General features: G+C 45.7%; 1 protein-coding gene and 1 long non-coding RNA gene across 4 annotated transcripts in view; one reads left to right on the forward strand and one right to left on the reverse strand.

Annotated features, from left to right (window-relative positions):
• Window positions 1-30,508: 30,508 nt before the first annotated feature.
• Window positions 30,509-53,503, reverse strand: LOC113010918 (uncharacterized). Of its 2 annotated transcripts, XR_013903392.1 has the most exons (5): window positions 53,238-53,503; window positions 52,660-53,147; window positions 52,043-52,423; window positions 51,769-51,840; window positions 30,509-51,450 (listed from the first exon to the last, which is right to left on the reverse strand). It is a non-coding gene; the product is annotated as an uncharacterized LOC113010918 (long non-coding RNA). The 2 variants fall into 2 exon arrangements; XR_003270401.2 differs by having other exon boundaries at window positions 52,660-53,503.
• An 11,566-nt stretch (window positions 53,504-65,069) lies between these two features.
• LOC113010809 (kinesin-associated protein 3-like) overlaps window positions 65,070-72,089 on the forward strand; it is an 18,754-nt gene continuing 11,734 nt past the window's right edge. Inside the window, exons 1-9 of one of the 2 annotated variants that reach the window (XM_026150021.2) lie at window positions 65,070-65,224; window positions 66,201-66,332; window positions 66,610-66,767; window positions 67,067-67,128; window positions 67,299-67,440; window positions 71,070-71,169; window positions 71,255-71,379; window positions 71,506-71,604; window positions 71,751-71,929. In XM_026150021.2, the coding sequence (XP_026005806.1) occupies window positions 65,196-65,224; window positions 66,201-66,332; window positions 66,610-66,767; window positions 67,067-67,128; window positions 67,299-67,440; window positions 71,070-71,169; window positions 71,255-71,379; window positions 71,506-71,604; window positions 71,751-71,929 (1,026 nt within the window). In that variant the 5' untranslated portion in view covers window positions 65,070-65,195. Of the gene's footprint in view, window positions 65,237-66,200; window positions 66,333-66,609; window positions 66,768-67,066; window positions 67,129-67,298; window positions 67,441-71,069; window positions 71,170-71,254; window positions 71,380-71,505; window positions 71,605-71,750; window positions 71,930-72,089 lie in introns of both variants that reach the window. The other variant, XM_026150020.2, reaches the window with a different exon arrangement.

Here is a 72,089-nt window from a genome sequence, read left to right on the forward strand (position 1 = left end):
GGCCCTTGTGTAATGTGAATGTCCTCAGCCATGACCACAGGCCCTGATGAAATGTAATTGGCCTCAGCCATGACCACAGGCCCTGGGGAAATGTAAATGTCCTCAGCCAGTAGCACAGGCCCTGTTGTAATGTGGATGGCCTCATCTAACAACTCTGTCGCAGGTGAAATATGGATGGTATTGGTCAGCACCACACACTCTGGTGAAATGTGCATGATATCGGTCAGCACCACAGCCCCAGGTGTAATGTGGATGGCATCAACGAGCAGCAGAGGCCCTGGTGTGGTGACGATGGCCTCACAGGAAGCACTGTCCCTTGTGTAATGTGTATGGCCTCAGCCAACAACAGTGGCCCTGGTGAAATGTGGATGGTATTGGCCAGCACCACAGGCCCTGGTGTAATGTGAATATCCTCAGCCAGTAGTAAAGGCCCTTGTGTTTTGTGGAACGCATCAGCCAGCAACACAATCCCTGGTGAAATGTGGATGGCCTCATCCAGCACCACAGGCCCTGGTTTGGTGATGATTGCCACACAGGAAGAACTGTACCTGGTGTAATGTGGATGGCCTCATCCAACAGTACAGGCCCTGGTGTGGTGAAGATGGCCTCAAAGGAAGCACAGGCCATGGTGTAATGTGGATGGCCTCAGACAGCAGCCAGGCCCTGGTGAAATGTAGATGGCCTCAGCCGGCAACATGCGCTCTGGTGAAATGTAGTCTGCCTCAGCCAGTGGCACAGGCCCTGTTGTGGTGAAGCCAGTAGTAAAGGCCCTTGTGTTTTCTGGAACGCATCAGCCGGCAACACAATCCCTGGTGAAATGTGGAAGGTTATCATCGAGTAGCACAGGCCCTGGTGTAATGTGGATGGCCTCATCCAACAGTACAGTCCCTGGTGTGGTGAAGATCGCCTGACAGGAAGCAGTGTCCCTGGTGTAAAGTGTATGGCCTAAGCCAACAACAGTGGACCTGGTGAAATATGGATGGTATTGGCCAGCACCACAGGCCCTGGTGTAATGTGAATGTCCTCAGCCAGAAGCACAGGCTCTTGTGTATTGTGGATCGCATCAGCCAGCAAAACAAGCCCTGGTGAGATGTGGTTGGTATCAACGAGTAGCAAAGGCCCTGGTGTAATGTGGATGGCCTCAGCAAGCACCACAGGCCCTGGTTTGGTGATGATGGCATCACAGGAAGCACTGGCAGTGGTGTAATGTGGATGGCCTGAGCCAACAACACTGGACCTGTTGAAATGTGGATGGTATTGGCCAGCACCAAAGGCCCTGGTGTCACGGCGACGGGTGGCCGGTACTGAATAGGACTCAGGTGCAGAAACCCAGAGCGGAGACAGTAGATGATTTAATAGTTTATTACGGTTAAGTGCAAGGGGAACAAAAAAAGGGAAACGTGGCAAAGACAGAAAATGACGAGACGTGGAGCCTTGGTGTGGCGTGCCCAGGGGAACGTGGCTAGGGCGAGGGAACGAGGCCTGAGAAGTGGAACGGAGCTGAGTGGGGAACAGTCACACTGAGGGGAGAGGATATAGAAGTTAGGCGGGTAGTGAAGGCAGCTCAGAAGTGGCCAGTATAAGAGCAGCAATTCTTACTTGCAGTTAGGGACCTGGAGTGTTTGAGAGGGGGATGATGAAGATCCAGGGGAGGCTGAGTGGCGTGGAAAGGCTGACCTGAGATCCGGGGCTCCAGATGGAGTGTGATGGCAGGAGGGCAGGCAGGTGAGGCACAGAGGGATTTCCAAAATGATCACTAGGTATTCCAAGTCCGGAGGTGGAGTGAGCCAGGGTGGGTACAGCAACTGTAGCACAAAAGAGTCTTTGTTAGTAAGATGAATCACAGCGAGAATTTGAAACACAAGACCTGTTACCAACATGGGTTGATGACGAACTGGCAGTGAGTGAACATCGATGTGTGGTTTAAATCCCTCTGGCTTGATAGCCTGCAATAGGCTCCAGGTGTGCAGGAGCTGGAGTTGGCCCTGCCCAGGGGCGGATCCCAGGTCAGTTCAGGAGCCTAATGGAAACTCCAGCCACCCACCGTAGACCATGACAGTACCCCCCCCTCAAGGGACGCCACCCGGCGGCCGACCGGTCCCCAGCCCGCGACGTGACCTGAAAAAAATCAGAGACAAGAGCAGGATCAAGGATAAACGAGCGAGGAACCCAGGCACGTTCCTCAGGCCCATACCCCTCCCAGTCCACCAAAAACTGGCGACCCCGACCACGGCGACGGACGTCAACGATCCGCCGAACCGTATAGGCCGGATGACCATCGATGAGCCGGGCGGGCGGAGGGGGGTCGGAAGGCGGGCACAGCACACTGGACAGCACAGGCCTGACTTGGGAAACATGAAAAACCGGGTGAATCCGCAGACTGGGAGGAAGCTCGAGCTTCACAGCAGAGGGCGAGACGACCGAGTGGATGACATACGGCCCAATAAACCGAGGAGCCAGCTTGCGGGAGGAAACTTTAAGGGGAACATCCTTAGCCGACAGCCACACCTTCTGCCCTGGAGCGTACCGAGGAGCTGGCGACCGTAGACGATCTGCATAGCAGCAGTGGCGGGCAGCAGCTTTCTTCAGTGCCTCCTGGGTCCGAGTCCAGACGCGGCGGCAGCGCTGGAGATGGTGCTGGACGGAAGGCACAGCCAAATCAGCCTCTTCCTCAGGGAAGAGGGGAGGCTGATAGCCCAGGGACGCTTCAAATGGAGAGAGACCAGTGGATGCGGAAACATGAGAATTGTGCGCATACTCCACCCATGGGAGATGTGCTGACCAGGTAGCCGGGTTATGGGAAACCATGCAGCGGAGCATGGACTCCAGCTCTTGGTTGAGCCTCTCAGTCTGCCCGTTGGTTTGAGGGTGGTAACCAGAACTGAGGTTGGCTCGAGCACCCAGGGCAGAGCAGAAAGATTTCCAAACCTGGGATGTAAACTGAGGTCCCCTGTCAGAAGTGACCTCGGCAGGAATCCCGTGGAGTTTGAAGACGTGGTCAACCATCAGTCTTGCAGTTTCCGTGGCAGTGGGTAGTTTCTCCAGGGCAACGAAGTGAGCTGCTTTTGAAAACCTGTCGATCACAGAGAGTATCACTGTTTTACCTGCTGACCTAGGCAGTCCAGTGACAAAGTCCAGGGAAATGTGGGACCAAGGACGAGAAGGTACGGCTAGAGGTTGTAGAAGACCGGATGGTCGCTGATTTCGGGTCTTGTTCCTGGCGCACACGTCACAGGCAGAGACGTAGTCCCGCACATCATGTTCCAGAGTTGCCCACCAGAAGTGACGACGTAGTAGTGCGATGGTGCGGCCGATTCCAGGATGGCAGGAAAACCGGGAGGTATGAGCCCACGTAATTACAGCCGAACGGGTTGCTGTGGGAATGAAGCGGCGGCCCGGAGGACCTGTGCCAGGGTCTGGTTCATCCAGTAAAGCACGCTGGATGGATTCCTCTATGTCCCAGGATAAAAACGCTACGCGGCAGGAGGCAGGAAGCACAGGAGCTGGTTCGGTGGGTTCAGCGTCTGGGTCGTAAAGACGAGACAGGGCATCAGCCTTGGCGTTCTTGGAACCCTGACGGAAAGAGATGGCAAAGTTGAAGCGATCAAAGAACAGAGACCAACGGGCCTGGCGGGCGTTTAGACGCTTAGCTGTTTTGAGGTAAGTAAGGTTTTTATGATCTGTGAAGATGGTGAATGGGTGTTCAGCTCCTTCCAATAGGTGACGCCACTCTTCCAGGGCTAACTTAATAGCCAGCAACTCTCTGTCTCCTACATCATAGTTGCGTTCAGCTGACGAGAGTCGACGTGAAAAAAAGGCACATGGGTGTAACTTGGCCTTGGAACCTGAATGCTGTGAAAGGACCGCTCCGACGCCGACGTCGGACGCGTCTACCTCTAGAACAAATGGCTTGGAGTGATCTGGGTGACACAATACTGGAGCTGAAGTAAATAGGCGCTTGAGCCTACTGAATGCTACCTCAGCTTCAGGTGTCCAGATGAACTGTCTTTTGGTGGATGTGAGTGTAGTGAGAGGAGTGGCTACCTGGCTGTAGTTGCGAATAAACCTCCGGTAGAAATTGGCAAAGCCGAGGAAACGTAGGTGCTTGCGTGACGTGGGCGTGGGCCACTCCAGGATCGTGCGGATCTTGGCTGGATCAGTCTTCACCTGCCCTCCTGCGAGTATATAGCCAAGAAAAGTGACAGATTGTGCATGAAACTCACATTTCTCGGCTTTGACGTAAAGTCGGTTTTCCAGGAGGCGTTGGAGGACTGCTCGGACGTGGACATGGTGTTCCTGGGGGGTCTTGGAGAAAATGAGTATGTCATCAAGATAAACAAAGACAAACTGGTTCAGGAAATCACGGAGCACGTCGTTGACCAGGTTCTGAAAGACAGCGGGGGCATTGGTTAACCCAAACGGCATGACCAAATACTCAAAATGACCTAGGGGCGTATTAAAAGCCGTTTTCCATTCGTCCCCCTCCCTGATGCGGACAAGGTGGTAGGCATTGCGGAGATCCAGTTTGGTGAATACGGTGACTTCATGGAGGGGTTCGAAGGCTGAGCTGATAAGGGGTAAAGGATATTTGTTTTTAATGGTGATGTCGTTTAACCCTCTGTAGTCTATGCATGGACGGAGTGATTTATCCTTCTTTTCCACAAAAAAGAAGCCGGCGGCCACTGGAGAGGAGGATGGGCGGATGATACCTGCAGCTAATGACTCGTGGATGTACTTTTCCATGGACTCTCTTTCTGGTCTGGAAATGTTGAATAGCCGGCTAGAGGGAAGCGGAGCACCAGGTAGAAGGTCGATAGCGCAGTCATAAGGCCTGTGGGGTGGTAAGGACGACGCTTTGTCTTTACTGAAAACTTCCTGGAGGTCATGGTACTCAGGTGGGACGAGTGTGAGGTCAACCGGATCAACGCCCGAGGTGTTAGTGTCAGGGGCACCCGGCGATAGGGCAGACTTGAGGCAGTGGGCTAGACAAAAAGGGCTCCAACTAGCGATTTTACTTCCAGACCAGTCTATATGAGGGTTGTGTTTCTGTAGCCAGGGGTAGCCTAGGATGAGTGGTGAATCAGGAGAAGAGAAGGTGAATAAGGTAATGGCTTCATGGTGGTTTCCAGAGGTGACGAGGGTTACGGGGCCAGCCTGATGGGTTATCTGAAAGAATATTTGATCGTTTAATGCGGTAACAGGGATGGGAGGATCGAGAGTCTTGAGTGGCAAATGAAGGCGTCTAGCGAGAGCTAAATCTATTAAATTTTGCTCTGCTCCGGAATCAACGAGAGCATGGAGGGGGTGAGAAACCTTATTTAGACACAGGGTGACTGGTAGAATTAACCGGGGTTTGGAACTGAAAGAGGATCCGCCCACCTGTATCCCCGAAATTACCGGCGGGCGGAGCCTTTTGGCCGAACCGAACACTGCGCTAACCTATGCTCCACTGAGCCACAGTAAAAACACGCGCCCGACCGAAGCCGTCGTTCTCGCTCCTCTGGTGTGAGACGAGAGCGGCCGATTAGCATAGGCTCCGGAGCGGCGTCCGTTTCCACGGAAACGGGAGCGGATGTTGACACCGGACGTGACGGTGGAGAAAGTGAAAACGTACGAGGCGCAGGTTTACGATGTTTCTGGTTCTTTTCTGCCTCCCTTTCCCTCAGGCGATTATCTATCCGAAGGGAAAGGGAGACCAAGTCTTCAAAGGATTTGGGCTCATCGCGGGAAGCGAGCTGGTCTTTGAGCTCGTCGTTTAAGGCGCGACGGAACACTCCCCGAAGGGCATGATCGGGCCAATTGGCCTCGGCGGCTGCGGTACGGAAGTCGATAATGAACTCAGCGACACTCCGGCTCCCCTGTTGCAATCCGAGCAACCTTTCATCAGAACTACCCTCCGATACTGGGTGAGTAAAGGTCTTTTTAAACTCGCACAGAAAATCATCAAACGAGCAGGTTGGGAGCGGGTGAGCCGACAGGTACGCCTCGGCCCATAACAGCGCCTTGCCCTGTAGCTTAGCCACCAGATATGCTACCCGAGCTGATTCGCTAGTAAATGAACGGGGTGAATGCGTGAACGCGAGAGAACATTTCAGTAGAAAGGCCGTACAGCGGCCCCGCTCCCCAGAGTACGGCTCGGGTTCTGGGAATGCAGCATCGCGAAACACGGAGCCCGAAGGGGTCGGAGCTGGGGAAGACTGGGGAGGTTCTGCCACGGGCGCAGGGGACGCGGAGGATGGGCCTGGAGGAGGGGAAAGAGCCGACTGAATCTCCTGCAGGGAAGCTAATATCCTAGCCTGGGTCTCGCCTATGGCTTGACACCGGGTGTCGAGAACCTGCAACGCTTGCTCATGAGCCCCTAAAATGGCTCCCTGCTTGGAGACTGCTGCACGTACTGGGTCTGCTGAGTCCATTTGTTGGCCAGTTCGTACTGTCACGGCGACGGATGGCCGGTACTGAATAGGACTCAGGTGCAGAAACCCAGAGCGGAGACAGTAGATGATTTAATAGTTTATTACGGTTAAGTGCAAGGGGAACAAAAAAAGGGAAACGTGGCAAAGACAGAAAATGACGAGACGTGGAGCCTTGGTGTGGCGTGCCCAGGGGAACGTGGCTAGGGCGAGGGAACGAGGCCTGAGAAGTGGAACGGAGCTGAGTGGGGAACAGTCACACTGAGGGGAGAGGATATAGAAGTTAGGCGGGTAGTGAAGGCAGCTCAGAAGTGGCCAGTATAAGAGCAGCAATTCTTACTTGCAGTTAGGGACCTGGAGTGTTTGAGAGGGGGATGATGAAGATCCAGGGGAGGCTGAGTGGCGTGGAAAGGCTGACCTGAGATCCGGGGCTCCAGATGGAGTGTGATGGCAGGAGGGCAGGCAGGTGAGGCACAGAGGGATTTCCAAAATGATCACTAGGTATTCCAAGTCCGGAGGTGGAGTGAGCCAGGGTGGGTACAGCAACTGTAGCACAAAAGAGTCTTTGTTAGTAAGATGAATCACAGCGAGAATTTGAAACACAAGACCTGTTACCAACATGGGTTGATGACGAACTGGCAGTGAGTGAACATCGATGTGTGGTTTAAATCCCTCTGGCTTGATAGCCTGCAATAGGCTCCAGGTGTGCAGGAGCTGGAGTTGGCCCTGCCCAGGGGCGGATCCCAGGTCAGTTCAGGAGCCTAATGGAAACTCCAGCCACCCACCGTAGACCATGACACCTGGTGTAATGTGGATGGCATCATCCAGCACCACAGGCCCTGGTGTGCTGATGATGGCCTTACAGGAAGCACTGTCCCTGATGTAAAGTGTATGGCCTCAGCGTAATGTGTAATGTGGATGGTATTGGCTAGCACCACAGGCCCTTGTGTAACGTGAATGGCCTCATCCAACAACACTGGCTCTGGTGTAATGTGGATGGTATTGGCCAGCACCACAGGCCCGTTGATTCCATCCACATTAAACCAGGGCCTGTGGTGCAGGCCCAAACCATCCACATTTCACCAGGGCTTGTGTTGCTGGCTGATGCGATCCAAAATACACAAGGGCCTGTGCTACTGGCTGATGCCATCCCCATTACAACAGGGCCAGTGGTGTTGACTGAGGACATTCACATTACGCCAGGGCCTGTGCTTTCCTGTGAGGCCATCTTCACCACAACAGGGCCTGTGCTAGTGGCTGAGGACATTTACATTTCACCAGGGCCTGTGGTCATGGCTGAGGCCAACTACATTTCATCAGGGCCTGTGGTCATGGCTGAGGACATTCACATTACACAAGGGCCTGTGCTGCTAGCCTTCCATATTACCCAAGGGCCTGTGTTGCTGGCTGATGCCATTCACAATACTCAAGGGCCTGTTTTACTGGCTGATGCCATCTACATTACACCAGGGCCTGTGGTGCTGGCAAATACCATCGACATTTTACCAAGGCCAGTGTTGTTTGCTGAGGCCATCCACATTACCGTATTTTCACGACCATAAGGCGCACTGTGCTAAAAGGCGCAGTCTCAGTTATGTGTGCCCTTACTGTATTTAACACACACATAAGGCGCACTGGACCATAGGGCGCATACAAGTACCGTATGCGTATTTAAAAATAAAGCGGGAGCAAACCTGAATTTGGTACCTTACTCACATTTCTATTGCCGGTAATCGTCGTCATCAACAACACACAAGCATACAAGTGTGCATATTTAAAAATAAAGCAGGAGCAAAACTGAGTTTGGTACTCACATTTTTATTACCAATAATTGTCATCATCAACAACACACAAGCATACAAGTATGCGTATTTAAAAATAAAGCAGGAGCAAAACAAAGTTTGGTACTCACATTTTTATCATCAATCAAACCCATCGAAGTCCTCATCCTCTGTGTCTGAATTGAACAGCTGCGCTAAATCTCCATCAAACATGCCAGGTTCACTGTCTTCACCGTCAGAGTCACTTTCCGTGCCGTGCGGCTCCTCGGAAACGATGCCGGCTTTTGCGAAAGCTCGAACAACAGTGCCAGCAGACATGTTAGCCCAAGCATCTACAATCCATTGGCAAATTGTGGCGTAACTCGCCCGGCGCTGCCTTCCACTCTTAGTGAAACTGTGGTCTTCACCGGTCATCCATCGCTCCCAGGCCGCTCGCAGCCTTACTTTGAACGGGCGGTTCACACCGATGCCCAGCGGTTGGAGTTCCTTTGTCAGGCCTCCCGGAATGACAGCAAGCTCACAGTTCATTTGCTTCACAAGTTTTTTCACATCGGCTGTGAGATGGGCACGCATAGAGTCACAGATCAACAGCGATGGTGATGCGTGGAAAAAACCACCTGGTCTCCTTACATACACCTCCCTCAGCCACTCTTTCATCATTTCCTCATCCATCCAGCCCTTTTCATTTGCCTTAATGATGATTTCTGCTGGAAACTTCTCTTTAGGCAAAGTCTTTCGCTTAAAAATCACCATAGGCGGCAGTTTCTGTCCATTAGCATGGCAGCCAAGCACAACAGTAAAAGAAGACTTTTCATACCCCGTTGTGCGTATCGCTACCGTGCTGGTCCCCTTCTTCTCCACAGTGTGACTCACCGGGATGTCAAAAGTGAGCGGGACCTCGTCCATGTTTGTGATGTGGCTGGGCTGGATGTTTTTGTCGCCGATGTGTTTGCTGCAGTAGGAGCGGAAGATGGCCAGCTTTTCCTTATAATCCGCTGGAAGTTGCTGCGCTACCGTAGTCCTGGTCCGAATGGAAAAATGGCACCGTTTCGTAAAACGAAAGCACCAAGACGGACCTCCTTGGAAATGTTCAATGTTCATCTCTTCAGCTAGTGAAACTGCTTTTAGCCGAATGGTGACCGTCGAAACGCTTCTCCCGCTCGCTCTTTGCTCGATGATCCACCGCTCGAGTCTTTCCTCCAACTCGGGCCACCTCGCCTTATGTCCGCGGAAACTCAGCTGCGTTTTCTTGACCTGCCGGAGCTTGTTTTCCAGCTTCCTCCATTTGCGAACCATCGATTCGTTAATCTTAAATTCTCTCGCCGCTGCTCGATTTCCATGTTCCTCCGCGTAGCTGATGGCCTTCAGTTTAAACTGTGCTTCGTAAGCGTGTCTCTTTGCCATTTTCAGGGTTGTTAAAACAACGATGTCCTGCATAATGCACATACCTGTTCTTTTATACAGGTATGTGCGATTGTCCCGGTATATACGATCAACGCCCACACTTCACCCTTTAACGTTCTCATGGTGTTCTCTACTACGTCCTCCTTACAACACATAGGGCGCACCGCGCTATAGGGCGCGCCGCACTTTTTGAAGAAAATCTAAGACTTTTAAGTGCGCCTTATGGTCGTGAAAATACGGTACATCAGGGACAGTGCTTCCTGTGAGGCCATCTTCACCACACGAGGGCCTGTGCTGGTGGCCTATGCCATTCAAATTACACCAGGGCCTCTGGTGCTGGCCAACACCATCCACATTTCACCAGGGCCACTGTTGTTGGCTTAGGTCATCAACATTACACCAGAGACTGTGATGCCGGCTTCTACCATCCACATTACACCAGGGCCTGTGCTTCCTGTGAGGCCATCTTTACCCCACCAGGGCCTTTGATGCTCGTTGATGCCATCCACATTAGGGCCTGTGATGCTGGCCGATATCATGCACATTACACCAGGGCCAGTGGTGTAAGCTAAGGCCATCCACATTACACCAGGGTGTGTGGTGATTTACCAATACCATCCACATTTCACAAGGGCCAGTGTTGTTAGATTATGCCATCCACATTACACCAGGGACTGTGTTACTGGCTGAGGCCATTCACATTGCAGTAGGGCCTGTGCTGCTGGCTGAGGCCACCTATATTTCACTAGGGCTTGTGTTGATGGCTGATGCCATCCACAATACACCAGGGCCAGTGATTTCCGTGAGGCCATCTTCACTAGACCAGGGTCTGTGCTTCTTGCTGATGCCATCGAAAATACACCAGGGCCAGTGATTCCTGTGAGGCCATCTTCACCAGACCAGGGCCTGTGCTGCTAGCCATCCAAATTACCCAAGGGACTGTGTTGTTGGCCGAAAACAACGACATTTCACCAGGGTTTGTGTTAGTGGATGATGCGATCCACATTTCACCAGGGCCAGTGTTGTTGGCTGAGGTCATCCAAATTACAACAGGGCCAATGCTCCCTGCGAGGCCATATTCACCACACCAGGGCCTGTGCTGCTGGCTGATACCATCCACATTTTACCAGGGCCTGTGCTTTTGGCTGATGCCATTCACATTACACCAGGGCCTGTGGTGCTGGCCAATACCATCCACATTTCTCCAGGGCCAGTGTTGTTGGCTGAGGCCATCCACATTACACCAGGGCCAGTGCTTCCTTTGATTCATTCATCACCACACCAGGGCCTGTGGTGCTGGCCAATACCATCCACATTTCACCAGGGCCACTGTTGTTGGCTGAGGCCATACACTTTACACCAGGCACAGTGCTTCCTGTGAGGCCATCTTCACCACACCAGGGCCTGTACTGTTGGATGAGGACATCCACATTACACCAGGGACAGTTCTTCTTGTGCGGCCATCATCACCACAACAGGGCCTGTGCTATTTGCTGATGCCATCCACAATACACCTGGGCCTGTGGTGCTGACCAATATCATGCACAATTCACCAGGGCCAGTGGTGTTGGCTAAGGCTATTCACATTACACCAGGGTGTGTGGTGCTGACCAATACCATCCACATTTCACCAGGGCCAGTGTTGTTGGCTGGGGCCATCCACATTACACCAGGGACAGTGCTTCCTGTGAGTCCATCATCACCACACCAGGGCCTGTGGTGCTGGCCAATACCATCCACATTTCCCCAGGGCCACTGTTTTTAGCTCAGGCCTGTGACAAAGTGGCTAGGACAGAATTCATTTGCCATTTGTCACTTGCGTATATTGTTATTCTGTGTTCTGTTATTTTACAGTCAGCCATAATGCTTTCATTTAGACATTGCTGGTGTAACTTCTCTTAACACACAATATCCCGGGTTTTGTTTGTGGTAGCAGTAGTTACATTCTTTACATCCATGCATGTGTTTTAAAGCAAACACTAGTGATGTGACGTTCTGTATCGAGGCTTCGGAGCGTGTGTCGAGTAATGGAGGGGGCGTTTCCGCGAAGCGCGTATCGAGGCTTGCTTCATTTATGGGAGGAGCTGAAAATGATGACGTCCGAAGCCTCGCTGCCCGGCTGTACCACGTGACTGGTTCATGAAGTGGTTCGAACTTTGCCGCGAGATATGACAGATATAAACCCCTCAGACTTCAATCAAAATGTGGGTGTTTGATGGAGAGTTGCGGTTAGTGAGAGTTTGGAGACAGTTTGGAGGTTTATGAGAGTGAGGAGAGAAAGTCAGGAGAGAATGGAGCCAGCTAAGAAGAGGAGGATGTCCTCCCCTGTGTGGGAACATTTTGATCTTATTCCTCCCAACAAGGTATGTAAATTTCTACAGAAGATGTATTTTCATAATACTGATGGTGCAATACAATTTATGTTGAGCTGTCTGTACTTTTGTACAAGGTGAAGTGTTTGCTATGTGCCAGGGAGCTGGGATATAACAACACCTCATCCATGCTTAGGCACTACAGAGCTTTGCATGAGAATAAGGGGAACGCCGATTGTGGAGCAAGACCAGGTGAGCCATCAAATGCAATGATAATATAGCATGCTGTAATGTTACTAAATTATATAACAATATTATACAACTGTTATAAGTTACGTGTGTGATATTTATATTTGTGCTTTATCTTTATTGTCTTTCCTCAGGAGAACAATCTCAAATAGATGAAGACCTGGTTAGCATGGTGATTGAGGACTCACAGCTATTTAGCATTGTGGAGGACAAAGGATTTAAAAGATTTGTTAAATCATTAAATCCCAGCTATGTTCTCCCCACTAAAAAGGCCATAAAAGCAGTGAAAATTTAGTTTTTACAGAATAAAATGTGAACAGGCAGGACTGAGGCTCAAAGCCTCAGTGTGTAGCTGTCCATACCTCAACGTTACAAAAGCACAACTACTGTCCACACCCCAACCACACCTCACCTCACAGTAAATGATCATTTCCATTTCAAGCATTTCCAAATAATCATTTTCCATACTGCCACTATAAATATACACAGTATACTGCATCACTACAATATACATGTTTTACACACTCCTTTTGTTGTTGACATTTACAGGCTGTGTGCAAAATGCCACACTCTTCAAATTCATGCCAGCTATTATTTTTACGTCCAGTAGGTGTCCTGCTAGAGCAAATGAAGCTTCATGAAGCTTCGCATTGGGGTGAACCAATTGGATGAAAAGCTTCAGTGCTTCATGGGGCTTCATCTGCCCATCACTAGCAAACACTACTAACCATCAGATCATCTGAATTCTCTTCTGTTTACAGGCACATGTCTAGTAAATTATGTTTCTTTATGTTGCTTTGGTTATACTTACCATGGTGTCCATGTTGTGCTTGCAGGTCCTATATGTGAGACAGGTGTATGGGAAGGGCCGCCCACTACTTTCTGTTTATATAGGGTCATGAGGTCAATGATTGGATCACTGGGTGTAACCAAATGGAGGGTTTTTCATTTTGTATAGTATTGTTTGTTTTCTTTAAAGTAGCCTTTTGAGTTATATTGTATCCAGTGTTTTACTTTACAAACTATTTAGTTGCGTAAATGAGTTTGTCAGTTTCATGCATGACTTTATTCCTGTTCTTTGTTTAGAATTGTATTATTTGGTTTGACCTATTTTGTTCAATGGTAGGGACTAACGAGGTCAGGTGTGGGCAAAGTCTTGTATAAAGCCAGTGGGATTTTTGCATGCCTGATTGATTGTTTTATGGTAAAAGGGAGATGCTAGCAATAAAGTATGCTTAAAAAGAACTTCAATTGTCTGCTAATGCTATTTACTTATCACCTTCCTTGCTGCTTAAGCTATGCTACATCACAAATGGTGGCAGCAGTGGCTCCAGGCCAATAGGTTATAGCAATGCAGAAATCAGCCAAGTCAAGGAAACCTCAAGGGCCAACAGAATTTCCCCCAGAGGAGGCCCAAGATGATGGCAACCTGCCAGAAGCTACGGGTGAGCACAGCACGGAAGCACAAAGTCTCTCAGAGCTCTCAACTTTATTAAAAGGCCTGATGCAACAGCATGCTGACCGTGAGGCAAAATGGGAGCAGGACAGACAACGCCAGGATGAACGGTGGCATAGAATGCAACACCAGTTCAGCCAACTGCAGCAGGAGGTCCAGTCGGAGCGCCGGGAGCATCAGATGCTGTGGGAAGGTGCAGTAGCTGATTCCGGAGTGCCTCTGAGTTCCTCAGTGCGGCAAAAGGTGCAGCAACCTGTTCAACAGCGAGGAAACCCCCCTGAATCTTCCACAGCACCACATTCATCCAATCTGGGCAGAGTAAGCGTTTGGAAAGGCCCGAAGATGCAGCCCTATGGTGAGGATGAAGATATTGAACATTATTTAACCACTTTTGAGAGGATTGCAACAGGATGTCAGTGGCCACAAGAAGAATGGGCACTGCATCTGGCTCCACTTTTTAGTGGTAAAGCACGTGCGGCATATGTTGCTATGGACACTGAAGAAAAATTTGAAATAAGTGCTGAGACTTACCGAACCAGATTCCGCAACATGACGGTGAAGGACGATGAGACACCCAAAGAGCTGCGAACCCGCCTTAAAGACCTATATGAAAAGTGGATGCTTCCAAAGGAGAAGACAAAGGACCAAATAGGAGATGTCATAGTGATGGAACAGTTTCTCAGAGTTCTTAACCCAGAGCTGAGGACCTGGGTGAAAGAGCGCAACCCCACCACTTCAAAAGAAGCTGCAGAGATGGCAGAGGCTTTTCTTGCAGCCCGACGCCCACAAAAAGGGTACATGGTAGGAAAATCCAGTTCAGCCAATGTTTTTGTGGGTAGGTCAGGGGGTGGGAATGGGTACAAAGCTAAAAGCCCTAAACAAAGTTCCCCAATCACTAGCAGTAGCCGCGCTAGAGAATTAAAGCAGAGAGGCCCGTTGGTGTGTCATGCCTGTGGTCAAGCAGGTCACTTTAAGGCAGATTGCCCAGGTCAGCAAGTCAGTAAGACTTACATGTGTCTTTCACCACAGTGTTTTGACTTGCTAGAGGAAGAAACAGAGTCTCTAGTACCCTCCAGTGATCAGGAGCACACCATCTGTGTTTTCATTGAGGGAAAACCGTGTGTTGCCCTCTTGGATTCAGGCAGTAGCCGCACACTTGTCAGGCAAGATTGCCTCCCTAGCGACACCACATTTTGTGGTAAAGTTAAAATCTGGTGTGTTCATGGTGATAATGTTGATTATCCTATTGCCAATGTTTGCCTGCAAGTTAATGAAAAGGAGTACGTACTTACAGTTGGAGTAATGGATAAACTTCCCTACCAGATTGTGTTGGGCCGGGACATGCCAATTCTTGGGGAGTTATTAGCAAAGACAGAGAAGGACAGAGAAGAGAAGAATCTGCATGTTGCATGTGAAGGTCTGCTAGTAGTCACTAGGTCTGGTAATAAAGCTTCTCAGTCAGAGCCAGGTTTGAGTGAGTTGCCCTATGCAGACAGTGAAATTCCAGATATTGACAGACCAAGTAGGCCGCATATAAAGAAAAGTAAAATGCAGAGAAGACAGGAAAAAGTGAGGGGGACAGAAATTGCTGAGTCACTTCCTGAACCAGAGATCGATGAGCTCCTCGTTGTCCCGAGCAATATTGTCCAACTCCAAAGGGAGGACCCCTCTTTAGCACCCCTGTTTGCTAAGAGCACCCAAGAATCAGCACAGATTACAGACAGAGTACGGAAAGTATTCATTGTTAAGAATGAACGACTATATCGTCGTAGCAAAGTTGGTGACCAGTTGGTTGTTCCCAAAAGCTTAAGGCCTGTAGTCTTGCAGTTGGCTCATTCAGTTCCTTGGGCAGGCCACTTAGGACATCTTAAAACCTTTTCCAGAATGGTAACTCGGTAGTTTTGGCCACAGCAATTTTCAGACACTGCCCAGTTTTGCAAATCATGTCCACAGTGTCAGTTGACAGCCCCAAGTAGGAAAGGAGACAGAGCCCCACTCATTCCTATGCCTGTAATAGACGTCCCCTTTTCTCATGTTGCCATGGATATTGTCGGCCCATTGGAGAGAAGTGGTTCAGGGCATAGGTACATTCTAGTGATTTGTGACTATGCAACAAGGTATCCTGAAGCTTTCCCATTGAGAAGGGTCAAAGCCCGCCAAATAGCTAATTGTCTGATACAGATGTTTTCAAGGGTGGGTATTCCCAAAGAAATCTTGACAGACCAAGGCTCAAACTTCACTTCCAACCTGTTGAAAGAAGTCTACAAACTTCTGGGAATTACCGGAATCAAAACGAGCCCTTATCATCCACAAACTGATGGACTTGTTGAGAGGTTTAATAAAACCCTGAAATCAATGCTGAGGAGGTTCGTAAGAGAATCGGGAAAAGACTGGGACCAATGGCTTCCATTTTTGCTTTTCGCCTATAGAGAGGTACCACAAGCATCAACTGGATTTTCTCCGTTTCAGCTCTTGTACGGCCATAATGTCAGAGGTCCACTGGATGTACTTCGGGAAGCTTGGGAGGAAGCTAGCCCTGAAAAACAGTGCTCTTCCCTCTCTTATGTGTTGAAAATGAGGGACAAGCTTGAACAGTTTCAGGAACTGGCTCATTGTCACCTAGTAAGTGCCCAGCGACGTCAAAAACAGAACTATGATAAGACAGCTCGCAGGAGGACCTTTAAAGAAGGACAAAAAGTGTTGCTCCTTTTGCCAACCACTGAAAGCAGTCTCTTAGCCAAATGGCAGGGGCCATTTGTGATAAACAGGAAAGCAGGTCCTGTCACTTATGAGCTCAACATGCCGAATCGTCAGAAAAAGCAACAGGTGTTTCATGTCAACATGTTGAGGGAGTGGATTGAGAAGCCAGAGCAATCACTTCAGTTGTGAGCTCGTGTTGTACTGCAGGAAGAAGAGCCTCAAGAGCAATTCTTTCCCACCAGTGCTGAAGAAAAGCTATTTCCGGATTTGAGCCATCTATCACCAGAACAGCAGGAGGAGCTCGCGGCCATAATGCCACAGGAGCTTTTCAGCACAAAGCCAGGCTACACCCATCTTATTCAGCATGATATACACCTGCGTTGTTCGAATCAACCACCCATCAGGGATACCACCTCCAGAGTTCCAGCAAAGCTAATGCCAGCATTGAAACAGGAGGTGGAAGAAATGCTTGCAACAGGGATTATAGAGCCATCTAGAGGTGAGTGGTGTAGCCCTGTGGTACTCGTCCCCAAGAAAAATGATGCAAGACAGAGATTTTGTGTTGACTTCTCAAAACTTAATGCTGTCTCTGTTTTTGATGCATATCCTATGCCAAGAGTGGATGAATTGATTGAGTGCTTGGGTAATGCCAAGTACCTCACAACACTCGACCTTTGTAAAGGTTATTGGTGGAACAATCTCCCGATTGGCATCCGGGCATCTGATTCTATTCATTCTTTTAAATCACAGCTTAAAACATATCTTTTTAAACTTGCCTTCTCCACCTTTTAATTGCTGGTTTGTTTGTTTGTTTGTTTGTTTGGTTGCTGTGACCTATTGACCTCTTGTATTAATTCCCTCCTATCTTTCTATTGGTGTCTTTTATTATGGTGGTACAGCTTTTATCTTGCTATTACCCATGTGCTGTAGTCATTCTTATTGGTAGCTTTTATCTATGAACATAACTCGTTATTTTTTATTATTTTTATCCGTTATCAATGTTTGAACCTTTTATTGTTTTATGTAAAGCACTTTGGTATGCCCAAGGCTTTTAAATGTGCTCTATAAATAAAGATTGTTGTTGTTGTTGTTGTTGTTATTGGCAAGTCCCCCTACCAGAGTCCTCAAGGGATTTAACTACATTCAGGGTTCCCAGCGGACTTTATCGTTTCAGAACTATGCCTTTCGGACTACATGGAGCTCCAGCCACGTTCCAGAGGCTGGTGGACTTGGTTCTGAAAGGAGCTGATGGCTATGCAGCAGCGTATATTGACGACATTGTGGTGTTCAGCGAGACATGGGAGGACCATGTGAAACATCTGGCTGATGTCCTGCAACGCATCAGAACAGCTGGACTAGTCATCAACCCTGGGAAGTGCCACATTGCACAGACCGAGGTGGAGTACCTGGGTTACGTCATTGGGGTGGGGTCATCCGCCCTCAGGTGAGTAAGGTCGAGAACCTTGCCTCTTGTCCTCCTCTAACTACAAAGAAAAACTTGAGATCCTTCCTGGGTTTAGCTGGCTGGTATCGTCGTTTCATCCCTAATTTCTCTACCAGATCAGCTATTCTTAGTGATTTAACTCGTAAATCATGCCCCAACAAAATTAAATGGATTCCAGAGTGTGAGGCTGCATTCATGGATTTGAAAAACTGTTTGTGTAATGGGCCTGTGTTACAGTGTCCAGACTTTACGTGCCCGTTTATGGGACGGGCCGCCCACTACTTTCTGTTTATATAGGGTCATGAGGTCAATGATTGGATCACTGGGTGTAACCAAATGGGGGGTTTTTCATTTTGTATAGTATTGTTTGTTTTCTTTAAAGTAGCCTTTTGAGTTATATTGTATGCAGTGTTTTACTTTACAAACTATTTAGTTGAGTAAATGAGTTTGTCAGTTTCATGCATGACTTTATTCCTGTTCTTTGTTTAGAATTGTATTATTTGGTTTGACCTATTTTGTTCAATGGTAGGGACTAACGAGGTCAGGTGTGGGCAAAGTCTTGTATAAAGCCAGTGGGATTTTTGCATGCCTGATTGATTGTTTTATGGTAAAAGGGAGATGCTAGCAATAAAGTATGCTTAAAAAGAACTTCAATTGTCTGCTAATGCTATTTACTTATCACCTTCCTTGCTGCTTAAGTTATGCTACATCACAAGGCCATACACATTACACCAGGGATAGTGCTTCCTGTGAGGCTGTCAGGGTCCTGGGTCTCCTGACCCAGCGTTTTAGTTCTTTGTGATTTTTGTATTTGGTGTGAGTTATTCTATAGTTTCTAGTTTCGATCCCTTGCCCTTCTCGTTTCTCTGTGTCCCCTCTGTTCTGTAAGTCTGTGTCTGCATGTTTGAGTTCCCCTCCGTGTCTATCGGTTCTTAGAGTCCTCTGCCTTATGGTTTATGTCTCTGTGTTTCTTAGTTGCTGTCTCCACGGTGTCAAGTTCGCGTCTCTGTGTGATCCTTCCTGTTTTACTTTGAAGGTCCGTGACTTATGTGAATGTGTCCTGCTTTGCTTGTCTCGTCTGTTTTAATTTCCCCCAGCTGTGCTCTCCTTCTGTGTCTCATTCTCCCCGTTACTTCCCAGTGTATTTAGACCCTGTGTTTCTCTGAGTCGGTGTTGCATCGTACCCTCAACAAGCTGTGTGTGTTTTGCCTCCGTGTTGCCAGTGTTTTGTTTCCAGTTCCAGTTCAGTGTTTTGTTTCCAGTTCAGTGTCTTCTGCTTCAGTGTTTTAGTCCACCAGCGTTTTTGTTTGTCTTTTGATGCCTTTAGTTAGTAAGAGGGTTTCCAGCAATAAAGCTGCGCTTTAAGTTGAACTTCTGTGTCTGAGTCCTGCATTTTGGATCCACCACTCCTGCTTGCCCGCCTGCCACACAGCCAACCATGACAGAACGACGCAACCATCAAATGGATCCTCTCATTCTCCTCGTTACTTCCCAGTGTATTTAGACCCCGTAGCCACTCTCAGCTCAGTCTCCAGAGTCACCAGTGTCACTGTCAGTTCAGTCTCCAGAGTCACCAGTGTCACTGTCAGCTCAGTCTCCAGAGTCACCCTCAATTCAGTCTCCAGTGTCACCCTCAGTTCAGCCTCATGACAGAGGCCATCTTCACCACACCAGGGAGTGTGCTTTTGGATGAGGCAATACACATTACACCAGGGCCTGTGGTGCTGGCCAATACCATCCACATCTCACCAGGGCCACTGTTCTTAGCTGAGGCCATCCACATTACACCAGGGACAGTGCTTCCCTTGAGGACATCTTCACCCAACCAGGGCCTCTGCTGCTCGTTGATGCCATCCACAATACACAAGGGCCTGTGGTGCTGACCAATATCATGCACATTTCACCAGGGCCAGTCGTGTTGGCTGAGGACATCCACATTACACCAGGGCCTGTGGTGCTGGCCAATACCATCCACATTTCACCAGGGCCACTGTTGTTGGCTGAGGCCATACACATTACACCTGGGCCTGCGATGCTGGGTCATGCCATCCACAATACACAAGGGCCTGTGGTGCTGACCAATATCATGCACATTTCACCAGGGCCAGTCGTGTTGGCTGAGGCCATACACATTACACCATGGACAGTGCTTCCTGTGAGGCCATCTTAACCACACCACTGCCTGTGTTAGTGGCAGAGGCCATCCACATTACACCACTACCAGTGCTTTCTGTGAGGCCATCATCACCACACCAAGGCCTGTGGTGCTGGATGAGGCTCTCCACATTACACCAGGGCCTGTGGTGCTGGCTGAGGCCATCCACATTTCACCAGGGTCACTGTTGTTGGCTGAGGCCATACACTTTATACCAGCGACAGTGCTTCCTGTGAGGCCATCTTCACCACACCAGGGCCTGTGCTACTTGCTGATGCCATCCACATTACACCTGGGCCTGTGGTGCTGACCAATATCATGCACAATTCACCAGGGCCAGTGGTGTTGGCTAAGGCTATTCACATTACACCTGGACATGTGGTGCTGACGAATACCATCGACATTTCACCAGGGCCAGTGTTGTTGGCTGAGGACATCCACATTACACCAGGGTGCGTGGTGCTGACCAATATCATGCACAATTCACCAGGGCCAGTGGTGTTGGCTGAGGACATCCACAATACGCAAGGGCCTGTACTACTGGCTGAGGACATTCACATTACACCAGGACCAGTGGTGCTGGCCAATATCAACCACATTTCACCAGGCTTGTGTTGTTGGATGAGGCCATCCACATTACATCACGGTCTGTGATGCCGGCTTCTACCATCCACATTACACCAGGGACAGTGCTTCCTGTGAGGCCAACTTCACCACACCATGGCTTCTGCTGCTCGTTGATGCCATCCACATTACACCAGGGCCTGGGGTGCTGACAGATATCATGCACATTTCACGAGGGCCAGTGGTGTTGGCTAAGGCCATTCAAATTACACCAGGGTGTGTGGTGCTGACCAATACCATCCACATTACAACAGGGCCTGTGCTACTGGCTGAGGACATTTACATTTCACCAGGGCCTGTGGTCATGGCTGATGCCATCCACATTTCACCATGGCCAGTGGTGTTGGCTGAGGACATTCACATTTCACCAGGGGCTGTGGAGCTGGCCAATACCATCCACATTTCACCAGGACCTGTGATACTGGCTGATGCCATCCACATTATACCAGGGTCAGTGGTGTTGGCTGGGGACATGCACATTTCACCAGGGGCTGTGGAGCTGGCCAATACCATCCACATTACAACAGGGCCTGTGCTACTGGCTGAGGACATTTACATTTCACCAGGGCCTGTGGTCATGGCTGAGGCCAACTACATTTCACCAGGGCCTGTAGTCATGGCTGATGCCATCCACATTTCACCATGGCCAGTGGTGTTGGCTGAGGACATTCACATTTCACCAGGGGCTGTGGAGCTGGCCAATACCATCCACATTTCACCAGGACCTGTGCTGCTGGCTGATGCCATCCACATTATACCAGGGTCAGTGGTGTTGGCTGGGGACATGCACATTACGCCAGGGCATGTGGTGCTGGCCAATACCATCCAAATTTCACCAGGGCTTGTGTTGCTGGCTGATGCGTTCCACAATACGCAAGGGCCTGTGGTGCTGGCTGAGGCCATCCATGTTTCACCAGGGCCAGTGCTCCCTGTGAGGCTGTCTTCACCACACCAGGGCCTGTGCTTTCTGTCTGAGACCATCTTCACCAGACCACGGTCTGTGCTACTGCCTGATGCCATCAACATTACACCAGATCCAGTGCTACCTGTGAGAACATCTTCACCAGACCAGGGTCTTTGCTAGTGCCTAATGCCATCCACATTATATCAGGGCCACTGCTTCCTGTGAGGCCATCTTCACCACATGAGGGTCAGTGTTGTTGGATGAGGCCATCCACATTACACCAGGGACAGTGCTTCCTGTGAGGCCATCATTACCACACCAGGGCATGTGGTGCTGGATGAGGCCATCTTCACCACACCAAGGCCCGTACTGTTGGATGAAGCCATCCACATTTCACCAGGGACAGTTCTTCCTAAGAGGCCATCATCACCACACCAGGGCCTGTGGTGCTGGATAAGGCCATCCACATTACACCAGGGCCTGTGCTACTCGATGATACCATCCACATTTCACCAGGGCTTGTGTTGCTGGCTGATGACATCCACAAAATGCAAGGGCCTGTGCTACTGGCTTAGGACATTCACATTACACCAGGGCCAGTGGTGCTGGCCAATATCAACCACATTTCACCAGGGCCACTGTTGTTGGCTGAGGCCATCCACATTACATCACGGTCTTTGATGCCGGCTTCTACCATTCACATTACACCAGGGACAATGCTTCCTGTGAGGCCATTTTCACCCCACCAGGGCCTCTGCTGCTCGTTGATGCCATCCACATTACACCTGGGCCTGGGGTGCTGACAGATATCATGCACATTTCACCAGGGCCAGTGGTGTTGGCTAAGGCCATTCACATTACACCAGGGCCAGTGGTGTTGGCTGAGGACATTCACATTTCACCAGGGCCAGTGGTGTTAGCTGGGGACATGCACATTACGCCAGGGCCTGTGGTGCTGGCCAATACCATCCACATTTCACCAGAAAAAGTGTTGTTGGCTGAGGCCATCCACATTACACCAGGGACAGTGCTCCCTATGAGGCCATATTGACCACACCAGGGCCTGTGCTGCTGGGTGATACATCCTTATTTCACTAGGGCCTGTGTTGCTGGCTGAGGCTATCCACATTTCACCAGAACTACGTTGCTGGCTCATGCCATCCACATTACACTGTGGTGCTTTCTGAAACCATCCACATTTCACCAGGAATTGTGTTGCTGGCTGATGACATCCACAAAACACAAGGGCCTGTGATACTGGCTGATGCCATTCACATTTCACCAGGGCAAGTGGTGTTGGCTAAGGCCATTCACATTACACCAGGGTGTGTGGTGCTGACCGATATAATGCACATTTAACCAAGGACAGTGTTGATAGATGAGGCCATCCACATTACACCAGGGACTGTGCTGCTGACCGATATAATGCACATTTAACCAAGGACAGTGTTGATAGATGAGGCCATCCACATTACAACAGGGCCTGTGCTACTGCCTGAGGACATTTACATTTCACCAGGGCCTGTGGTCATGGCTGAGGCCAACTACATTACACCAGGGCCAGTGGTGTTGGCTGAGGACATTCACATTACACCAGGGCCTGTGCTGCTTGCCAATACCATCCACGTTTCACCAGGGCAAGTGTTGTTGGCTAAGGCCATTCACATTACGGGCGATCGTGGCTCAAGAGTTGGGAGTTCGCCTTGTAATCAGAAGGTTGCCGGTTCGAGCCCCAGCTTGGACAGTCTCGGTCGTTGTGTCCTTGGGCAAGACACTTCACCCGTTGCCTACTGGTGGTGGTCAGAGGGCCTGGTGGCGCCAGTGTCCGGCAGCCTCGCCTCTGTCAGTGCGCCCCAGGGTGGCTGTGGCTACAATGTAGCTTGCCATCACCAGTGTGTGAATGTGTGTGTGAATGGGTGGATGACTGGATATGTAAAGCACTTTGGGGTCCTTAGGGACTAGTAAAGCGCTATATAAATACAGGCCATTACACCAGGGTGTGTGGTGCTGACCAATACCATCCATATTTCACCAGGGACAGTGTTGTTAGATGAGGCCATCCACATTCCATCCCAGCCTGGCCGTAATGGTCCATTTGATTCACCTTTTATTGTTTATTTTATTTTCACTTACTGAATACGGGACAGACTTGACTGGGGGAAAGAAGGGGAGAAAGAAAGAGGGAAAGAGAAACAGCTGAGAAGAGGGACGGGGGAGAAGGGCAAAAAACAAAAACCAACAGAATGAGCAGAAAAAAAAAGAAAAAAAAGAAATAAAAAAATGCATATATCAATCACCTGGATCACCTGCTGAGAAAGAAAAAAGAAAACAAGCAGAAGAGAACAAGAGTAATAGAATAAACAGCATCACAATGATATATGGGAATATGATAGTAAATACTAAATATTAAACATTATTGTGCAGCACATAAGCTCAACAGAACACAGTGTGCTTTGAGGTAGGAGCCAAAAAGGGTGTAGTTTCTGGGTGTGATCACCCGTGTGTACACCTGTGAGCATGGACGCGCTTGTTTTTTTAAAAGGTTCCTTCATGTAATGATCTGCCAGAGGGTGTGGGGGGGCCACAGCCCCGTCCTCCAGGGCATGAAGCAGGTATGGAGGAGATCAAAACTCCAGACATCCAGAGGCCCCCAGAACACAAGAGACCAAGGAAGACCAACAGAGGGGCAGCCGCGCCACTGTCCCAGAAAGAGCTGAGGAGAGTCCCAGATGAGGGCTCACTCAGCAGCCGCGGAGCAGAAGCCAGGGGGAGTTGCAGTGACACGCCCGTGAGCTCCGCCGGCAGCCAGCCGTGCCTGAGTGACCGAGCCCCAGGCCGAGAAGCCGGGGCTCGGTCACTCAGGCACTCAGGGTCCTATACGCACAAAGGCACACAACAAACATCCTTGGTCAGGAAGAGAGTAACCCTAGATGGTTCACCCTAGATAACACGATGAGGAAGTCCAACAGTTCATTTATAAACAAAGAGCACTTAGACTAAAACAGACATACATGTGTTTGCTATACCATAAATCAATAAGAAAAGATAAACCTTCTCCTAGGGGGTATGTGATTTATAGCAGGACACTCGTGTCGAGGAATGTACACAGAGTTAATACAGACCTCTTTTAGGATGAGACATCCTTTCAATCTACCAATGATTATATACTTCTAAGCATATATAAGTAAATGTTTCTAAGCATAAATGACAATCAACAATACAAAATCTAACATTCCCCCCTTATTGACGTTTATGCTTGAAAAGTTCCCAGTTATGAATACCTCATGTCTGACAGTTTTAATGCAAACATTCTTATATTCCGCATATGTCAAATCACCCCAAATTACTGCAAATGTATTAGCGGCTATCCCATTCATCGATCTCATTTCATAGCAAACTGCATCCTATGAGCAAACAGAGAAATTGTTAATTTAACAGTGAAAATAAGAAAGTAACATTTTCAAAAACATCTCAGCTTGGTGATGCTTCCTCCGGGTGTGCAAATCACATGTCTCTCTGCAGAGTGGTCTGAGTTCTGCAGGGCGTCACAAATGTCTCTTCCAGTTGTTTCCATCACTGTCCATAGGACCAGAGTCCAAATGTATGTAGAATAGACATTCAAACATACCAGTTGGTTTTGTTGTTCGTCAACATGGTTCTCAGCTATCTCCAAGGCTGCAGACCTCTCAGCACTCTAGTTTTATGGCCTCCCATCACCTCACTTCAGGCCTTCCTCCTGTGAGGGGGATATTTATGACTCCACCATTGTCCACGCTCTGCAGAAAAACCTCTCTGTGGAAAGGGTGCTGGGTTCCGTCATCTTACTGCTGTTATGATCCCAGCAGCCTTCAGAGTGTCATCGTATGCACAGTACAGTGGCACAGCATTAGGTGATGTTCATAGGAAACTACTGTCACCACCACCATAGCTTCTGGTTCCTGTGCTTTCACAGAATCATGATGTCATCCTTAGACTCCCTCTGCGCTGTCGATGGAGCTTGGCACGCTCCCCTCATCCCTCGAGTTTTCCTGTCCCAACGCTGCTGAAGATTTAAGGCAGAGCACGTCGTACACCTTAGTTGTCTTCCTCAGCGTCAATATTGAATCTTTCATTTTATTTAAAATCTTGCTGTGGGAAGTCTCCTCTTGATCTCCTGGAAGCTCAGTAGCACAGCTCTCTGTGTGATGTCTGCTGTGCTGAAGATGATCTCTGATCCTCCTCAAGCCTCTCTCCTGGCCTCAGCTCCCATCTTGTGGATGATCCTCTCAGGCACTCCTTCTCGTCACGCATAGTCCTGATTTTGGGCCTGCTGGACCTGTCTCTCTTAGGTGAGAGTTGTCATGTGTCCATCTCCTCTGCCTTCCTCCTGGTTCAGCTGTTTCCGGCACCAGCTGGGGTCCTATAAGGATGAGTGTCGTAGTCAAGGTAACCAAGAGGGTCCTGGTCACACACAGGTCTGTCACGCCTCGCACTTGGTTGCCTTAGAGTTGATCAGAGGCTGGAGGTTGAAGTGCGAGCTTACCCTACGGGGGCTCAATCAGCACTCCCCCCTCACCACTGAAACAACCAAGTGTGAGATTTCTCTATTGTGCTGTCTTGAGGGTACCGGGGTTTCCTGGGACCTCGACCTCTTTGCAGTGGCTCTGATAAATCCAGGAGGGTCTCTCCGCTATTTTGCAGGCAGTTTCATGGTCCTTGCTATGGCTCCAAGGTCTGATCTCATGATGGGCCCCAACCAGCTTGACCTTTGACCTCAAGCACTGTCTGGACTATGCCTGGAATGTTTCTCGCTTCTCACTGCTGCACCTGTATTTCAGAAAGACTTCTATTTGGAGAGCATGTCAACAATCATCAAACCACATTCTTTAGTTCAGTGAACTTCACTTATAGGCCATCAAAGCCTCATCTGAACATGGATGCACCACTTGCATAGGTTTAATACTTGTAAATAAACGGCTAATCACACAAATCACTGCAACAATAATAGTAAATAATAATAATAATGGATTGGATTTATATAGCGCTTTTCAAGGCACCCAAAGCGCTTTACAATACCACTATTCGCGCGATATGGCAGCCTCGCTTCTGTCAGTCTGCCCCAGGGCAGCTGTGGCTACAACTGTAGCTTGCCTCCACCAGTGTATGAATGTGAGAGTGAATGAATAGTGGTATTGTAAAGCGCTTTGGGTGCCTTGAAAAGCACTATATAAATCCAATCCATTATTATTATTATTCATTCACTCTCACACACTGGTGGAGGCAGCTACAGTTGTAGCCACAGCTGCACTGGGGCAGACTGACAGAAGCGAGGCTGCCATATCGCGCCATCGGCCCCTCTGGCCAACACCAGTAGGCAAGTAGGGTAAAGTGTCTTGCCCAAGGACACAACGACCAGGACAGAGAGCCCAGGGATCGAACCGGCGACCTTCCGGTTACAGATGCGATTCCCAACCCCTTGAGCCACGGTCACCCACTTTGACAAGGAGAAGGGTTTCCTGCTGAAGCCTGAGGTCAAAGAGAAATATGCCAGCAAAGAGTCTGGCCTCACAGTGGGGATCCACATGGGCAAGCCACTGCCAGCCAACAGTCAGACCAAGGCCGGGGTCTGACGATGGAGTGGGTCAATATGTCTTGATCTTAAAATAAACATTAAAGTAAACATTGTTTAATGTTAATTCTGGACTCCACCTCTTGACGCATGGACACCCTCATGCGTCAACTCACCAAACCTGGATCCCTGTCTTAAAAACTGGCTCCACCAGGAGCCTGCATACACATCATGGCCTGGAAAACAAGATCTGGAAATAAAATCAAACTTCACACTTGTAAACAATTATATCATAAAAGTAATAAGCATTCAGCACTAGCAAGACAAGTGTCATGCACAGGTTTTCTCAAATCAGTAAACTACAATTATTCCCCTAATTTGCCTCAGACATGGATCATCCCACGTGCTCAGTTAACATTAATGTAATCAGTGACTCCTCTTAAGCAAGGTCACTCCACTTATATATTACTATGGGCCAGCTAAGAGTGGCCAGCTAAGAGCCCATATTCAACTTTTCCATAAACACCGTAATCTCTTATTTGTTTTACTCATGTCACTTGTCCGCTTCAGCTGAATCTACTACAGCATTCTCAGAGAAACAAACATTAGCAATACACATTGACTGTGGTCAGACGGAGGTCAGACACAGGTCAACAGGTTCCAGAGGTGCCATAAAAAAGACCATAAAGTTAGCCAACCCCAGCCGTGGAAAGAATGTCTTCACATATAAACCCAGAAATCCTGTAGTAGGAAAACCATTAACTAATCTTCTTATAAACCACATGATCAAACACATGATTAATCATCTGCTGTAAAAAGAAATGTAAATGTTAGCGCTGCGCAGGTGTGTACACTTTCTCACAGTAATGTCTGTGAGCAACACAAGTTAGTGAATGACACACACGTAGTAAATTCACAGACAGAGAAAATGGCATTTAAAAAATTAAATCGTCATGCAACCTCGAATGTTGCTGTCATCTTTCTGCTCCTGTAAAAGGAAACACACATAAATTCATCTGCACCTTTGTCAGGTGGGGGTTAACTTCACACAGTCGTGTTAGATCAGTAAAGTCTTGTCAGCTTTTGTCAGCTTTTACCAGTCAGTCAGTTTGTTTTTATTTTATTTCCATTCATTCATTCATTCATTCATTCTTTGTTTCTTTGCTGATAGTGGAACCTATCGTCGCATTTAGTTTCCACTCTCAGCAAAATGACGTCATCTCAAAAAGAAAAAGAACTTTAGATGGGATTACATCGCTGAATCCTTTTTAGGCTGGGACACTCATTTAATAATTGTCCCAAATAAGTGGCTTTCTCCTGAGCCCATTTTAATGTGGAGAAAATTCACTTGTATCAGCTTTCTCAACAGGTCGTATAGCACTTTCAATTCCCGACGTGCAGATCTGCTTAAAGAAAAGAAATAGACAAACAAAATCAGTGCCTGTTCAAAAGATAAAAACGAAAAATAACAAAGATTATCAAACCAAACTTTCAGTGCACTGTGAAAGTATCAAAATAAAAAGGCCTTGTTAAGTCATGACACAAACTCCTCATCAACTTCACAACAGGAGAAGAATCATCAGCTAGATTCACTCCAAACCAACCATCAACTGCACAACACACAACATAACCCTAATGTCATATTAGCTATGAGTTTAATCACCAGGTCTGTGCTCTTCACTCATTTAGGCCACAGATCTATTTTATTCAGTTTTCCTTTTTCCCTTCATCATAAAACATGTGACATGCTGTCATGCACTTCACAAAAGACATTTGTTCTGACTTATTCAGAGTTGTGTATCTAAGTACGGGATTCACTCGCACATCAAAGCAGGAAACTCAGTGTTTTAGAGTCTCCACTCAACACATTAATCTAAAACCGATCAACTAATTTGCATATCAGCTATTAACCCACTAAGTTGACAGGACGACAGAAAAGCATGTTCAAAATAGTATCACAAAAGACAATTCCCCTCATACAGTAAATCACTTGCTGCATCAATCAAGCAGGAAGCATCTCCCAATTTACCATTTTAACACTAAATTTATTGTCTGATCACTGGTTGGTCAAACCAGGATCTTTTTTTTTTTCCCCACAAAAGTTAAACTGTTGTCCTGCAACCTAGAGAGTCAAATTTTTTTTTTTTGGATAAATTCAGTATTTGATAACAAGTGTCTGCTAAATTGACACTATTTTAACACTGATGAAAGATAACAAGGTAATTTTCATTACATGGGTGTTTGTGTTATTAGGCAGGTTTAATCAATGTCTGTGGAGCTGCATCTCCAGCAGAGCATGTTGTTAAAGCTGCCTTTCCTACACACTTCTCTGTTGTTATTTGATCATTTCTTAACTAATGTGTTATGAGTCCACTGGTCTTTGCATCACACTAAGTGACTTGGACAAGATGATAAACAGACTCACACGCTTAAGATGTTGTCTAATCTTCATAAGCTCTCTTGTGTTTGTGTTAGTAGGGTTAATGCATGTTCTGCTTGTGTGTGTGATTTTGTATATCTTTCTATTTTCGCAGTGTTTCAGACTCCTTCACAATTTTCCAACTTAAGCAGTCAGTTTTCTTTTCCCCAGGTTTGCTAACCCAAATTTTGATTTCCCACATTAAATAACAAAATTCCTATGTGTTCTCACCACTCCTCTCTGTTGTCTGTTGTCCTCTCACTCTGTTGTCCTCTCCCACTTCAGCAGTTCTTCTTCAGCTTTGTCCTGTATTCCACTGTCTCTTCTTGCCATTTTACTCCACAGGTGGCAAATGTCAAACTCCAACTGTTCAGTTCTCCTCAAACGTTTTCTTCACATGCACAGTGAAGTCACAGCCTGTTGTAAACACAGTGCCATCTATCCGATCAGTCAGGATGATGGGTTTGCTCTTCTTCTCTGATGCTGTTTGTCCACATTGCTGCTGCTTTGCTGGGGCTCTTTGCTCAGGACTCGCTGCTGTCTCTTTATCATGTTACTGCTTTGGAGCTGCATTCCTTGTCTTCAGGGAGGGGTGAGAGCTTGCTTGCTTGTGAGGTTGAGAGACACATGGCACTGTAAATAAGTCAGCCAGAAACTTGGCCTGCATGTTTCCAATGATGTTAAACTATAACTTTCTTCCGACCGCTGCATGTGGAAAATTGATTCAGGTCTGCTTTTCACCTGAAAGTGACAAACTAAGACATTTCATTATTATCATCACTGCTTAATCAACACACATCTCTCTCTCTCTCTGTGTTTTTGTGAACAGTCTTTTCTTAAAAGCAGAAAATGAAATTGTAGTTGTTTTTGGCTGATCAACACAAAACCTTTTTCCTATGATTTTTCTTTTTCATCTACAATATAAATTCTTTCCCTTTTTCACTCCTTTTTTTCTTTTTTTCGTTACAATAGCTGGTGACCTGCAGAATCACCGCTCTCACTGACAATCAAAGACAATTACTTTTACACAGCGCACAAAAACACTGTGATGTCAGACACATTCACACTCACTTTTTCATCTGCATAAATAAATCACATGGCCGATGATACCATGGTGATTCATAAATATGATCACCAGTTTATTTAATTATTTTCGACCCAACAAAACAAATAAACAAAAACATAATGCTGATGTTATGAACACTCTACACACACGTCAAAATGCAGGAAAACTGCTCACGGAAACGCTGCACACTACAGTTATCAGTTATCAGAGCTCTGTTTCCCTCTCTTTGAGTAGTTCTCAGACAGCTCTTGATCCGATAACGTGTAGCTTGCTCATCAGCTCAGAAAAAAAACTGCAACGCAACATCACACAGTAGTTGCATGCTCTGCCCACAGCGGCAAAGTCTTACACTTTCATATTCAATACAGCTTCTCCATCATGTACTTTTAGATGTTTCATACAGGGTTCAGCATTTCAGTTGTTTTCACAGGTGTGCTCTATAGCTCAACAATGGTCCATAATAAGACGACAGTCTTTCACACAGGTCAAGTGCCTCTATGCACTTCATTAGTTTAAATATTTGCCTATATCACTTCACCTCATATGTCATTGTACTGAATTTGAGCAACCACAAGCTTAATGTAGATGACTTTTAACAACTATCCACCTCAATTACGTCTATGGTCTAGCACATAGGCTGTTGTTGATCAGGGCAAGCTAAAGAGTTAACATTTTGTGTCAGCAAGGGGTGGGGGGAAGCCATTCACCAGAGCACATCTTAAGTGCTGCTGATGTGGCAGGCCTTCTCCACAGCTCTTCAAGGCTGGTGTGTTTTCTGAAAACTTCTAACATTTGAATCTCTTCCATTTATAAGCCTGCGATTAACCGCACGGCTCAGGTCCGCGTGAAACCCGCGTGACCGCGCTCGCGTGAACCCGCGCAGCTGTGGAGCCGTCGCTCTCTCTCTTTTTTTACATAAATACTTTGTGCTGCCAGGAGCAAAGTCCAGCACAAACGTCTGTCTCCCTCCGACTCACTCTTGGTTGCTTAGAAACCTATGATAACAACAACAACAGTCGGTGTCACAGACCACGTGTTCTACTCCGCACACACAACAACAACAAAAACGACAACAATAATGACAACAAAACAAAATAGGCCTACTGTCCAGCACAATCTGGACCCACGGAACTTCTCAACACCCCACTGAGCGGTGGAGAACTCACTACAGTACCCCACACAGCGGTCTGTATTTCTCCCCACTAAGACGGCGAACCAAAAAAAGTTCGAACTGCGCAACTCTGCGACTTAATGCTTCTGTACAAAAAACACCACTGAGCGGCTTTGTACATCGTCCCACTTAGACGGCGAATTTTAGCCCCACTGAGCGGCCACGGACAACGCCCCACTGAGCGGCGAAGACGTACAGTTATAGAGTTGGACTCTAAACTTACTCGGTGTTGCTTAGCGTATAATATCAGCCTCGAATCCCGCCGATCGCCATTCATCGAGGAGAAAAGACATACAGCGAATCCACAGGAACTTCCTGGCTGACGTCAGTCTTTCAGCGTGCCTCTCCTCCCCTCGGTGAATGCGATTCCAGGGCTCCGGCATCGAAGGACCAATTAATGATAGGTTTGTAGCTTGAACCTATCCGCTGGAACGTTGAAGACAATATAATTACACTGCAAAGCAAGACCCAAGTAGGCAAAGTTCTTCATGTTACTCGTGCACGGGAGAGACCGGACAGGGTGCCGTTCCTTCACTTGACCCCAGTTGCTCTCGTCCGTTCTCCCGTACCACTGTTCTTTTATTGAGGTTACATGAATATGCATAGGTTCATTAACATATAACGTCTACATACACACAAAGAGTACCTTGCCTGTGTGTGTGTGTGTGTGTGTGTGTGTGTGTGTGTGTGTGTGTGTGTGTGTGTGTGTGTGTGTGTGTGTGTGTGTGTTACTGCTGATCAAAGGGTCCTATACGCACAAAGGCACACAACAAACATCCTTGGTCAGGAAGAGCGTAACCCTAGATGTCACCCTAGATAACACGATGAGGAAGTCCAACAGTTCATTTATAAACAAAGAGCACTTAGACTAAAACAGACATACGTGTGTTTGCTATACCATAAATCAATAAGAAAAGATAAACCCTCTCCTAGGGGGTATGTGATTTATAGCAGGACACTCGTGTAGAGGAATGTACACAGAGTTAATACAGACCTCTTTTAGGATGAGACATCCTTTCAATCTACCAATGATTATATACTTCTAAGCATATATAAGTAAATGTTTCTAAGCATAAATGACAATCAACAATACAAAATCTAACAGCCATCATCACCACACCAGGGCCTCTGGTGCTGGATAAGGCCATCCACATTACACCAGGGCCTCTGCTACTCGATGATACCATCCACATTTCACCAGGGCTTGTGTTGCTGGCTGATGTCATCCACAATACGCAAGGGCCTGTGCTGCTGGCTTAGGACATTCACATTACACCAGGGCCAGTGGTGCTGGCCAATATCAACCACATTTCACCAGGGCCACTGTTGTTGGCTGAGGCCATCCACATTACATCACGGTCTTTGATGCCGGCTTCTACCATTCACATTACACCTGGGACAGTGCTTCCTGTGAGGCCATCTTCACCCCACCAGGGCCTGTGCTGCTCGTTGATGCCATCCACATTACACCTGGGCCTGGGGTGCTGACAGATATCATGCACATTTCACCAGGGCCAGTGGTGTTGGCTAAGGCCAATCACATTACACCAAGGTGTGTGGTGCTGACCAATACCATCCATATTTCACCAGAGACAGTGTTGTTTACATCAGGGCCTGTGCTACTCGTTGATGGCATCCACATTACACAACGGCCTTGTGGTGCTTTCTGAAACCATCCACATTTCACCAGGAATTGTGTTGCTGGCTGATGACATCCACAAAACACAAGGGCCTGTGATACTGGCTGATGCCATTCACATTACACCAGGGCCAGTGGTGTTGGCTGAGGACATTCACATTACACCAGGGCCTGTGCTGCTGGCCAATACCATTCACATTTCACCAGGGCAAGTGTTGTTGGCTAAGGCCATTCACATTACAACAGGGCCTTTGCTACTGGCTGAGGACATTTACATTTCACCCAGGCCTGTGGTCATGGCTGAGGCCAACTATAGTAGTTTTCTCTGGTCCCCTCCCCAATCAGACCAGGAGTGACATGTTTAGCCACATGTTCTCCTTAACTCATTCACTGCCAGCCATTGGCAGTGAATGAGTTAAACCCATTGACTCATTCACTGCAATTGACGGCTATAGACGTCAATGGCAGTGAATGAGTTAAATTGCTTTCTGTCTGAGTGGTGTCCCAGAAACGATGTGGGCTTCATAGATAATTGGCAAACCTTCTGGAGGAAACCTGGTCTTGTTAGGAGAGACGGCATCCATCCCACTTTGGATGGAGCAGCTCTCATTTCTAGAAATATGGACAAATTTATTAAACCCCCCAAAATATGACCATCCAGAGTTGGGACCAGGAAGCAGAGTTGCAGTCTTACACGCCTCTCTGCAGCTTCTCTCCTCCTGCTACCCCCCCAAAAACCCATCTCCATAGAGACTGTGTCAGCTCCCAAACAGACAAAAAACAAACTAAAAACCAGCAACAAACAACTTAAACATAAACAATTACAAAGAAAGAACAATACAGTATCCACATCTGAACCAAAGAGTAAAACAGTGAAATGTGGATTATTAAATATTAGGTCTCTCTCCTCCAAGTCTCTGTTAGTACATGACTTAATAATTGATCAACAAATTGATTTACTCTGCCTTACAGAAACCTGGTTGCAGCAGGATGATTATGTTAGTTTAAATGAATCAACACCTCCGAGTCATTCTAACTACCAGAAATCTCGAAGCACAGGCCGGGGGGGCGGTGTGGCAGCAATTTTTCACACCAGCCTATTAATTAATGAAAGACCAAGACAGACTTTTAATTCATTTGAAAGCCTGATGCTTAGCCTCGTCCACCCCAGCTGTAAAACTCAGAAACCAGTCTTACTTGTTATCATCTATCGTCCACCTGGGCCTTACACAGAGTTTCTGTCTGATTTCTCAGACTTTTTAACTGATTTAGTTCTCAGCTCAGATAAAATAATTATTGTGGGTGATTTTAACATCCATGTAGATGCTAAAAATGACAGCCTCAACATGGCATTTAATCTGTTATTAGACTCAATTGGTTTCTCTCAAAATGTAAAAGAACCCACCCACCACTTTAATCACACTCTAGATCTTGTTTTAACATATGACATAGAAACTGAACATTTAACAGTGTTTCCTGAAAACCCTCTCCTGTCTGATCATTTCCTGATAACATTTACATTTACAATAATTGATTACACAGCGGTGGAGAGTAGACTTTATCACAGTAGATGTCTTTCTGAAAGCGCTGTGACTAAGTTTAAGAATATAATCCACCCACTGTTATCATCTTCAATGCCCTGTACCAACATAGAGCAGAGCAGCTATCTGAACGCTACCCCAACAGAAGTCGATTATCTTGTTAATAATTTCACCTCCTCACTACGTACGACTCTGGATACTGTAGCTCCTGTGAAAACTAAGGTCTCTAATCAGAAGTCCCTGACTCCGTGGTATAATTCTCAACACTTAATTCAGATAAAACTGAGGTTATTGTACTCGGCCCTGAAAAGCCTAGAAATATGGTATCTAACCAGATTCTTACTCTGGATGGCATTACCTTGGCCTCCAGTAACACTGTGAGGAACCTTGGAGTCATTTTTGACCAGGGCATGTCCTTCAACGCACATATTAAACAAATATGTAAGACTGCATTCTTCCATTTGCGCAACATCTCTAAAGTTAGAAATATCCTGTCTCAGAGTGATGCTGAAAAACTAGTTCATGCATTTATTACTTCCAGGCTGGACTACTGTAATTCTTTATTATCAGGATGTCCAAAAAACTCACTGAAAAGCCTTCAGCTAATCCAAAATGCTACAGCAAGAGTACTGACAGGGACTAGAAAGAGAGAGCATATGTCTCCTGTTTTGGCTTCCCTTCATTGGCTTCCTGTTAAATCCAGAATTGAATTCAAAATCCTGCTCCTCACATACAAGGTCTTAAATAATCAGGCCCCATCTTATCTCAATGACCCAGTACCATATCACCCTATTAGAGCACTTCGCTCTTGCTCTGCAGGCCTACTTGTTGTTCCTAGAGTATTTAAAAGTAGAATGGGAGGGAGAGCCTTCGGTTTTCAGGCCCCTCTTCTGTGGAACCAGCTTCCAGTTTGGATTCGGGAGACAGACACTATCTCTACTTTTAAGATTAGGCTTAAAACTTTCCTTTTTGCTAAAGCATATAGTTAGGGCTGGACCAGGTGACCCTGAATCCTCCCTTAGTTATGCTGCAATAGACATAGGCTGCCGGAGGATTCCCATGATGCATTGAGTTTTTCCTTTCCAGTCACCTTTCTCACTCACTATGTATTAACAGACCTCTCTGCATTGAATCATATCTGTTATTAACCTCTGTCTCTCTTCCACACCATGTCTTTTATCCTGTCTTCCTTCTCTCACCCCAACCGGTCGCAGCAGATGGCCGCCCCTCCCTGAGCCTGGTTCTGCCGGAGGTTTCTTCCTGTTAAAAGGGAGTTTTTCCTTCCCACTGTTGCCAAAGTGCTTGCTCATAGGGGGTCATATGATTGTTGGGTTTTTTTCTCTGTATCTATGAAGCGCCTCAAGGCGACTTATGTTGTAATTTGGCGCTATATAAATAAAATTGAATTGAATTGAACTACATTTCACCAGGGCCTGTGGTCATGGCTGATGCCATCCACATTACACCAGGGCCAGTGGTGTTGGCTGAGGACATTCACATTTCACCAGGGCCTGTGGTGCTGGCCAATAATATCTAGATTTCACCAGGGCCGGTGGTGCTGTCCGAAAACATCCACATTTCACCAGGGCCTGTGATACTGGCTGATGCCATCCACATTACACCAGGGCCAGTGGTGTTGGCTGAGGACATTCACATTACACCAGGGACAGTGCTTCCTGTGAGGCCATCATCACCACACCAGGGCATGTGGTGATGGATGAGGGCATCTTCACCAGACCAAGGCCCGTACTGTTGAATTAGGCAATCCAAATTACACCAGGGAATGTTCTTCCTAAGAGGCCATCATCACCACACCAAGGCCCGTACTGTTGGATGAGGCCATCCAAATTACACCAGGGACAGTTTTTCCTAAGAGGCCATCATCACCACACCAGGGTCTCTGGTGCTGGATAAGGCCATCCACATTGCACCAGGGCCTGTGCTACTCGATGATACCATCCACATTTCACCAGGGCTTGTGTTGCTGGCTGATGACATCCACAATACGCAAGGGCCTGTGCTACTGGCTTAGGACATTCACATTACACCAGGGCCAGTGGTGCTGGCCAATATCAACCACATTTCACCAGGGCCACTTGTGTTGGCTGAGGCCATCCACATTACATCACGGTCTTTGATGCCGGCTTCTACCATCCACATTACACCAGGGACAGTGCTTCCTTTGAGGCCATCTTCACCCCACCAGGGCCTCTGCTGCTCGTTGATGCCATCCACATTACACCTGGGCCTGGGGTGCTGACAGATATCATGCACATGTCACCAGGGCCAGTGGTGTTGGCTAAGGCCATTCACATTACACCAAGGTGTGTGGTGCTGACCAATACCATCCATATTTCACCAGGGACAGTGTTGTTAGATGAGGCCATCCACATTACAACAGTGCCTGTGCTACTGGCTGAGGACATTTACATTTCACCAGGGCCTGTGGTCATTGCTGAGGCCAACTACATTTCACCAGGGCCTGTGGTCATGCTGGCTGATGCCATCCACATTACACCAGGGCCTGTGGTGCTGGCCAAAATAATCCACATTTCACCAGGGCCACTGTTGTTGGCTGAGGCCATACACTTTACATCAGGGACAGTGCTTCCTGTGAGGCCATCTTCACCACACCAGGGCCTGTACTTTTGGCTGAGGCCATCCACATTACACCAGGGCCTTTGGTGCTGGCCAATACCATCCACATTTCACCAGGCCCTTTGGTGCTGTCCGAAACCATCCACATTTCACCAGGGCTTGTGTTGCTGGTTGATGACATCCACAACACAGAAGGGCCTGTGATACTGGCTGATGCCATCCACATTACACCAGGGCCAGTGGTGTTGGCTAAGGCCATCCACATTACACAACGGCCTGTGGTGCTGGCCAATACCATCCACATTTCACCAGGGCCAGTGTTGTTGGATGAGGCCATCCGCATTACACCAGGGACAGTGCTTCCTGTCAGGCCATTATCACCACACCAGGGCCTGTGGTGCTGGCCAATACCATCCACATTACACCAGGGCCAGTGTTGTTGGCTCAGGCCATCCACATTACACCACTGCCAGTGCTTCCTGTGATGCCATCATCACCAAACCAGGGCCTGTGGTGCTGGCTGAGGCCATCCACATTACACCAGGGCCTGTGCTACTCGTTGATACCAACCACAATTTACCAGGGCTTGTGTTGCTGGCTGATGCAATCCACAATACACAAGGGCCTGTGCTTGTGGCTGAGGACATTCACATTACACCAGGGACAGTGCTTCCTGTGAGGCCATCACCAGGGCCTGTGGTGCTGGCTGATACCATCCACATTAAACAAGGGCCACTGCTGCTAGCCTTCCACATTACCCAAGGGCCTGTGTTGCTGGCTGAAACCATCCACATTTCACAAGGGCCAGTGGTGTTGCTGGCTGATGCCATTCACAATACTCAAGGGCCTGTGCTACTGGCTGGTGCCATCTACATTACACCAGGGCCTGTGGTGCTGGCCAATACCACCGACATTTTACCAGGGCCAGTGTTGTTTGCTGAGGCCATCCACATTACACCAGGGACAGTGCTTCCTGTGAGGCCATCTTCACCACACCAGGGACTGTGCTGTTTGTTGAAACCATCCACATTACATCAGGGCCATTGGTCCTTGCCGATGTCATCCACATTTCACCTGGGCCAGTGTTGGTAGATGAGGCCATCCACATTATACCACGGCATGTGCTCCCTGTGAGGCTATCGTCACCACACCAAGGCCTGTATTGCTGGCTTAGGCCATCCACATTGCACCAGGGCTAGTGCTCCCTCTGAGGCCAACTTCACGACAGCAGGGCCTGCGCTGCTGTCTGAGGTCATCTACATTTCACCAGAGCCTGTGTTGCTGGCTGATGTGATCCACATTACACAAGGGCCTGTGCTACTCGTTGATGCCATCCACATTAAACCAGGGCCTGTTGTGCAGGCCGAAACCATCCACATTTCACCAGGGCCTGTGCTACTGGCTGATGCCATCCGAATTAAACCAGGGCCAGTGGTGTTGGCTGAGGACATTCACATTACGCAACGGCCTGTGGTGTTGGCCAATACCATCCACATTTAAAGAGGGCCAGTGTTGTTGGCTGAGGAAATACACATTACACCAGGGACAGTGCTGCTAGCCTTCCACATTACCCAAGGGCTTGTGTTGCTGGCTGATGCCATTCCCAATACTCAAGGGCATATGCTACTGGCTGATGCCATCTACATTACAGAAGGGCCTGTGGTGCTCGCCAATACCATCGACATTTCAACAAGGCCAGTGTTGTTTGCTGAGGCCATCCACATTACACCAGGGACAGTGCTTCCTGTGAGGCCATCTTCACCACACGAGGGCCTGTGCTGCTGGCTGAAGCCATTCAAATTACACCAGGGCCTCTGGTGCTGGCCAATACCATCCACATTTCACCAGGGCCACTGTTGTTGGCTTGGGGCGATCGTGGATCAAGAGTTGGGAGCTCGCCTTGTAATCGGAAGGTTGCCGTTTCGAGCCCCGGCTTGGACAGTCTTGGTCGTTGTGTCCTTGGGCAAGACACTTCACCCGTTGCCTACTGGTGGTGGTCAGAGGGCCCGGTGGCGCCAGTGTCCGGCAGCCTCGCCTCTGTCAGTGCGCCCCAGGGTGTTTGTGGCTACAATGTAGCTTGCCATCACCAGTGTGTGAATGGGTGGATGACTGGATATGTAAAGCGCTTTGGGGTCCTTAGGGACTAGTAAAGAGCTATATAAAAACAGGCCATTTACCATTTATATAGGCCATCCACATTACACCAGAGACTGTGATGTCGGCTTCTACCATCCACATTACACCAGGGCCTGTGCTTCCTGTGAGGCCAGCTTTACCCCACCAGGGCCATTGATGCTCGTTAATGCCATCCACATTAGGGCCTGTGATGCTGGCCGATATCATGCACATTACACCAGGGCCAGTGGTGTAAGCTAAGGCCATCCACATTACACCAGGGTGTGTGGTGGTTACCAATACCATCCATATTTCACCAGGGCCAGTGTTGTTAGATTATGCCATCCACATTACACCAGGTCCTGTGCTTCTGGCTGAGGCCATCCACATTGCACCGGGGCCATGGGGTTGGATGAGGACATTAACATTACACCAGGGACTGTGCTGCTGGCTGAGGCCACCTATATTTCACGAGGGCCACTGTTGATGGCTGATGCCATCCACAATACACCAGGGCCAGTGATTTCTGTGAGGCCATCTTCACTAGACCAGGGTCTGTGCTGCTTGCTGATGCCATCGAAAATACACCAGGGCCAGTGATTCCTGTGAGGCCATCTTCACCAGACCAGGGCCTGTGCTGCTAGCTATCCAAATTACCCAAGGGCCTGTGTTGCTGGCCGAAAACAACCACATTTCACCAGGGCCTATGGTGTTGCTGGATGAGGCCATCCACATTTCTCCAGGGCTTGTGTTGCTGGCTGATGCGATCCACAGTACACAAGGGACTGTGCTACTGGCTGAGGATATTCACATTACAACATGGCCTGTTGTGCTTGCCAATACCATCCACATTTCACCAGGGCCACTGTTGTTGGCTGAGGCCATACACTTTACATCAGGGACAGTGCTTCCTGTGAGGCCATCTTCACCACAACAGGGCCTGTGCTACTGGCTGAGGAAGACTACATTTCACCAGAGCGCATGTTGCCACCTGAGGCCATCTACATTTCACCAGGGCCTGGCTGCTGTCTGAGGCCATCCACATTACACCATGGCCTGTGCTTCCTGTGAGGCCATCTTCACCACACCAGGGCCTGTACTGTTGGATGAGGCCATCCACATTACACCAGGTACAGTTCTTCCTGTGTGGCAATCATCACCAAACCAGGGCCTGTGGTGCTGGATGAGGCCATCCACATTTCACCAGGGATTGTGTTGCTGGCTGATGTGTTCCACAAAACACAAGGGCCTTTACTACTGGCTGAGGATATTCACATTACACCAGGGCCTGTGGTGCTGGCCAATATAATCCACATTTCACCAGGGCCACTGTTGTTGGCTGAGGCCATACACTTTACACCAGGGACAGTGCTTCCTGTGAGGCCATCTTCACCACACCAGGGCCTGTACTGTTGGCTGATGACATCCACATTACACCAGGGCCAGTCCTCCCTGTTAGGCCATCTTCTCCACACCAGGCCCTGCGTTGCTGGCTGAGGCCATCCTAATTTCACCAGGGCCTGCGTTGCTGGCTCATACCATCCACATTACATCAGGGTATGTGGTGCTGTCCGAAACCATCCACAATACACAAGGGCCTGTGATACTGGCTGATGCTATTCACATTACACCAGGGCCAGTGGTGTTGGCCGAGGACATTCACATTTCAACAGGGCCTGTGTTTTTGGCTGAGGCTATCCACATTACACCACTGCCAGTGCTTCCTGTGTGACCATCATCACCACACCAAGTCCTGTGGTGCCTGCTGAGGCCATCCACATTACACCAGGGCCTGTGCTACTCGATGCACCATGCAAATTTCACCAGGGCTTGTGTTGCTGGCTGATGCGATCCACAAGACACAAGGTCCTGTGCTACTGGCTAAGGCCATTCACATTACACCAGGATGTGTGGTGCTGACCAATACTATCCACATTTTACTAGGGCCACTGTTGTTCGCTGAGGCCATACACATTACACCACAGACAGTGCTTCCTGTGAGGCCATCTGCACCACACCAGGGCCTGTGCTTTTGGCTGAGGTCATCCACATTACATCACGGTGTCACGGACCGCCGGGGCAGACCGTGTGGAGTGAGTGGAGGACCCAAGAGCAAACAGAGGTGAGGACACAAAACCGGACTTAACAGAAGGCGAGCCTTTATTGAGGGCCAAAAACTTAAGGAACAAGGCAGCAAAGCAACTGAGGGAAAACCTGAACATAGACTGGGAAAACTATGGCTAAACAAAGTACAAACTAGGACTAGTTAAGGCTGGGGAACTATGACAAGAGGTAGGGGAGATAACACAGACGACGCGACGCAGACTACATGAAACACAGAGACTAAATACACATGAGGGATGATCAGGGGAAGTGGCCACACATGGGATCACAGCTGACACACATGAACCTAACGACAGGACAGGAGGGTGCAACTGAATACACTGACAATGAATACAGACTTACAAAGTAAAACAGGAAACATGGAAATTAGACACGACAAGAACTAAAAATAACCACGCAGACAGGACTCATGACCCAGGGAAACTTAGTACAGGGGAGATGACATAGCTGACAGCATGAACTTGACAGTACAAGACACACAGACATAAACACACGAAGGGCAAGGGAGACTTAATGCAAGGGTAATATATACAAATGGCTGGACTACCTTAGAGAACCTAAACAAACAATAAACATCAAAATAGGCTAAACATAACACACTGGGTCACACGACCCAGGACCATGACACACGACCTGTGATGCAGGCTTCTACCATCCACATTACACCAGGGACAGTGCTTCCTGTGACGCCATATTCATCCCACAAGGGCCTCTGCTGCTCGTTGATGCCATCCACATTACACCTGGGCCTGTGGTGCTGACCGATATCATGCACATTTCACCAGGGCCTGTGGTGTTTGCTATGGCCATTCACATTACACCAAGGGTGTATGGTGCTTACCAATACCATCCATATTTCACCATGGACAGTAATGTTAGATGAGGCCATCCACATTACAACAGTGCCTGTGCTACTGGCTGAGGACATTTACATTTCACCAGGGCCTGTGGTGCTGGCCAGTACCATCCACATTTCACCAGGGCCAATGTTGTTGGCTGAGGCCAACCACATTACACCAGGGACAGTGATTCCTGTGAGGCCATCCTCAACACACCAGGGTCTGTGGTGCTGGATGAGGCCATCCACATTACAGCAGGGCCCTTGCTACTCGTTGATACCATCCACATTTCACCAGGGCTTGTGTTGCTGGCTAATGCGATCCACAATACACAAGGGCCTGTGCTACTGGCTGAGGACATTCACAATACACCAGGGACAGTGTTTCCTGTAAGGCTATCTTCACCCCACCAGGTCCTCTGCTGCTCGTTGATGCCATCCACATTACACCTGGGACTGCGGTGCTGACAGATATCATCCACATTTCACCTGGGCCAGTGGTGTTGGCTAAAGCCATTCACATTACACCAGGGTGTGTGGTGCTGACCAATACCATCCACATTTCACATTTCTATTAAAAGTTACAGCTATTTATATGAAGTTGTACAAAAACGCTTTATTTCGTCAAGACAGTGCGTTTCTGACTATTACATGCATTTGAATGGAGTTCTCGCCTGACACAAAGTAGTTTTAATTTTGTGAATAACTTGAAAATCTTAGCTCAAACAGCTGCAAAACCTGTTTGCCCAGCACGGGGATATTGAATTCTATAAGATAAAGCAATAAATATGTGAGCCTGCGTCGTCTATCAAAAGTTACAGCTATTCATATGAAGTTGTACAAAAACGCTTTATTTCGTCAAGACAGTGCGTTTCTGACGATTACATGCATTTGAATGGAGTTCTCGCACGAAACAAAGTATAGGTTTTCATTATGTGAATAACTTGAAAATCTTAGCTCAAACAGCTGCAAAACCTGTTTGCCCAGCACGAGGATATTGAATTCTATAAGATAAACCCATAAAAATGTATTTCTGAGTCTTCTATCAAAAGTTACAGCTGTCTTTATGAAGACCATGAAAAACGCCTTATTTCGTCAAGACAGTGCGTTTCTGACTATTACATGCATTTGAATGGGGAACTCGCCCGAAACAAAGTATAGGTTTTCATTATGTGAATAACTGGAAAATCTTAGCTCAAACAGCTGCAAAACCTGTTTTCCCAGCATGGGGATATTGAATTGTATAAGATAAAGCCATAAATATGTGAGTCTGAGTCGCCTATCAAAAGTTACACCGATTTATATGAAGTTGTACGAAAACGCTTCATTTCGTCAAGACAGTGCGTTTCTGGCGCTTTCAATTCATTTGAATGGGGAACTCGCCCGAAACAAAGTATAGGTTTTCATTATGTGAATAACTTGAAAATCTTAGCTCAAACAGCTGCAAAACCTGTTTGCCCAGCACGGGGATATTGAATTCTATAAGATAAAGCCATAAATATGTATTTCTGAGTCTTCTATCAAAAGTTACAGCTGTCTTCATGAAGACCATTAAAATCGCTTTATTTCACCAGTTAGTGCGTTTCTCACTATTACATGCATTTGAATGGAGTTCTCGCCCGACACAAAGTATAGGTTTTCATTATGTGAATAACTTGAAAATCTTAGCTCAAACAGCTGCAAAACCAATTTTCCCAGCACGTAAATGCTGAATCCTATAAGATAAAGCCATAAATATGTGTGTGTGAGTCTTCTATCAAAAGTTACAGCTGTCTTCATGAAGTTGAGGAGAAACGCTTTATTTCGCAAAAACAGTGCGTTTCTGATAGTTACATGCATTTAAATTTAGTTCTTGCCCGACACAAAGTATAGGTTTTAATTTGTGAATAACTTGAAAGCCTGGGTGGATACGTGGTTATACTATAAAAGGAATCAGTAAAAGGAATCAGTAAAAGGAATCAGTAATAAAAAAAAAAACACTGGTTCATATTTCAATTAAATATGAACAGGTTCCTTAAATGTACGCAGTTCAGATCTGATTTAATTTAATTTCCTTCACACAGCACATTCGTCCAGGCTGACAGGTAAACATAGAATTAATCTCAGGTAACATGACTCATAGTCGAGATTCAGTAAGAAAGATTGCTAGCTCTAATATTATTACCACACAATCCAAGGACACACCAACAGCTCAGATTTCTAGAACTATTTAAACAAATGTCCTCAGAATATTCAATTCAGGTTCACAGTGGGAGGGGGAGGGTGGGGGTGGGGGGGAGGGGGTCGTGGAATTTTTAAAATAAAGTCTGCAACACAGAAAGAGCTGTGATCATGCTATTTATTACTGCGCACAGGAGAGCCAACACACATCAAACATTACAGTTCAGTCATGTCAGCGCTGCCACAGAAGTGGTGCTCCTGCATTCCAAGGAAGAGCGAGGAAGTTACAAACTGATCCTACCACACTTCACGTGTCTCGCTATGAAACATAAAGGATCAATGGTTATGCTGTTTTGTGCCCTTGGCCTTATCAGCACCTGTAAAGGGAGTTGTTTTCTCAAACTGCTGACGCTGAAGTAAGTTCATCTAGTTTTAGAAACTTTCACTGAACAGTCTATAACAGTGTCACAACTTCATATAAATAGCTGTAACGTTTGATTTCTATCAAACGTTACAGCTATTTATAGCTGTCGGACACACATATTTATGGCTTTATCTTATAGACTTCAAAATCCCCGTGCTGGGCAAACAGGTTTTGCAGCTGTGTGAGCTAAGATTTTCAGCCGGAAAAGGGTGGAGTGCCCACTCCAGGTCGGGGATGAGTTCCTGCCCCAAGTGGAGGAGTTCAAGTATCTCGGGGTCTTGTTCGCGAGTGAGCCGGAGATCGACAGACGGATTGGGGCTGCAGCTGCAGTAATGCAGACGCTGCACCGGTCCGTCGTGGTGAAGAGGGAGCTGAGTGTAAAAGCGAAGCTCTCAATTTACCGGTCGATCTACGTCCCTACCCTCACCTATGGCCACGAGCTGTGGGTAGTGACCGAAAGAACGAGATCACGGATACAAGCGGCAGAAATGAGCTTCCTCCGAAGGGTGGCTGGCCTCCCCCGTAGAGATAGGGTGAGAAGTTCAGCCATCCGGGAGGGGCTCAGAGTAGAGCAGCTGCTGCTCCACATCGAAAGGAGCCAGCTGAGGTGGTTCGGGCATCTGACAAGGATGCCCCTTGGGCGCCTCCTGGGTGAGGTGTTCCAGGCATGTCCCACCGGAAGGAGGCCCCGGGGCAGACCCAGGACACGCTGGAGAGATTATATCTCTCGGCTGGCCTGGGAACGCCTTGGTATTCCCCCGGATAAGCTGGAGGAGGTGGCTGGGGAGAGGGAGGTCTGGGCCTCTTTGCTTAGGCTGCTGCCCCCACGACCCGGCATCGGATAAAGCGGATGAAAATGGATGGATGGATGGATGGATGGATGCATGGATGGATGGATGGATGGATGGATGGATGGATGGCTTTATCTTATAGACTTCAATATCCCCGTGCTGGGCAAACAGGTTTTGCAGCTGTGTGAGCTAAGATTTTCAAGTTATTCACATAATGAAAACCTATACTTTGTTTCGTGCGAGTTCCCCATTCAAATGAATTGAAATCGCCAGAAACGCACTGTCTTGACTAAATAAAGCGTTTTTGTACAACTTACTATAAATAGCTGTAACTTTTGATAGACGACTCAGACACACATGTTTATGGCTTTATCTTATAGAATTCAATATCCCCGTGCTGGGCAAACAGGTTTTGCAGCTGTTTGAGCTAAGATTTTCAAGTTAATCACATAATGAAAACTTATACTTTGTTTCGGGCGAGTTCCCCATTCAAATGAATTGAAATCGCCAGAAACGCACTGTCTTGACGAAATAAAGCGTTTTTGTACAACTTCATATAAATAGCTGTCATGAACCGACGTTCCACGCACAAGCTGGACCCAGGAGCAGAACACACACACAGCGGTACGAGAGAACAAAAAATAAACTTTATTATAACTGAGGGTGTCCCGGGAGGGTAGAAGGGAAAAAAACGCAAGGAACCAGAAAAACCGAGGGACCGGGAGGTGAATCGCGCAGGAACGCCGAGAGCGGGACTGTGGGAGGGTGAAACAGAAAAAGGAAAAAAGGATTATTGGGGTGCGGGGAAAACGGCAGCATACGAGGGGAAGTAGAGTACGCGTCTTACGATGATAGCGGGGCCGAGGGATCTGGAGGGAGGGGTGAGGGTGCGTGGGGAGAAGCTTCAGAAAGGTCGAGGCGGCTGGGGCTGATTGTGATCCAAATTCCGGACAGGCAGGTGGACAGGCTGGTGGCTCAAACACGCCGAGCTGTGATCGCTGAAGGACGACTACGGACTGGCGTGGAGCAGCAGGCTGGGCAGGATTAAATAGTCCACCTGGTGATCGCCCGGGATGGGATGCAGGTGTGGAGTTAGCAGCCACGCCCACGGGAGTGGGCATCCCATCCGCACCTCGGACGCCGGGCCGTGGACCATGACAATAGCTGTAACTTTTGATAGACGACTCAGACTCACATATTTATGGATTTATCTTATAGAATTCAATATCCCCGTGCTGGGCAAACAGGTTTTGCAGCTGTTTGAGCTAAGATTTTCAAGTTATTCACATAATGAAAACCTATACTTTGTTTCGTGCGAGAACTCCAATCAAATGCATGTAATAGTCAGAAACGCACTGTCTTGACGAAATAAAGCGTTTTTGTACAGCTTCGGGCGATTTCCCCATGAAATAAAGTCTTTTTGTACAACTTCATATAAATAGCTGTAACTTTTGATAGAAGACTCAGACACACATATTTATGGCTTTATCTTATAGAATTCAATATCCTCGTGCTGGGCAAACAGGTTTTAAAGCTGTGTGAGCTAAGATTTTCAAGTTATTCACATAATGAAAACCTATACTTTTGTTTCGGGCGAATTCCCCATTCAAATGCATATAACAGTGAGAAACGCACTGTCTTGGCGAAAGAAAGCGTTTTTCATCAACTTCATATAAATAGCTGTAATTTTTGATAGAAGACTCAGACACACATGTTTATGGCTTTATCTTATAGACTTCAATATCCCCGTGCTGGGCAAACAGGTTTTAAAACTGTTTGAGCTAAGATTTTCAAGTTATTCACATAATGAACACCTATACTTTGTTTCGTGCGATTTCCCCATTCAAATGCATGTAATCGTAAGAAACGCACTGTCTTGACGAAATAAAGTCTTTTTGTACAACTTCATATAAATAGCTGTAACTTTTGATAGAAGACTAAGACACCCATATTTATGGCTTTGCCTTATAGAATACAGCATCTGCGTGCGGGGCAAATTGGTTATGCAGCCATTTGAGCTAAGATTTTAAAGTTACTCCCATAATGAAAACCTACACTTTTTTTCGGGCGATTTCCCCATTCAAATGCATGTAATCGTAAGAAACGCACTGTCTTGACGAAATATCCACCGGATTCCAGCCAGAGTGGATTCTGGAGTCTTCCACGCTCCTGTTAGTGATCCTCCATCTGGATGGATGATAACAACCTTCTGAACAGTCTAGCAGGAGATGGCCCATATCTATGGGACTGATTTGTGCTAATAACGTCCATTGTATGGACTGATAACGGCCTAAGCGGGTGAATAAAGTCACCCAGTAGCTAGCTGTGCCATTACCCAGCATACACCACTCCCTCCGTAAATGCAATAAACGATACAAAAGTATCGTTCTACCTGTTTTTCAGGTAGTTGTTTACATTACATAATTTATTGTGTTCTGTATACATCACTACAATGTGATTTGGAAAATGTCTAAATATACCGACAACAGGCACTTCCGCAGCAATCTCCTCACTCGGAGGACCCTTCACGTCAATTCCCGACGCGAGAGGGGTACCCTGCGCGTCCATAAGTGAAGCAGAGGGAGCCTGACCATGCGTCACACGTTTGACGAGTTGGGAGTGAGAACGTGTTGGATGTCCAGATATACTTTAATGGAAGTTAACAGCAGCTCAACAGTACAGCAGTAGGCATACTTAACGAATGTGGGAGGGGTGGACAGACGTGTGGTTCTGAATAACAAGAAACAAGGAGAAACAATTTTCACATGTAAATATAACAATCGTCACTTCCCAACATCATGCCAATATAATGAACTGTAACACAAATAATCAGCTGAATGCTCTGACATAAGAAAGTCCCACAATCCCATTTGAACAAGCAGGAAACAAGAATATCTGCATATCTCAGGCAACAGAAAAGACCTAATGCCCCCAAATTAGGAAAGGTCAGCAATTATATGGTCTTCAGTGCCCTCTAGTGGCTAAATAACCCAACTGCAGTGCACAGATACAACCCGCAACAAATGCTACGGTGGTAAGTCACACGCCTCTACCCATCTCGATAAATCTCCTAGCATAAACCCCTTGTAATTAACATCAAAGTACAACCCGTGCTATAAGTAGAAATGGACTCGTAGAACTGGAGGGATTTTGACTCACATTTGCACAGCAACGCACACGTTTGTCCACCCGTCCCACATTCGTTAAGTATGCCTACTGCTGTACTGTTGAGCTGCTGTTAACTTCCATTAAAGTATATCCGGACATCACTCTCTGTGCCCCACTCTCTGACTGGAGTTTAAGTCCTGAGGGAGCTATCATCCCAGCATCCTAGAGATAACTCTCTAACAGAGTCTTCTATCAAAACTTACAGCTATTTATATGAAGTTGTACAAAAACGCTTTATTTCGTCAAGACAGTGCGTTTCTTACGATTACATGCATTTGAATGGGCAACTCGCCCGAAACAAAGTATAGGTTTTCATTATGTGAATAACTTTAAAATCTTAGCTCAAAAACACTTGTAGCCACACTGAGCCAGCCAAACAGGCACAGGGACCATGACAGAATCCTTTAGAAAATGATGGAAATCATGAAATAGATGTTCACTATTACACCTTCTACATTGAATCAAATATTTTGCAAAAAAATTTTAAAAACAAAAAAAACATTTCAGAACACATATCTGATCAAAAATAACAAAATATTGAAAGCATTTTCTTTAAGCATTTCCTTGCTCTTGCTCTTGACGAAGGCATTCACACTTTTCTCCTCTCCTCCTCTTGTGTTTTTTGTATTACTTTTCCCTGGAACATTCTCACAGTCTGTTCTCTAAAACCTAAAAGAGGAATTATGGATTGGATCAACTGGTCCCTAAATGCAATTGACACCCCTTTCTCAACGAGAAGTTTGGGCTTGGGTGAGCCTGAGTGCTGAAGATATCTAACCATGGTAACAGGGTTCTGGCTCATCGGAGCTGGCTTGGCCCTGACTTATCGAAGAATTAAGAAAGCAGAACCGGCTGTTCAAATCCCCACAAGGCTGCCCGCTGGGATTGGAATGATGGGAGAGGTGTGAGTTTCTCAAAATGGGCTCACTGAGTCAGGATAAGATCTTGGAGAGGCTACGGCTGCTGTGAATACTCAGAATAAGATCTCTGACTGCAGACTGGATACATCACGGAAGGGCTAGCTCAGAATAACATCTCTGGGCGCAAATTGGATGACATCTCGGGGAGGCACACTGCCGTGAGTTCTCAGAAATCGGCTCCTTGAGCACAAGAAATGACAACATCACAGAGTGCGAGTATGCCGAAGCTCGCGGCTCTCCAAAGGGAGATTGCGATACCAGTGTTGGACTGTAGAACTGCTTTGAAATTCATATGAGCTGTTCGCACTAAAGTAAAAACCACCATCACTTCATGCGGATACCCCCTTTGGCACCAGCTGCGGTCTCAAGGCTGGAGCTGAACAACAACACCCTGATAACGACTGTGTTTAGTCTGTTCCTTCACATTCCATGCAAGGCCACCTGGGTTGGCTGGAAGACTGTTTACTTAGCCTAGCAGGGCGAAGGACACTGTCTCAGCTGAACTCTGGAAACGCACACACATACATATACACTGATATGCACACACTCATCCCCCCTCCCTTTCCAAGTGCCTTCGATGCTTATTCCCTTCCGATGCTGCACCCTTTACCCACCCCTGTTGCTTGTCATGTGTTTCTTTGGTGTATTAAGAGTTTTTCATGTGCTATGTGCAGAGGTGTTTTTTTTTCTCCTTATCTTTCCTCGTGTGGTGCATTTTCCATTGTTATACCTCTCTGACCTGTCTTGCCCATGTGATGTTTTGCGTAATGTATGTATGGTCGGAAGGGTAAGATGGAGCTGGCACGGCTGGCAGCCTTAACTCAATTTCCCTCGGGATGAATAAAGTATTATCAATCAATCAATAGGATAAAATGACAGCTCTGTTGTCAATCAAACAGAAACTGAGACAGGCAGAAGAATAAACAGACAGAAAGACAACCATATCAAAGACAGATGCACATGCACATGAAAAGACTAAAGTGAGACAAAGATTATATGTTCATACTCAACAGTGTAAATAAACTTCTGAAGTGCTGTTAAACAATTGGATTTTAATCCTGAAGAACAATCACTTCTTGTCAAATTGATGTCTTAAAACATCAATTTGACTGACGCAGCTAAATTTGGAAATATTAAAACCTTAAAAAGTTAATATTCAATGCTCACTTTGAATCAGCAGAGAGACCAATACAAAAGATAAAACCACAAACTCATACAGCATAATGTGTTCACACCCTGCCAAAGACGTAAGTGTTACCTAAGGCAAAATCAAACATCTCCTTGAACAACTGGTATGAAACATGCAGTGGCAGCCTAATGCAGTTAACACACGTGTTGGCAAGAGGGAAAATTGGTGTAGAAGAGAAGTCGTCATCTCCTCTATGAATGAACTCAATCAAGGGTGCTGGGGAAAAGCCAATAGGTGGCACCGCAGTTGCTCCAGTTGCAAAGGCCAATAGCTTCTCTAACTTGGAATGTCCTTCTTCTTCTGCATAAAACAGAGAAGGAAATAAATGTTATAAGGTAACTTCATATTAGATTATTTTGCCAGAATAATTTGTCAGTGAGTATTAATCTAAAGCAAGAATCTTTGAAAGACTGTTATTGTAATGACTAGAACACGCTTTTCATCCTTCAACAGCTTCAAAAACTATGTAAAAATGTTACTACAACCAAGAGGGTAATTAAGAAGCAGCAGAAGCTGTGGTGTTATTGTTATACAAGTATGTTATTTAAAGTAAAGTTTTCAGAAATGCAGAACTATAAATCGCTATATCTGTTTATTGTACCCTAAAGTGCCAATTACCTTCTGTAGCTTGGAGATAGTCCCTCCAGAATGTAACAACCATCTCCTCAGCAGTTCTTCTGTTGCTTCCTTCTGGAGATAGATGAATGTTGAAAATGATGAATGTTAATAGATGAATGTTAATAATTATGCAATTTCAGGTTTCTAAGTTAACTGCATATAATCAATTTGGCAATTTGAATTGTATTAGGTTATTAAACTGGCCATTTTGATTAATAGGTAAGATTTCTATCACTATTTTAATTAATCTGAAAAACACAGAATACCCAAATACCTTTGAATAGGACCCTGTGGATGACCTGAAATATGACAATGTCATGTACCAGCAGATCCCTGTCTCTTACTCTATGTTCACACTGCACCGGAGAAGACAAACGAGAAAGCATGGTGGGGGAAACTGGAGACAGCGAGTCAATGGACAGAAACTGAGGTTTTGGACTTGATTAGCATATGGGGAGACAATTCTTCTTCAACTTGGAACTCTTCGACTTTTTCAAAGAGTACCGAATCAGCTATGTCTTCCAGGGTGGATTTGCTGAATTTCCAACTAGAAAAGAAAATACTGTTGGTGACAGAAAGTTAGGTGGTGGACCACCATGTACCAAGCTCACTGCAATGGCTCTGCCAGAGATGTAGTACCAGTACCCTCAGAGAGCTGCAAAGCAACAGAATAAAGGGAAAAGCAAAACTGTCAGTAATGTTGCCTGTAAAAATAAATATCAGTTAAAAAGTTTACACTATTACTGTAGCTTGCCTCCACCAGTGTGTGAATGTGAGAGTGAATGAATAGTGGTATCGTAAAGCGCTTTGGGTGCCTTGAAAAGCGCTATATAAATCCAATCCATTATTATTATTATTATTATTATTAATATTAGAAAAATAGGTAATTACCAGTACTGTCAAGAGCCAAGTTCTTGCAGTTTTCTTTCCCCTCAAACATGGCTGACCTGGCAATGGTGTCCATTGATAGTCTTCCCTCCTTGGCCCGCCTAAATCAACCCCTTCCTCATTTTTCCCCATATCATCTGAGATTTTCACACTGATCATCAAGTTGGGATCATAAGATATCCTTTGAAAACCACGCAAGGCTCCTTCCCACACAGCAGAGCGGGGAAAAAAGCGTCTGGACTTCTTTAAGTTGCTTAAAGATGTTTTCACCTCTCATCCGACAAGCTTCTTCAGTTCTAAGGGTCAAATGGTGGAGAGTCCCAGATTTAAACCCAGTGGGAGTATCCCCCCAAACCCTGGCTGATTGTGACCCACACTTGTTTTCACACCTTGCCTCATGTGAGTAGGTAGAGGATCATCAGGGTGTCCTTTTGTCCCTCTTTGGGGACTCTCCAAGCTCGCAATTATAGCTTGATTTAAATTGTCCTCATCTGAAGAATCGCCGGAAAAAGATACCATGAGAGTTAATTATGAAGTGATTATTTCAGAAAAAGTGCGGCAGAGGGTAAAGATCAATTTACCTCGAGATGTTTTGTACGGTAGAATGGGGGAAAAGAGCCTTCGCGGCAGATACACCAGGCCTACACATTTTCTCCAGGCAAGGCGCTGTACCACAGCCTCAAGTTCGCCTCCGTAAAGGGCAGAGCGAGGGGACAGAGGTTCGGGAGCGTCTTAGCTCTGCAGGAACTTTTTGACCTCCTCGTTTGATTTTTCATTTTGGTCTATTCGTGCTCCCTCATCACGACCGTGTGGACGCAGTAAGCATTTCTCCCGGAGCTCACATTGGTAGTAGTGATGGGAATTCCAGCTCTTTTTTAGAGAGCCATCTCTTTCGGCTCAACTCAATAAAAAGAGCCGGCTCTTTCGGCTCCCAACCAGCTCTTCAGGTTGTTTTGTTGCTTTAATTAATTTATTATCAACAACAATATAAAATTATGCACAAAAGGAATTACTAATGTTAAAAAAAAAACGTGTTTTTATTTATAAATGTTTATATATACGGTGGCCCCTAGAGACAAAGCAGAGAGAGAAAGAGAGCCACAAGCCACAACACAATAAAATATAAATTAAAATATGCAAAACAAAAAGAAGATGCACTTTCTCTTTCACATAAGCCTGGGATGATTTTTTGGAGAGTGTTTTCCTGCCTGGAATTGCACACATAGGATTCACAGCATGTGTAAACTTTCTGAATTCTTTCTCATCTGCAACTACAAATAATTGTGGATGATTACTATACCTTTCTAATGTGACGATGTTGTCTCTTGTTGTTGTCCCTGGCTCTCTTTCTCTCTCTTTCCCTCCCGCTCTGTTCCTGTGCTACTGTGAGTTTACTACTGGCCGGAGTCAGAGGGCAGATCTCCTTGGACCTGTGGCACTTAGGACACCTGTGATAAAAGCATCCCAGAAACTCCCAGACCCACCTCTCTCCCTCTCTCTCCGAGTAACCGTCTACAAAGTATGGGCCTATTTTTTCTCTCTCTTTCCGCCTTTAACGTGTATGGAATAGGGATTTTAGCTTCCCACTCCAACCACTGAATGGACGCGTGTGAGTAAGCTTTGGACAGACGCCAGTAGTTTTCGGGGGAGGGGATGGCCATAGTGTTTTTGGGAAACACAGAAGTTATAGTGACGGGTCACAACCTCGTTTTGATTTTGTACCCGAGATCCTCAGTGCTGATGCTCCGCAGGCTGCTCCTCCTTCTCCTGCCACCCCTGCCGGTAATGATGCTGCACTTATCTTTGAATCGTTTACACTTTTTAAAATTTATTTATAGGGCTGATTCATACGTTCAACGAGGCAGAGAGCTTTATTAATACAACATCAGATTGTGACATATCCAGTTTTATGTAAATTATCTTAAAAATGTAATTGAACAAATTTTTTTAAATTTATAGGATCGGTTCATCCCGGTCAATTACCTCCGAGTCTCCTGACGTGCAGCCCGCAAGGTTTGGGTGTAATAGGAGGGAGAGCTAGGGATGCTTCAACTCCCTCTGTTGGGTACCATAAGCGTGAAAGAAAAAAAACAGAGAATGTATTCTTTTTTTAAGCGCGAATTGATCAAACCTTTCTACAACACGTTATACCACTCCAGATCGGGAGGGGCAATATAGCATGGATCGGTTGAATGACTACGTCATATCCTGTGTATTTAAAAAAAGAAAAAACTCAATTCGATTTACCTTCCTCCTCCTCTGCCGGATTGTCTATAGTGGTGACCCAGCTAGATATATTCCTGATTCCCTTTGTCAAGAAATAAAAAAGAAAAAGAAAAAGAAAAGAAAAACACAACAAAAAGCGACAATGTAGTACACGATAATACCGCTCAAGGTCGGAAGGAGCGCTAGAGCCAGGATCGGATGAATTACATGTCATATCCTTGTATTTAAAAAATGAAGGACCCTAAGACCCTTCATCAGGAACTCAGTGGAGATGTGGTGGACAATACTAGAGGCCAACTTCAAGCCCATAGCACAAGTCACCATCAGGTGCGGGATCTACCAAGGAGATTCTCTGTCCCCACTACTGTTCTGCATAGGCCTAGACCCCCTCAATGAGATCATTGACAAGACTGGCTACAGATACCGACTACGGAGATCTCTGTCCATAACAGTGCAGTCCTAGGAACAGCTAAGATACTGCGCAGGACCCTCAAGCTCCCAGGCTGCTAGACCCCCTGCAGGGCAATTTACACACATATATATATTGTATATATACAATTTCCAGATGGAAAAGGGAATAGTGAAGGGCAGCAGCAATGGTGTCTGATGGGACCTATTGGGTCGGTAGACATACTGCAGGGGATCCAGAGTGTCTGGAATGTTAGTGTCTGGAATAGGCCAGTACCACTCTGTAGCACCTGACAGTACTGTGTGACGCGGTCCAGCAGATCCAGAAGCGTGTGCTCATGATGACTCCTCCGACTACAACGGTGCACTTGGATAGGCCAAACCGGTCCCCCATTGTTATGCCAAAGGTTGTAAAGGTATTGCTGTACAATGGAGACCGAACACTGGAGACTCTTGCAATACTAGATGATGGCTCAGAATGAAGCATCATTTTACCACAAGCTGTTCAACGCTTGAACCCCTCAGTCTGAGACACTTACCGTGCAGACTGTCCACCAAGAGGTATTGTAGCTTCGCAGTGCCTCAGTTTCCTTCCAAGTATCCTCCCCCGACAAATCTGGGGAGAAGTATCATATACACAAGGCATTCACCGCTGATGCTCTTGGTCTCTCAGAACATTCGCATCCAGTGAAGATTCTCCAGCGTCACTATAAACACTTGAGTGACTTACCTCTGCCTTTGGTAGACCATGTTCAACCTCTGCTGCTTATCGGCGCTGACATGCCTCATCTCCTGACACCCACAGAACCAGTTCATTTGGGTCCAACAGGGGGACCCATTGCTGTCTATACCAAGCTTGGTTGGTTGCTGGACGTACAACACCACAGCACTGGCCAAGAAATCACAGCAGCGTCTCTTCTTTCTCCGCAAACTAAGAAGAGCAGGAGCTCCAGCCCCCATCATGTACACTTTCTACAGAGGCACCATCGAGAGCATCCTGTCGAGCTGCATCACTGTGTGGTTTGGAGCCTGCAATGCGTCCTGCCATAGAACCCTCCAACGCATAGTGAGAGCTGCAGAGAGGATCATTGGTGTCTCTCTCCCCTCCCTCCAGGACATTTACAGCACCCGTCTCACTAAAAAAGCCCTTTGCATAGCGGCTGATCCCACGCACCCAATGCAAAGCTTCTTCAAGCTGCTGCCGTCAGGGAGGAGACTGCGGAGTCTCCAGGCCAGGACCAGCAGACTGAAGGACAGCTTCATCCATCAGGCTGTCAGGAAGCTTAACTCCCTCCCGATTCTGCCCCCCTCTCCCCTCCTCTCCACCACGGTCTCACTGAACTCTGTCACACACACACACACACTCACTCTCTGACGCACTCACTGGCCTGCTCCAGTCACTTTGTGGAGCATTGGACTGCTTAAGCATTGGACCTCATAAGACTTTGTTGTTACACTATCTCTTACCGTACACTACTAAATCCCCATTTGCACTATTTGCCTATTTTGCACCACTATGCCTTCTTACTTGAATATTGTATATTGTATATTTTTTTTTTGTTATACGTAAAATTGTATTGTATTTATTTAAATTTTTACTTTTTAATTATTTTATTTGCATTTTTCTAATCACTAGGGTTTGAGAGTAACGCAATTTCTATTCTGTGTATGTCCTGTACATGTGGCAGAATTGACAAATAAAGTTGACTTGACTTGACTTGACTTGCTCCAAGGTCCTACCAGCATTGACCAGACCCCTGCATCCGAGCAGCAGTGCCTGTTCACAACAACAGTGCCAACCTGCGAGCCTTTCAGAAATGTTGAGCATCTTTGGCAGATTGATATGCTGCCTTATGTGAGCGAGAAGCAGGTAACTCAATCGACGCAAGATCAGCAAGCTCTAAAACCTACTCCAACACCAACCATCTGGGTCATTGTTGATGGGATACAGAGGTATGCCACACCACTGCTTTGTTGCGCCAACTCCACCACGCTTCAAATACAGACATCGACACACTGAGGAATGTCTACAAAACACTCACCTGTCAGTACGATTGTCTAGGTTATACAGTATAGTGCCACACAAGCCAAGATTCTGTTACAGGATCTTTGGAAGGAACAGCTCGGCTGGGATGACCCAATCCAGCCACCCAGCCTTCGTGACAGATGGCTTGCCTGGGAACAGGAGATTCCTGATCTTATCCAGATGGAAATCCCTAGATGTTATGCACCAGTGTCTGCTGATTCATCTGCTTCAAGCAGAGATCAAAAGAAGTCTATGTTGCCTTTTTACTGGCTAGATCAGAAACAAAGAAACAAATGAGGAGGAAACAGCAGGAGCTGTGTGAGGCTACTAAAGGCAGGGCTATAACATTTTTCTGTCATCATTTTATTATAGATAAAGTGCTGGAGTTGTTAGGTGTGGATAATTAAATTATAGTTTATTGCAATAGCAAGTTGTGCCTTGTTCTCAGATAGACAGCAAGTGGAGAGTGATATATGAAATGATGGGATGGAAGGAAGAAGAGAAGCAAAGAGTGAATCACAGGCAGAGCCTAAATTATTTCTCAGTTTTTTGTGTCCTTATGGTTCCAAGCGCTGTCACCAATCTTTGCATTTTGTTATTATCTCATGATACTTGTTTAATCAGCTACCATCTCTCCTATGGACTTTTTAATGTCTACAGTCTCAGATCAACACAGCCCTGCCCTCCAGCACTATTCACAGCAACCCCTCAACAGCAACATTGTACTGTGGCTGTAGCTCAGAGCTACGTCAGAGCAGGTCAGCCACTAATCAGAAGGTCGGTGGTTCGATCCCAGGCTGCCTCCTGGCTGCATGCCAAATATCCTTGGGCAAGATACTAACCCCATGTTTGCCTACTGGTGGTGGTCAGAGGGCCCAGTGGCGCCAGTGTCTGGCAGCCTCGCCTCTGTCAGTGCGCCCCAGGGCAGCTGTGGCTACAATGTAGCTTGCTATCGCCAGTGTGTGTGAATGGGTGAATGACTGAATGTAGTGTAAAGCGCTTTGGGGTCCTTAAGGACTAGAAAAGCGCTATACAAATGCAGGCCATTTACCATGTACCCATCAGGTAAAACATCGGCTACGTTTGCTTTGCCGTGTTGCCCATATTAGATTCTTGATGAATGTGTGTTGTTGTTATTCAGCCTGGTTCAATATGCCCCTTTTTAACTTTGAGCACCCGCCCCTTTAAACCTCTCTGCACGGCCCTGTGCTATATCATAAACTATGATATAAATAGGGAGGTCCTATTAACATGTTTAGTTTTAAAGGACACCTTCCTGCCTTTAGTCTCCTTCATGAGCAGTATTAGTTTTCTTCTAACATCCAGAAGTCTGCACGATGTGTTTCATAGTTTGTAACAAACATTTGACAGGTAAACATAACATGACCAGCTGTGGCTACAACCGTAGCTTGCCTCCACCAGTGTGTGAATGTGAGAGTGAATGAATAGTGGCATTGTAAAGCGCTTTGGGTGCCTTGAAAAGCGCTATATAAATCCAATCCATTATTATTATTATTATGACCGAAAAAGCAAAAAAAAAAGAGAGAGAGAGAGAGAGTGTTGACATAAGAAGAGAAAATGCTCTCAATTATGGAGACAGGCAAATGGTTCATTTATGTTTGATGTGTGTTTATTCCTCCCTAAATATCGTCGGTGAAGTTTGCCATGCACGTCAGATTTTCCTGCGCATTTTTATACCTCTGCCAACAGAGAGAGAAAAAAATCACATTCTAACAGACAGCTGGTGCTTAGAATACAGTTGAATAACTATTAAAAAACAGATGATATAATATTTCTGTCCAGGTTGCAGACTTCATGATGAGCATGCTGTTGCAAACTCTGCTCCTCTCGGTGGAAATGCGCCTTCTCTTTCCTCTTTGTATAAAAACATTTTAAAAGTCAGTTTAATCTCAAAATTCACTGTTAAATCCAAAACACACCAGATAAAGAAAAGCGAATAGTTCAGTCTAACACATGTGCCAGTGAACCATTAAACGTCTGTGAAACTATGCAGTTATGAAACGTAACTTTAACCTCAGCCAAACCGATTTGCTCAGTTGTAAATAAAACAGCGAAGTAAACGTGACCCGACAGACAGAACCTGAGTGAATGAAGTCCAGCGTTTAACCACTGAGAGCTAAAACTCAGCTGAGGTTTCAAAGCTGTGTGCCGGTGATTGGACATCAGCCGCTGATGAAGCTGTTCGCCTATAAAGTGCTCTGTAAGGAAACAAGCTCCAGCAGTTCTGCGCTCGGGGAAAACACTACATTTAATTATCTTGTGCAGAAAAATGCGCTGACATTGCTTTATATCGAGCACCGGTTGCCCAGTTAAACTGTGACTATCACCAGGTAACGTAGGCGTGTTTCTTGAATTAGCAGCAGGTGTTAAACAGCTGACAGATGAGGAGGAGGATGCATGCAGGTAAACTGAGGGTCTGTTGAGCTGATCGCTGGTTTCGTGAGAAAAATGTCAGCTCGTTCTTTATGTTACAGAAGCACAGAGACACAAGACCAGGCGGAAAGAGACGATCGTTCGGTGAAAATGAGAATCTGCGAATGCAACATGTGGAACACGGAGAGTGGAATATGTAAACAAACCGGTTAACGTAACCCCCTGGGTGCACTCTGCATGCTAATTGTTAGCAGAGCTAGTGAAATCTCTGAAAACATCTGAGCACTTTTGCAAACATGTTCTATGTTGACAACCTGACCAGACGTATGGCGCGACATTCGCGGCTAAAACACTGTTAAAAGTGTAGTTGGTGACAGAAAAACGGGGTATTTTAAAACTACACCACCACCATTGCTGCCTGTGATTTGATCTGCATTCTGGGATACCTGGCTGCACAAGCCTACACAAGCAATCGATTATCTAGGATCGACCTGTTTTGACGTACTTTGCACGGCAACCAATCAAATGTTAGAGAAGCTGCATGGGCAGCGTTAACCCCGCCCCCTGAGTTTGATGGGTGAGGCTGACAGATAAAATTATTTCAAGATGAGAGCCAGGGAAAAGGGTAACACCACCTGGGTCTGGGTGCAGTTCCCCCCTCCAGGGGCAAGGGTACCTAGACCCGGTTTGTAGAGTACGCTTGGGGAGTGTGATCGTGTGTACAACGTCTCTTTATGTCTGTCTCCACGTTGGTTGAGTGTGGAGTAAGTGCATATGAGAGCATGAGGGTGGGAATGGATGTTTGTGTCTGTGTGTGCCTGTATGTCTGTGTCTATATGTCAGGTTGGGTATCAGACGCCACCTCGCTGGGGACATCTCAGGCCCTCCAAGGTTTGGAGGCCTATCTCCACCCACCACCACTTCCCCTGCCAGTGGCGGACTCCCTCAGGCGTCGGTGCGTTGGTGGTTCTTTGTGTCTGGGGGTGGGCGTCCAGGTACACACCGGCTCACTCCTTGGCGGCCGCTTATCGGGGCCTGGAGCCTGGGGCTCGCTCGGGCCACTTCGGGGGTGGGGTGCCCCCGTCTCTCGGCCTGGGGCTCGGTCACTCAGGCACGGCTGGCTGCCGGCGGAGCTCACGGGCGCGTCACTGCAACCCCCCCTGGCTTCTGCTCCGCGGCTGCTGAGTGAGCCCTCATCTGGGACTCTCCTCAGCTCTTACTGGGACAGTGGCGCGGCTGCCCCTCTGTTGGTCTTCCTTGGTCTCTTGTGTTCTGGGGGCCTCTAGATGTCTGGAGTTTTGATCTCCTCCATACCTGCTTCATACCCTGGAGGACGGGGCTGTGGCTCCCCACACTCCCTAGCAGATCGTTACATGGAGAAACCTTTGGAATGCAAGCATGCTGATCCACACAGGTATGCACACAGGTGTACACACGGGTATTCACAGACGTGGACTAAAGCTTTCTTGGCTGCTGCCTCAAAGCACATTGTGCGCTGTCTATCTTGCGTGCTGCACAATATCGTTTATTATTTAGTATCTACTGATATCTACTGCTAGCTAGTTTATTGTGATGGTGCCGTGTTTTTTTTTATTATGTTGCTCTTTGTTGTTTGCTTTCTCTTCTGTTTTTTTTCTCCATACAGGTGACCCAGGTGTTTTTTTTTCTTCCCCCCCTTCTCACCGTCTCTTCTCCCCTTTGGTTTTCTTTCTCTCCCTCTCTTTCTTTCATTCTTTCTCCCTGTCCTATCCCCCAGTCATGCCTGTCCCGTTTATAGCAACTGAAAATGAAATAAATTCATAATTATAATAAAGGTCAATCAAATGGACCAATATGGCAAGGCCATGATGATCCACTTGGTAAAATAAATCCGCTTGGCATCTTTCTTGGCCTTAAGACAACAATTCTGATGGCTAAAGATCCAAACAGGACACAAAAAAAAAGATGAGAGCCAGGCGCCAGGACTGCCGAAATGAAATAAATAAATATATCATTAAATAATTAATTAAATGTGTCAATAATTAATTAAATGTGTCAATAATTAATTAAAATGTGAACTACATAAATAATTAATTAAATGTGTCAATAATTAATTGATTACATGTGTCATAACTATTTATTTAATTAATTAATTTCAATTTTAATTAATTATTGACACATTTAATTAATTATTTAATGGTGTATTTAATTAATTCATTATGGCAGTCCTGGCGTTCCATACTGATGTTGATTGCGATTTTAGTTCAATTATTGTCATTATTAAGCCTGTTTTTTGTGAGATGTTATAAGTGTGTAGTATGTGTGTATCATAAATGTGTTTCAGGCGCCATAAATGCTAACATGAATATATACACCTTGCTAGCTTGGAAGTTGTGGTGGGTTGAGCTAACCCTCTTCCCCACTGTTTGTATTTGGTCATAGGAGCTGGAGTGGGCAAATTATGTACTTGGAGGTCTTTCTTTCTTTTACCTTTTTTATCAGGTATGTCGGATTTCATGTTGTTGTTTTTGTTTTATCTTATGTCAAATATGTTACGTGTAAATGCATACTTTATGTTTAATGTAAAAATAAATGCCAGCCCTTTTCTACAATTCCCCTTTGGGAGAGGAGCTGGAGTGGGCAAATTATTTACTTGGAGGTCTTTCTTTCTTTTACCTTTTTTAACAGACACAACTCAGAATCACACAGGTTACACTTGTGTATAAATACACAAACAATACACATATGCTTTCAATTGTGTAATTTAAGTGATCTAGGTAGCTCTGTTTTCGAAGATCAGTTAACGCTAGCAATGTGTTTTAGTTTGTACGTGCTTCAGAGTTTGTACATGCTTTGGAGTTTGCACGTGCTTTTTGGAGTTTGTATGTGTTTTGGAGTTTGTACGTGCTTTGTCTCTAGGGGCCACCGTATATATTTATATATAAACATATATAAATAAAACCACGTTTATTTTACATTAGAAATTCCTTTTGTGCATAATTTTATATTGTTGTTGATAATACATTAATTAACCCTTTAAAGGCGGTCCGTTTTCCCTAACTATTTTTAAATTCCGGTAGCACTGCAACCACGTAAGCTGGCGCAATACTTTTTTGGCATATGAAACCGGAGGAGTTGTACTTACATGCTATGCCATCAGCTTGCCCTAGGTCCCGGTTTCCTTCCACATATTGCTTTGCCAAAATTGCATAAAAAGCGCTTGCAGCAACAAAAACATAATATTCCAGAAACACGCTTTGCCAAACTGATCAGCTATTCATAACACTTCCTACGTTGGAATAGATTTTTTTCTTTCTTTTTTTTAAAATAAACTTTATTTAACAAACAATGAGTATACAACATACGAACAGATGAAGTATACAAAACAACAGAACATGAACACAGAAAGCCAGGGGTAAAAGAAAAAGGTAACAATTATAAGAATACACGCAAAAATTCACATACATAAATTATTTTGAGAGCCTTTTTGTTGGTGGAGTCTGATATTGATTGTATGTACATTTCCACATCCTTAAAATAATGACAGAAATATGGTGTTTTGTTAGTAAACTTACATTTATGGATAAAAAATTTAGCTAAAAGTATTAACAAATTTATCATATAAAAACATTTATCATACTTCTTGGGGAACTTAAAGAAACAGAATAAAACATTTTCCCATCGTAAAGAAAACTCCCTTAAAATATGGACAATAACAAACCTGCTAAATTCCTTCCAGAATCTCTGTGTAAAAGAACAGTACCAAAAAAGATGTGTCACAGTTTCTGGATGATCCCCACAGAAAGTACAATTAGTATTTATGTCCCTTTTAAATTTTACCATGTAGTGACTGGCTGGATAACATTTATGTAGAATTTTAAATGAGACTTCTTTTACCTTATTTACAATCAAATATTTATGGGGGACCATCCAGACTGTCTTCCACTTGATATCTGGAACAAATCGGTTCCAATAAGATATTATATATGGGAGAGAGACGATATCTTCTTGGAATAAACTACGTATTCTTTTATTGCTATTACCAAGTTCCTGTGAAAAGCAGATTTTTCCTATTGGTGACTCAGCTGGATCAGAGAGAGTGACTGAGGTAGAGATCGAGCTGTCAGTGTTTTTATATAACATTAAAGTCCCTGAGGGTATGGCACCAAGCACCATTGAGAATTCCTGAACACTGATTGGAAAATTATATAGTGCAATAAAGTCGTCGTATGTAAGTAGTTGTCCCTCTTTACTAACCAGCTGAGCCACCAATAGGATCCCATTTTGGATCCAAGTTTCCAGGAAAAGTGATTTATTTTTATATAAAATATCTCTGTTGTTCCAGATAAGGTATTTGTGAGGTGAGAAGTTGTGTTTATAAATGAGGGTCCACGCTAAGAGGACCTGCTTATGGAAGGATGAAAGCTTTACAGGGAGTTTCTCAACATTGTAATTACAATTTAAAATAAAATTAAAGCCACCAAAACGAGAGAAAATATGATATGGTATAAAGTTCCAGATAGAGGTAGGGTTTTTAAGAAAATGTTTAGCCCAATTAATTTTGAAAGTGTTATTTAAAGTACGTTGGAATAGATGTCAGCGCGAACTATCACATGTCCGCCATTACCTGCCCGAAACCGGAAGTGACGTCATTTTCGCGGAAATGTAGTTTTTTTTACCATCAGTGCCTTGTAAGCCTATAGTGGTGTTTTTAAAAGTTATGTTTGACTTTATGACTTTCTGTGTCGTTTCTGGGATGCTTAGAAGTCAAATTGAACCGCTGAAAATAGTTAATTTTGATGCATATGCTGTTTTTTTTTTTTGCAAATTTGCATTATAATATTTATTTTCGTTTTTCCTGCAGTATATACAAATTGGTGTATTTCAAAAATAAAACTATGAAGACACTCAAAATAAATTTCCTGTGGTGGGAAACTATTTTGTACAACTTTTTTGTATTTACAGTTTTGAGGGACAAGCCTCTTAAATTTCTCTAACTAGAAATATATGTTAAAAAAACAAAAAGATTTTCAATTTTTTTATAGTTTATTGCACTTTGTGACAATTTATGTAATTACTATGCACTTAATGCATACATATTATTAAAATTTGGGCTATAATCGTTGTATTGATGTATAGCAACTTGAAATGCTCCCAAAAATGGCACTACAGCATGTAAAAATATAATATAAGCTCTGGCAGACTTGGTTCTGTAGTAGGTCTTAAAGAGTTGAAGCAACAAAACAATCTGAAGATCCGGTTGGGAGCCGAAAGAGACGACTCTTTTTAGTGAGTCGAGCCGAAAGATACGGTTCTCTAAAAAGATCCGTAATTCCCATCACTACCAGTTACTGAATCAGTCACGTGGTACGAACGTCACTGCATACGTAATCAAAGCAAGCCTCGATACGCGCTTCACAAAAACACCCCCGAGATTACCCGACACACTTCGACACATCACTACTGTTACGTTCATTAAAAGTATTGAAGTTTAAATCTGAGGAAGATGCAGGATGATGCACGTTATCTCAAACGGTCAGTCATAACGTGAGTTTATTATTCTAAGAGTAATGTGTTTGCTAGATATGGTCACCAATTTAAGTAATATATGGTGTCCATACTATCACGTTAGCTTTACTGTGAACGTCTAACCAACACTTAGAAGATAAGAGGAAGCGTTTTTTAAATTGAAATTCTTGCTAATTAGCTTGCCCTGATCCATGGCATTTCTCTATATAGTGCGATGTTTAATTACCTTTCCAATTTGGGAAATTTCCTGTTTTCTTGCTCGGTGCAGAATGCGAGCATATAATTGTTTATGTTTTAGATAAATAACGACAACGGTCAGTTTGGCGTACATGCAGTTGACAGAAAGGTCACTTAAAATCTCTCACCATTTAAATCAGCCTTCATGGTTGTATTCACATCCCCTTCGTTAGCACAGTTACCCAATTATTTCTAAAAGGAGCCTACTGTGCATGACAACTTATAAACAAATAACGACTGATTTTACGTTTTCCACTGACTTATAAATCCGCCAATAAAAGGAAACATTTTTTAACCTTCCCTACCTGAAGGAAGGGGGATTGGAAATCTGAATTGGAGCTAACATAGCTAGCAAGCTTCCGTGCTAAACTGTGGTGGATAATCGCTAGCTTATTGCACGTAGTGTTGAATTTATTTGCAATCAGGGATTTGCACCGAGTTTAGCTCGTGTTTGTCATGCTTTAACTCTCTGTGGAATCGTGTTTTATTGTTAGCCGGTTAGTAATATTATGCTATTGTCTGGGCGTGTCTTCCTATGTGTTATTGTTATGGGCGGCGGATATTTTACTGGCTTGGCAATTAACGACCTATTTTCTGTAGTAAAATTTAAAGTCATTTTGTTGTGAAATTAACTTGCTAGCTGATTTGCGTCCGATGCAGTTATTATATGGTATGATGTAAATTAAATAACTGGAGTTTTATGTCTTTACTGTATTTTGTACTGCCTGTTCTTGATCGCTCAAAGCAAAGTGACTGTGGGCGGTTTGGACGTCCATCCCACACAGAAGGCCCTTGTAGTCCACTATGAGGTGGAGGCATCTATCCTTGGAGAGAGTGGAGGACATATGCTTGGAGAACGCAAGGAGGGACAAAAAATGTAAGTAAGCGCATCTGTCTTTAGGTTTTACATCACAACAGGACCTCACAAACAAACTAGTGGGTGACATCATGACAGTGTCTTTTGCATTAGGTGTGTGAAAAGAGGACTATTCTGCCTGTGGAAAGGATTAAAAAAAGTAAAAAAAAAAAATGTGTTATTTATGCCAGAAAAAAAAGGCTATTGGGCCACAGTTTTACAATCAGTATATTTATTTTGAATTTAATGAAACCTGCTAGCTTCTGCTTTCTCTTCTGCTCTTTTTTTCATGCTCCAGTATCCGCATGAAAAGTCTTTCTCCTAGTACAGATGTGGGAGCTTTGGCAAAGAAAGTGCTGGAGGAGTGTAAGATGATCCCTGCTTCCCGTCTGCCCCAGGTGGAGCAGCTCCTGTACTACTTGCAGAACAGAAAATCATCCCCGGTGGAGAGCAACGGTTAGTCATACCACCGTCATTGCACTTGTGCTCTGGAGCCCAAAATCTTTACTGTCCAATTCCAACTTTGGCTAACTTCAGTCCCACATGTAGATTGGCAGTGTGTTAGTCCAGCATGTACTGTAAACATTCTAGAAATATTAAGACATGTAAGGAGGTTGTGTAATGGCAGACCTAAAGTATGCACTGTGATGCTAATAAAAGAAAATGTAAACTAATGCAATTAAAGTTTCAAGTTTGGAATTAATGCTGATGTGCTTTGTTTTGGCTGTTTATGTATGTGTGTGTTTTGTCACCAGTGGAAAAAAAAGGAAAAAGAACAGTCAAGCCCAAAGAATTGACACCATTTGAAGGCATAGAGGTAACCATTTGTTCCACTGTAGTTTGATCTCACACAGCAGTAAGCACATGTTCTGTCTTCATTAAAGCAACAACCCGAAGTTGCTCAAATGTGTTGTTTAAATAGTTTGGCTGGTGAAAGAATGCATTTGTTATCAGTCAACAACTTTGTGTGTTTGTTTGTGTTTGTAGTTAAATGAGGAGGCCAGTATAACTAGAGTGGATGAGTATATTGAACTGCTCTATGAAGGGATTCCAGAGAAGATCAGAGGCTCAGCTCTCATCCTGCAGCTTGCCCGTAACCCTGATAACCTGGAGGAGCTACTGCACAATGGTACACTTTTATTCTCCATCTTAATTCTGATGGTTAACAGAGTCGTACCTACAGCAGTTTCCTGACATTCCTGGATAGTTTAAGTGTGTCATCTCTTAAAACTATTTTATATGGTTTGACTCAAACCATTTAATGAAGTTAGTGTAACATCATTGGTACAAACGCACCCTGAGAGCTCATCGTTGTTTACTACCTTTTTTGATTGATTTTTATTTAGCTATATTTTTCTGCATACAGAAAGAACATTTGATTCTCTAATTGTCTAATAATTAAAGGCAGCATGCTTTACTTGTGCTCTATATAATTGTCATTTTCTCCAGAGCAGTAGCAAGTTCTTAGCATATTTTTCCATTTTTTCCTGCACTACAAAATAACTGAACCTAACCAGTGCTCAGTATCGACTCGAAGGTTGTCTCTTTGGGTTATTGTTAGAATACTTCCATTTTGACATCTGTGTTATGATGGTATTTGATGCTAGATATATTGTGTGGACTAAAGTATTGGGCTACCCTTTTGAATTCAGGTGTTTTCATTCTCATTGCCACAAGTGTATAAAATCGAACACCTAGCCATGCAGTCTGCTTTACAAACATTAGTGAAAGAGTGGGTCACTCTAAACCTGTGTTTCCCAACCTTTTGGAGCCATGGCACTTATTTCACATTAGGAAAATCACACAGAACACCACCAAACAAAAATGTCACAAAAAGCATATTGATAATTTTCCCCGTGCACCAGGTATGGCAAAATTGGCTCAGTTTCTTATATCAATGTTATTAATTTTAACTGTCATAAACAGGATGTGACAAGTGATGATAATAATAACAACTGTACTGCATTAAAACATTCACAGCAGGTGGGATATCTAATTTTTAAGTGATGACATATGAACTCTACTTCTGGGTCAAAACTACTCTGCGTTTATCAAGGCTGTTGTGTTTTTAACATGTTTTAATGTTTTGTATCTTGTTCTATTTAATCTGAAAAAGCCCCTAAAAAAGGCAGTGATCACCCTCAGCTACTCTCGGTTTTTATTACCACTGTTCATTTTAAAGCTTTATGCCATGCAGCAGTATATTAATGACTAACCTCGTATTGTGGATGGATTATCTCAGTTGTTTTCCTGACTGAAGTTTAGTCCATTTACAGCATCCTGCCACGCAGTTGCGTTTGTCCCTAACCATCAGGAATAGGTCTGGGTATCGTCACTGATTTCTAGAATCTATTCGATTCCAATTCACAAGGTCCCAAATCGATTCGATTTGATTCAAATATTATAATTCTGATCACGTATCAGTACATATCCATGTTTTTATTTTTGTAAAAAGAAAGCTGACACTTTCGAGACTTTATCGAAGGCGTAAGCATCACAGAAGATGCCTTTGTGTCAAAGTAACTGAGGATAAAACAGAAAAACATGAAGGCGATTTTCCTGGCCTGGGATTTTATAGCAGATGGCCTTAAAAATATTCTGCAGACTGGTGGCTAATAAGCGAGCGAATAATGCAGTAAAGTAAGAGGGAATTCATGACGATGTTTATGTGAAGCGTAGTTTGGATCTTCTTTTGCTGCTGGTTCAGTCAATATTGTTTGGAGATGTCTGTGAAGGTTCTCAGTCATCCAGGTCATCGTAGTCAAAGGAGCTTGCAAAGAAAAGCGTCTGGACTTCTTTAAGTTGCTTGAAGACGTTTCACCTCTCATCCGAGAAGCTTCTTCAGTTCTAAGGTCAAATGGTGGAGAGTCCCAGATATAAACCTAGTGGGAGTAACCCCCCACAGAGGGACAAAAGGACCCCCTGATGATCCTCTAATCGCCTGAGCCAAGGTGTGAAACTGGGTGTGGGTCCCAATCAGCCAGAGTTTTGGGTGTGTTCATTGTGAAACCTGGCCCCACCTTATCATGCGAATTCCTGAGGTCAGATGGCCCAGGATGTGAGTGGGCGTTAAGGCGTCTGGGAAGGGATCTCAAAACTGGATTATAGATGGCAGACAGTTGGTGTCGTAAACCCCCGCCTCTGTTCAAAGATGGTCGCTCACAGTGGACATAGATGGCTTCTTTCACTCCTCTTTCAAACCATCTGTCCTCTCTGTCCAAAATGTGAACATTGGCATCCTCGAAAGAGTGTCCTTTATCCTTAAGATGCAGATGGACTGCTGAGTCTTGTCCTGTGGAGGTGGCTCTTCTGTGTTGTGCCATGCGCTTGGGAAGTGGCTGTTTGGTCTCTCCAATGTAGAGGTCTGAGCATTCCTCGCTGCACTGTACAGCATACACCACATTGTTAAGTTTGTGTTTTGGCGTTTTGTCTTTTGGGTGAACCAGTTCCTGTCTGAGCGTGTTGCTGGGTCTGAAATACACTGGGATGTCATGCTTGGAGAAAACTCTCCTGAGTTTCTCTGATACACCGGCTACATAGGGGATGACAATGTTGTTGCGTCTGTCCTTCTTATCCTCCCTCGCTGGTGTCTGGTCTTCTTTTCTGTGCCTCTTTGCTGACTTTAAGAACGCCCATTTAGGGTAGCCGCACGTTTTGAGTGCTTCCTTTACATGTGTGTGTTCCTTCTTTTTTCCTTCAGGCTTAGAGGGAACATGTTCTGCCCGGTGGTGTAGGGTCCTAATTACTCCAAGTTTGTGTTCCAAAGGGTGATGGGAGTCAAAGAGGAGGTACTGGTCCGTGTGTGTGGGCTTCCGGTAAACTTCGATGTTGAGTTTGCCGTTCTCTTCAATGTGCACGGCGCAGTCCAGGAAAGGCAAACAGTTGTCCCTTGTGTCTTCCCTGGCGAACTTGATGTTTTTATCCACAGCGTTAATGTGCGCAGTGAAGGATTCCACTTCTTGTGTCTTGATTTTGACCCAGGTGTCGTCCACACATCTGTACCAGTGGCTGGTACAGATATGTCTCTCTGTTTGGAGAGAAATAAAACCTGCAGCTTCAGACTCTAGTGCAAAAAGGACGTAAACACAAAGCATGGACCCACTGAAACATCAGAATCAGTGAGCTGTCTGCTTTCAGCCCTGACCGTGTCTGTGTCTGTGCCGCTGGGTGAGAAAGGCGACATCTCACTGATTGTGATGCGTCGGCGGGTCCACGCTTTGTGTTTACGTCTTTGTGCAGAATCCGTGTACCTGCTCCCATTTACTGTTTTAGCTCTTTGGTGGTTGTTGAAATCTTGTAAGGTTTAACCTGAGATTCTGGCGTTTCGGGCAAAATAAATTTATATTTAAAATCAATTCAGGATTTTAATGAAATGTCTGTCCTAGATATTCCACGATAAACTGTAAGTGGGCGCAGGCTAGCTGCTCTCAGCCGCATGGCATGTGGTCGTCCGCTCAACGCACTGAGCTAACAGGCACCCCATAAAACGGCAAATATGAGACAGAAAATAAAGTTATGGGCTACACAGACTATATGACTAAGGGTTAAGGATTTTGAACTGCGAAACATGTAAAGCTACTTTAAGACTCAAAGACCAAAAATCTGCTCCTGGAAATGGGCTCAATAGGTTCTCTATTGCCCCAAGTATCTTTTTCTAACTGAAAATTTGTTAGATGGCACATGTTATATCACAATATATTATTGTGCCGTTATCTGCTGTACTTATGATGTGAAAACTTCCCTTGTCTTTCCTAATAGAGACAGCTCTTGGTGCTTTGGCCAGAGTACTAAGGGAGGATTGGAAGCAGAGTGTAGACCTAGCCACCATCATCATTTATATATTCTTCTGCTTCTCCAGGTAACACACACACTTACATAGCAGCTCACTTCCATCACATTTATTCTTACTGTTGTGTTTAATCCTCTTACCTTTCCTCCTCCAGTTTCTCCCAGTTTCACGGGGTGGTGAGTCATTATAAAATAGGCGCCCTGTGTATGAGTGTGGTCGAACATGAATTGAAGAGATACGACGCATGGCGTGAGGAGCTACGCAAGAAAAACAAGGCCTATATCCTTTTTATTGGTGTTTTTTGCTTACTTTTCTGCTCTCTCCCTTTATAGTTTTGCTGACTTAATGAGAATGTACTCATTAAGTCAGCAAAAATAATGTTTTCCTTAATGTTCTTTTGCGCACGTGAGTCTGCACCAGAGAATGGTTCCCTGAGACGAGACCAGGACAAGGCTCTCAGAAAATACCATGGCCTTTTGGCTAAGCAGGAACAGCTGCTCAGAGGTAGGCTTTGTTTTTGTTTTTTGTTTTTTTTTTAATCTCCTCATTCAGAACTTTTGTTGATCAGATGTAACTGAAATTACTATATCATCTCTAATTTTCTGTTTCTCCTCCTCACTTCTGCTGGCCTGTTTTTCTCTGGTTCTTAGTGTCTCTTTACCTCTTGCTGAACCTTGCTGAGGATACGAGGACAGAACTGAAGATGAGGAATAAAAACATTGTTGGCTTGTTGGTCAAAGTTCTTGAACGTGATGATGAGGAGCTGCTTGTCCTGGTGGTTTCTTTCCTTAAAAAACTCTCCATCTTTCTTGAGAATAAGAATGACATGGTGGGTGGTAGAAACAAGACTTTCAGATTCGATAACGCTTGCCAGGAGCATAGGAGAAACAGTCCTGATGATCATTTTTATGTTACAGAGATCTGTTGTTAACCAAGTCAACTTCATTTATTTTTATTCTACATCCTTTGTTTAAAAATAGGGGGGGGGA

This window comes from Astatotilapia calliptera, chromosome 18 (assembly GCF_964374335.1).
Source record: "Astatotilapia calliptera chromosome 18, fAstCal68.1, whole genome shotgun sequence".
Lineage (NCBI taxonomy): Eukaryota > Metazoa > Chordata > Actinopteri > Cichliformes > Cichlidae > Astatotilapia > Astatotilapia calliptera.